The 72,089-nt window shown below is 42.5% G+C and overlaps 1 protein-coding gene across 3 annotated transcripts; it reads left to right on the top strand.

The window, feature by feature from the left end:
- Positions 1 to 30,881: 30,881 nt before the first annotated feature.
- Positions 30,882 to 58,886, top strand: Nrep (neuronal regeneration related protein). Of its 3 annotated transcripts, XM_052741812.1 has the most exons (5): positions 31,446 to 31,519; positions 31,985 to 32,028; positions 33,291 to 33,354; positions 52,984 to 53,061; positions 57,097 to 58,886. In XM_052741812.1, exons 3-5 carry the CDS (start codon positions 33,352 to 33,354, stop codon positions 57,220 to 57,222), a joined length of 207 nt encoding a protein of 68 aa, XP_052597772.1. In that variant the 5' UTR covers positions 31,446 to 31,519; positions 31,985 to 32,028; positions 33,291 to 33,351; the 3' UTR covers positions 57,223 to 58,886. The 3 variants fall into 3 exon arrangements, with proteins under 3 accessions (XP_052597770.1, XP_052597772.1, XP_052597771.1); XM_052741811.1 differs by lacking the exon at positions 31,446 to 31,519 and having other exon boundaries at positions 31,749 to 32,028; XM_052741810.1 differs by lacking the exons at positions 31,446 to 31,519; positions 52,984 to 53,061; positions 57,097 to 58,886 and adding an exon at positions 30,882 to 31,200.
- The last annotated feature ends 13,203 nt before the right edge of the window (positions 58,887 to 72,089 follow it).

Raw genomic sequence — 72,089 nt, 5'->3', positions numbered from 1 at the left:
GCAGCAAAGCAAAGCATCGGCACAGGGCCAAACTTCATGGAACGGGAATGTCTTTGCAAACTCATTGGTGACGAAGGATTAGCATCCAAAACTGATAAGGAATTAAAATGTGTAGTGCAAAAATCAGTAAGAAGGAATGCAGTTAAAAATTGGCAAGTGAGGGCTGGAGAGATGGCTCAGTGGTTAGAGCACAGTGTGCCCTTGTAGAAGCCTGGGGTTCAGTTTTTGAGCACCCCTGCTGGATGGCTCATGGCTGCCTGTTAACTCCAGCCCCAGAGGATCTGTCAGCCTCTTCTGGGCTCCGCAGGCACTGCACTCGTATGCACAAGCCCACATACTGCACACTTACAATAAAAAGAAAAAGAAAATCCTTGAGAAAAGGTGTATTGGCAAATGACAACAGACAGATGATACGCCTCAAAAGAAGTGATTCAAGTCATCAGATAGTTTAAGAAAAAAATATTCAACATCATTGGCCATCAGGGGAATATGTCCAAACCACAGTGAGCTCTTGTGTCCCCTCGGCTGGCATGGCTGATATTAAGAACACAAAGCTAATAAGTGCTGATGAAATACAGGGGAGGGGAGCTCCCTGTAGGTGCAGGCCTCATTAGAATAGCCATTACTGAGAACATTGTAGACGTTATCTCGCATTCTTTATCATATACTTACATATATATAGTATTAACATAAAATACTACTTGCACAAGCATGTGTATAGCTGTACTATTTGCAATAGCTAAGATCTGAAATCAACATAGAACCAGCTGATGAATACATAAAGAGAATGTGGCATACATTCACAAAGGGACATTACTAGGCCATCAAAAGAATGCTATCCAGAAGCAGAGGGTGTCTGTCACTCGATGGAGGGCTGACTGTGTGCTTACTGTGTGCAAGACTCTGGGTTCAGTCCTCAGCCATTAATAAATTTTAAGAAGAATATCTTATCACCTGTAGTAAAATGGATGGAATTTGAAACAAACCGGGCAGAGAGGACAGACACTGTACCTTTTATTCTCACGAGTAGATGCTGAAACCTGGTGATCTGACTACAGAGCAGTTCTTACTAGAAGGGAAAGGTGGAGGACGATCCCAAGGAAGGTTGGATGACAGGTATTAGAACACAGATAGTGGTAAGTTCTCCAGCCCAGGAGGCGACTGTGGCTCACAATAACCTATTATATATTTTATAGGTAATAAAAGGAGTCTAAACATAAAGTAAGGATAAGATGGAAACCTTAGTAACTCTCTTTTGATCAGTACACATTGTGAACATGTATTGAAACTTCACAATGGGCCTCATAAATATGTAACTATTTTATGTTAGTCAAAATACTCCAGGGTCAAGGGAGATGAAAATGCTAACTAACTATTCTGATCTGGTCATTACCTATTGTCTACATGTAGTAAATTATCATGCTGTACCCCATAAATATGTATACTTACCATATAATTATAAAAATTTAAAACCCTCACTAAAGGGTTTTTTTTTTTCCTCTGTGCTGCGGACAGCACCACTTATAGCAAAGAATAGATTTATATCATAGAAAATAAAACCCTTAAAATACAACATTGGAAGCCCTACTTGGAAATGCTCTAATGAACTCTTCTCTGTGTTCCAGAGTTACCTTCTTGCCTTGTTTCTTCCTGTTAGTTGTCATCCTGATTCCTATGAAAGCAGTCCGGTTAGACTCTGCTGCCCCTGCACACCCACCCGCAGTACAAAACCATCTCCGCATCCTGTGAAGCCACAGGCCACCTGAGCCCAAACCTTGCCCTCCTCCCTTCCTCTCCCTTTCATCTTCTATGGGGAAGGGCGCTGATGAGATTTACTCCCCTCCTATGTGAATCACTCCCCTTCCTGCTCTTGTCTTCTCCCCCAAAAGGGCAGACATTGCTACATTCAGCTGTGGCTTTAAATACCATTTCCCTCTCTGCTTCCAACGAGCATGTGTTGGCTTGGAGCCAGTGCTGGCCCCTTAAAATTTCCATCTCTCATTTCCAAAACCCTCGGGGCGGGGACCTCAGCCTCGGACATTGTGAACATGGCTTAAGGGCAGAGATTCTGGGGGCAAAACCTCACCACCCAATAGAGACCTGGCCTTCAGTTCAATTTTTTTCCCTTACCTGAGAGCCAATATTCCCCCCCTCCCTCTCTCTCTGACTGGACTCCCTTTTCGAAGCCCATCCTTCAATTTAAACTATGTACATTTTAGAAATAGGTCAACCCAGGAGAGGCTTTTATGGAAATAACTAAATATGAAAGGCACACTCTTTAAATTAGCCCCTAAACAGCCGGATTCTAGAAGGATAATGCTCCCCCACGACAGCTAGAATGTGAATTGCAGCTCTTTGCCTCAGCTGTTGCCATCCCTCTATCCTTTCCCGCCTTCTTGGTGAGGCTGCCCCAACTCTTCCCAGTCTCCACAGACCGCCTGAGGAAGCCCTCCCTCCATACCTGTCCCCAGCTGAGTATCTATTAGGTTGAATGCCTGACTCCGAATAGTCCAATCAGATTGTTCTCCCAGGACAGCGATACAAGATGAAAAGACAGTAGCTTTAAAAAACGCCCGAGCCGAGCCGAGCAGAACAAAGCCACTTAAGCAGCAGAAGCAGAGAATCTGTTAGGAAGGGTGACGCAATGGGAGAAACACACCTCTGGAAGCCTGGTGACTCCCGCCACCCGCCACCCGGCCTTGGGAAGTCTGGGAGCCCCGCTGCCAAAGGCTTCGCTGAGGTTCTCCAACACTTACTGCCCCAGCCAGTTTGCAACCAATCAAAGATTATTCTGCACAGGACACGAGAAAGGAGATGAGATATTTTCGTTTTGGGTGTTAAATAATTAACTGTTTTCTGAGTATGTAGGCTGTAAGTGGTGGAAAAATTATGTGAGGTGAGTTCCAAGGAAGCATGAGTGCTATTCCTCTAGCTCTAGGAGTTTCATTATATGTTATTTCCCTTTTCAAAATCTGAGAGTTTTTTTCTGTCTTTAAAATTTTTGACAGTTTCATATAAGTATATAATGCATCTTAGTTATTTTTATCCCCCCTCCCATTCCTTCTTCTCCCTTTCTCCCTCTCAAACCCTTCTTCCCAAATAGTCTTCCTCTATGTGACCCACTGGGTTTAACTGGAGTAGTTTGCAGGAACCTTGGTGGGAGATTGCTTACTGGACAGTGTTGACTTATCAGTGGTTGTACCCCTGAAACCAATGTCATCTTCTTCCTTAGCAACCATTAACTGCCAATCAACAGTCATGAAGAAGATGGGCCTTACTGGACTCCCTCTGTGATGGAATATTGATAGGCCTATGCATGATAACCACAGCTCTACTGAGTGCACAAGGAAATCAAACACATCTCAGTACTGAATGAAGTTGTCATTGGGGGCTTCATTTCTGGAGTGACCAAAGAATAGTTTTGATGGCTTTGTTTTTGAGACCAGATTCTACTATGTTGACCTGGCTAGCCTCAAACTCTTGGGTTCAGGCGATCCTCCTGCTTCAGTCTCCTAGAAATATGGTGGGCACACTGTGCCCAGCTCAGAGAACTTTCTTAAGAACTCATATGATCTTGAAGCTTCTCTGGAGATATTTGAAAGTTTCAGCTTTTGAAGAGTGTAATGGTTAGTCTCAGTAGTCAATTTAAAGAGATCTGGAATTAGCCGGGAGATGGCCTCTGAGCACGAACATTTTCACTGTTAAATTACGAACATGCACATTATAACTAATGGGCAACAACACTGTAGCATTGTTTTATTGTCTTCAGCTTCTCCTATTTTATGCCTCACTACCACATATGAAGGGAGATTTATGTCTGTACACACTCACATAGTACACAATTCCAATTGTGCAATATGTCCTAAAGTGAAAAGTGCATTATCCAGTTCCCTCTCGAGACAATCACTGTTGGTTTCACATGAATATATATGGAAAATCATACCCACATAAAATGTAGGATAGTGCACATTCTCACCTAGGGTTTCTTGAGAAAATTAAACTCTCATGGCCTACAGCATTGTATGCAATATATTTAATTTTTCTTCTGAGCACCAGGGTTGGTTTTAATTATATGTCCATGGGAAAGAATCATAAGTCATTTCATGTGTGCTGAGGCTCAAAGGAGAGACTCAGCAGTCACCATTGTGACAAAAGTTAAAATGGAGACTCCACGCTCCTGAAACCATATTTGGATCTGTCTTTGCCCCCTCTGCAGGCTTCAGCGATTTTCCATATTTTTGTATAGACCGGTGTCTCATTGGTTTGCTGTTTTTGCTGCTGAGTATTCATCCACTATATGAATAGACTACTGTTTATATGCTCATTCTCCTGTTGATGAGTGCATGGAACATTTCCAGCTTAGGGCTGATTTAAATAAAACTGCTGTGAAATGATTTGTACTGTCATTTGGTGATGTAGACACACATTTTCATTTTCTGGTCTGGGAATGCAGTTTTGTGGGTCTGAGTCTGGGCTTAACCCTTCGGGGTGCTCGAAGCATCCTAAGATTGTTGTATGATGTAGAGGGCCGAGGATAGAACAGACCAAACTCTGGGATGACACAAGTTTGACCCAAGAGCATCTTTAGAAAAAAATACAGCAAAGAATATTGAAGACATAATATTTTATTAATATTTGTACAAAGTAATGGATTTCATTATGACGTTTCATAAATGCATTACAATATACTTTGACCATTTTCAATCCCTTATTATCCTGTCCTGCCCCTCCTCCACTCTCCCCCCCCCATTCCTTTCCTTCCAAGGCCTCCTTCTGCATTCGTGTATTATCTCTATTCTTCTTTACATAGTACTGTTCCATATATGCATACATGCAAATATATAAACACAACCGGCTGAGGCCATTTAGTGTTGCTCACAGGAATAGATTTTTGGCTGATCATTCAGTATTGGATAATCAGCTGAGGGAACTCTTCCTTGGAGAAGACTCTTTTTCTCCCCCTCTCAGTGGTCATTAATTACATGTAGTTCTTCATCCAGGGGTGGGGCCTTGTGAGATTTCCCCCAACCACATTTGCATGTCAACTGGTGTGGCAGGAAAGTAAAAAAGGACCCATGATGGGGTAGGGAGAGAAAAGGCGTTCTAGAGAAGGGAATAGCGGACACATATGCTTTGAAGGAGGAAATTGGAAAAAATTGACAATGATGCAATAGGGGAAGGGAAGGGCAGAGAATATGAATGGAGAAGGGAGAAAAAAGAATAAATAACAAACAATGCTTGAAAAACTCATAGGAAAACATTATTTTATATTTATCTAAAATTACATCATATATTTAATTATATATATCTGTTTACATGTAAATGTATCTCAAATTACATCATATGTGTGTACATATATAATGTAATTTTAGATAAACATATACCTATGGGTATATGTATACATGCATATATTGCTTGAATGAAGTTCTATCATTTGGGGTGATAATACTTCCCACCAAGAACCACAGTCTATCCAATAAAATCCACAGTACTAGGCATGAAAAACCTTTTTTTAAGTTGCTGGTCAGGGGAGCAAAGAGACAATAGCCAGAACAAATAGGCTATTGCTGTTGCCTTTGGTTGCCTCCCAGAATTTGAAGACACCGTATTTCAGACACTGGAAGAATTGAGCGGATACTGACCTGGAAGCCACCTCTGTGAGGACTAGCACTCATTGTACTGGAAGGTGCTATGCAATCTGCCAAGGGAGAAAATGAACCAGTGGTCTTAGCAACTATAATGGTGACAAACCTCAAAAGTGACTTACGGGAGCAAGATGCCCTCAAAGGCATCTTAGTGCACTTCTGTCTTGGAGGTAACTAACAGCTGTCTAATTAGATTTAAGGCCCACTCAGCAGGAGGGAATTCATGCCTGGTAATGTAAACCTAGTTAACTACCCCTGGCTGGATAGGCCATGTGAGCTAGAGGAGAACCTTCTATTGCCACTTTCCTAAGTCAGTTTAATTCCTAACAACATTCTTAATAGCTATCCTAATGCCCACAGGTAAATGTTGCTCTCCTCAACAAAGAAACTTCTCTTTGTAAGAGACTGTGGCCATTACAGAGAGTCACAGCTGGTCAAAACACAGAGAACAATGACTATGTGGTGCTCAGCATCATATAATTATAAAAAAAAATGCTTCACTGTAGAGATGAAGAATCTCAGGTGATTTCAAACTTTATCATGGGTCCTAGAGTCTTCTTTGTAGAGAGTAAAGCAACATTTCTGCATGGGAATCTTGAGTATAACTAACCCGGAGGCAATTTCTACTGATCTCTGTTGTACAACTGAAAACAATAGGTCTCACTCTTACAATAAATTAAGGTTACCCCTCTCTATTAACTATTCTTAGTAACAGAGCAAATGATTTTGATGACTTAGTTTCCACTCTGTGGTTTGAGCAAATCAAAAGCACCCAGTTACCACTATTTTTTTTTTTATGGCCAAGACCAAGAAGTAACTTCCGAATAATGATTATTCCATTTGAATTAGGATTCAGTGTTAACTTAGTGTTTTATTAAATGTGAATAAGTCTGCTCCCTCAGCAAGGAGAGTTCATAGGGTTATTTCTTCCTTGACCAAAGAATTCACTTTTAATCCAAGAACACAGTATAGAGAGGGTCATACAGCAATTTCTTTTTAAAAGTAACAAAAAAAGTGAAAACTTGGAGAATTAAATAGAACACACATATCTGATAACCTGCACAATCCTCAACTGTCTGTTTGGATCCAGAAGAGCTGTGACTATATTTACCAGTTGAAAGAAAGTTGTATTTTAAGAGCTGAATAGTATTCTACTTTATATATGTACCATGTTTTCATTACCATTAATCTGTTGATAGATAGGTAGACTGGTACAATTTTCTTCTTGTAATGAATAAAGCAGCAATAAACATGAGGGTGTGTTGTAGAATATTATTTTAATGTGTGTTACTTTTGTTTATGTTGCATTTGTTTAACTCTGTGAGGCTGTCTAAAACATCTGATGGTCTAATAAAGAGCTGAATAGCCAATAGCGAGGCAGGAGAAAGGATAGGTGGGCCTGGCAGGCAGAGAGAATAAATAGAAGGAGAAATGTGGGAGGAGAGGAAGAGAAGAAGAGCAAGAGAACAAGGAGAGGAGGACCCCAGGGCCAACCACCTGGCCACACAGCCAGCCATGGAATAAGAGTGAAAGTAAGATATACAGAAGTAAGAGAAAGGAAAAAGCCCAGGGGCAAAAGGTAGATGGGATAATTTAAGAAAAACTGTCAAGAAACAATCCAAGCGAATGTTGGGCATTTGTAAGTAATAATAAGCCTCGTATGTGATTTATTTGGGAGCTGGGTGGTGGGCCCCCAAAAGAGCAAAGAGCAAAATACCAAAAACAACCAACAGCAAGGATGCAAATATCTCTATGATACAGAATGGAGTTCTTTGAGCATTTGCCTAGGGGTGAAATAGCTGGGTCAAATGGTAGTTCTGTTTTTATTTTGTCAAGGGATCTCCAAACTGATTTTCACAATGGCTTGCATTAATTTGTACCCCTACAGGCAGTGAATAAATGTTCCTCTTTCTCTGCATTCTGTCCAAAAATTGCTGTCAGAGTTCTTGAGGATAGCTGTTCTGACTAGGGTTAGGTGGTATCTCAAAGGAGTTGTGGGGAAATGGATAGACTTAGGATGTGTAATATTAAGTAAGGCCACACAAACTCAGAAATAAAAAAAATGCATGCTCTTCTTTATATGCAGATCCTAGCCATGCGTGTGCGTGCGTGCGTGCGTGTGTGTGTGTGTGTGTGTGTGTGTGTGTGTGTGTGTGTGTGTGAATAAAATATATGTATGGTTACAGGAGAACATGTAGAAAAGAGAATAGGAAGGTAAATATTAGGTGATGAGGAAGAGTGGAATATAAGTAATAGACACATGTCATGAAGGAAGATTTAGAGCTAATTGTTTTTCGAGTTTTTAACTCTGTCATTTATTTTTTCAGGGTTTGGGGTGAAGGATAAGTGCATAAAAATATATGTGATAGTGAAAGTGTAGAAGCAACTTTGAAGCTCCACAGCTTCAGAATGGTTATTCTAACTGCATGGAAGTTAATTGAGATGGTTAGATGTTGGGTCTGGTTAATTTCCCTGCATGACTATTTTTTTTATTTTATTTGCAAGTTCTTTATAATGAAGTTTTAATAAATTTTAATTAAGGAAGCATTATCTAGAGCAGCATTTTTCAACCTGTGGGTTGCAACTTGCATATCAGATATTTACATTACAATTCCTAATAGTAGCAAACGTACAGTTATGAAGTAGCAATGAAAAAAATTTTGTGGTTGGGAGTCACCACAACATGAGGAATTGTATTTTAATACAGTTGCAGCATTAGGAAGGTAGAGAACCATTGATCTAGAAGAATCTCAAATGGCTGAGAAACATTTAAAGTTCAACATTCTTATCCATTAGGGAAATGCAAATCAAAACTACTTTGAGATAATAGAATAGATTACATCTTTCAGAATGGCTAAGATCAAAAACCCAAGTGACAGCCCATGCTGGTGAGGATGTGGAGCAAGGAGACCATTCCTCCATTGTTGTTGGGAGTGCAAACTCATACAGTCACTATGGAAATCAATATGGCAGTTCTTCAGAAAATTGAGAATCAATCTACCTCAAGACCCAGATATACCACTCTTGGACATATACCCAAAAGTGTGCTCCATCTTACCACAAAGACACTTGCTCAGCTATGTTCATAGCAGCTTTATTCCTAATAGCCATAAACTGAAAACAACTTAGATGTCTCTCAATCAAAGAATGGATAAAGAAAATGTGGTGCATTTACAAAGGAGTGTTACTCAGCTGTTTTTAAAAAATGACAGCATGATATCTGCAGGCAAATGGATGGAATGAGAAAAGATCATCCTGAGTGAAGTAACCTGACCCAGAAAGACAAACATGGTATGTACCCACTTGTAAGTGGATATTAGCTGTTAAGTAAAGGATAATCATGCCACTATCTACAGACCCAGAGAGACTAAGTAACAAGGAGGACTGAGGGAGGATGCATGGATCTTCCTGGGAAGGGGAAATAGAACAGATATTGTGGGTGGACTGTGGGTGGGTGGAGACAGAAGCAGGAGGGATCCAGTGATGGGGGATGGGATGAAGGTAGACAGTGTGGGGAGAGGAAGCTGGAATTGAGGGGCATTTGAGGGGTGGTGTGGACACCCACTGCAGTGGAAACTTCTTGGAATGTATGAAGGTGATCCTAAGGAGGACTTCCAGTAATGGAGGATAAGGAGTCTCAAATGGCCATCTCTTGTTGCCAGACAAGGCTTCTAGTGGTGGGACTGGGTTGTGTTCAGTTGAGTTGTTGGCTAAGGGGGTCCATGGAAATCCCCCCAAAACTTAGGCTGATGTTAACAAAGGGTTGCTCTCTACAAACTGACAGCATGGGGGGGGGTGGTCATTGCTGAGGACAACATCTACACAACTCATTGAACATGGAAAAGTTGAGGTTGTGCCTACATGGAGCCCTCACCCCTACATTCTGGTCTCTTTGGTGTGGGAAGGTATTCTCAGGCCACTAAAAGAGAAACATGGACACCAACCCAGCCACAAAAACCAACAGTACTGGTCTAAAAAAAAGTATCAATAAAATGATTCCTAATGATATTCTGCTGCATTCCTTGATTGGTGCCTTATTTAGTCATCATCAGAGAGGCTTTCTTTGGCAGCAGATGGAAACACATGCAGAAACCCATAGCCAGACATTATGTGGAGAGAGAGTCTAAATTGGAGGTCTGTAGTGGGTAGCTATTCCAGCTTTGATCTGGAATTACTACCCCCAGTGAGGCTTCTGGTAACTGTCACACCTAGCCTGTCCCTGAGGCAGGGCCGAGATGGGAGCCCGTAAGACCCAAGATCTGGATGTGCCGGCTCTCTTGGTTCCTGGTAATCCTGGATGTCGGATGGTAGACCGAGAAGAGTTCTCCAGAGAGCACTGCTGAACTGCACTTCACCTCTTCTGGAACCTGGAACCTATCCCTTTACTTGTTGTAAGTAAAACCCCCAAATAAATCTCCCTTTTAACTACGTGGAGTTGCCTTAATACTTCCACCAATAGAGGTCTTTATCAAATCCCTCCCCTTAGAGCTTAGGGAATCCCAAAGAAGAGGTGTAGCACAAATCTTAAAAGTTCTTATTAATAAAAACAACCTGGAGCCAGGTATTGGGGTGAACGCTGAAAGATCAGAGAAGCAGAACAAGCCACAGCCACCTCACCTTGCCAATTCCTCAGCTGATCCTGTTTCCTCAGACTGGAAGCCTCTGAGTCCTCATCCAAATAGATCTCAGCTGAACCGCTGCTCAAAAGCCTAAAAGTTTAACCAGGCTCTAGTTCCTGATCCTCACACCCTATATACCTTTCTGCTTTCTGCCATCACTTCCTGGGATTAAAGGCATGAGTCACCATGCCTGGCTGTTTCTAGTGTGACTTTGAACTCACAGAGATCCAGATGGATCTCTGCCTCTGGAATGCTAGGATTAAAGGTGTAAGTGCCACCATTTTCTGGCCTCTATGTCTGTCTAGTGGCTGTTCCATTCTCTGACCTCAGATAAATTTATTAGGGTGCATGATATATTGGGGAACACAATACCACCATAAAGAGGAAGCAGAAAAATTTTAAGAGCCAGAGGGGATGGAGGACACCAGAAGAACAAAGCCTCTGAACCAACTAAATGTTGTGGAATATCCCTTATTTATACTGTGTGAAAGTATGTCACTGTGATTGGTTTAATAAAAAGCTAAATGACCAATAGCTAGGCAGGATTTTCATGGCAGAGAGAATGCTGGGAAGAAGGGAACAAGGTATGAGTCAGACACACAAAATGGGATGGAAGTAAAATCCATGTCGTAGAACATAGATTAATAAAAATATAGGTTAATTTAAGTTATAAGAGCTAGTTAGGAACAAGCCTAAGCTATCGGCTGAACTTTCATAATTATTAAGAAGTCTCTGTGTGGTTATTTGGGAGCTGGCAAGTGGAACAGAAAAGTCTACCTACAAATGGCACTCAACATCCAGTCATGTATATCCACATAAGACCTGAGAAAGCTTTAAAAAAGGTTCCAAACACACAAAAACAGAGCCAAATCCACTTCCTAGTCTCATGTCTCTCCAGCTGTGGTATAGAAACATGTCTCCTGGCAGCTGCCTGTGTACTTGAGCTGCCAGTGTGCCATGAGCTAAGCTATGTGGCTGGTTTAATAAGGTTTTTCTCATGCAGACAGAAAGGTTACAGACATGCAGTAAAGCAGGTTCAGATGAAAAAAAAACTCTAAACAGATTATGGTGTGTTAAAAAAATGTGCATAGACTTAAGAAATAAAAGAAAAGGGTATAGACAGTCATAAGAAAATATAAAGTCTTTAAAGAGAGAAGTAAAGTAAGAAATGAAAAACAAACAATAATAAATCACACAGAGATGGGAAATACACAGGGAGTCTGAATCATGTATGTTGCTGTATTGACCTTGAACTTTTTTTTGTTGTTGTTGTTGTTTTAGAGACAGGGTTTCTCTTTGTAGCTTTGTGCCTTTCCTGAAACTCACTCTGTAGCCCAGGCTGGCCTTGAACTCACAGAGATTCTTCTGGCTCTGCCTCCTGAGTGCTGGGATTAAAGGTGTGTGCCACCACTGCCCGGCAACCTTGAACTTTATTAATGCTGATGAGCAAATAGCAGATGGTAGAAGACATGCAATTGTGAAAGGAACTGCTGAATTAAACCAGCCTAGACACTTTAGGAATGCCTTAACTTTAAAATGGGAGTCAGTTTTGCTTTGGGAAAGAGGTTATACTTATGTTTCCACAAGAAATGAAAGGCTGTAGATTCCTTCCAGGTTAAAGAGGATCAGGTTTGACTGGGTGAGACCCCCCTCCCCGAAAATCCTGGCTACAGACATAAAGAAATAAACCTAGAAAAGCTACAAGACAGGTGATGTAATTTTTACCTGTTCAAACATAAAACAAAACAAAAAAAATATTGGGCTGGCTTATGTACAATGCACATTCCATACTTATGTTACTGTAGGTATGTATGTTACCTTTGAAAGTTTGTGTGTTTTCAGAGCAAGCGGACCAGGGTAGCCCAGCCTCTCAGAATGCTTCTGTTGCAATTTCCTCAGAGTTCTGCATCCAAAACAGCTTCAGGGTTGCTGGCTGAGATGATCCAGCCTCACAGACTATTCTAGCCAGGACTTGACCATTATCCTAGTTTTCTCAGGGTCCTCCAAAGATGACAGAAGCCCTAGACAACAGGAAGCAGTCCAGAGAACACAATGCTCACATTCCTAAGAGATGGGATGGTGGTTTTTGGTTATTTGGTGGGTTATAGATGTTTGTCATCATTTAGTGGGATTGGTTACAAGTTGTTATTGGTCATGGTCAGGAAAAAAGCTAAACAAAGAAGTTAGATTCAAGGATCTCTTTCTGAAGGAAAAAAGGGGAATATAGTATAGAAATGATTAGATAAAAACGTGAATTGTGGAGTCTACTTTTAAAAAACCACTAGTCTCAAATATTTTACATTTGTATGAGTTTTTATATATCGACACAAATTTAAGGTTATTTTTGTTATACTGTATGTATGTTTCTATTCTTGTTTTGTACCGATTTAGCTCATTTTAAAAGGTTATATAAAGTTTTAGTCTTTGAAAGCTATTTAGGATAATAAATGTGGGTTAATAGTTATTCACTTGTTAAACTTATAGTCATGTTAGTTATGTTTTCAAGATCATACAGAGATATATTTTAGATAGATAGGTGATCTTCAAACACTTCAAAGACCTACAGAATATGGCATTTAATTTTTTTTTTTTTTTTTTTTGCTTTTCAAGACAGGGTTTCTCTGTGTAGCTTTGCACCTTTCCTGGATCTTGCTCTGTAGACCAGGCTGGCCTCGAACTCACAAAGATCCACCTGCCTCTGCCTCCCAAGTGCTGGGATTAAAGACGTGCGCCACCACCACCTGGCTTAAAATGTTTTAATAACAAAAGGTTTTTCATGACAGTGAGACATGTGTACTTCTGGCAACACCAATTTACTTCAAAAAGGATGGTAGACACTGAAGAACCTCCATACAGAGTTTGCTTTTTTTAATGGCAAAAGCTAACCATTTGGTCAAGAAACTACTCTTACCTCAACTGCTGACAGTATGCTGTCCAAACTGGACCAGCAGGATGCAAATAAAAGTGACTGATGAACTTTTCCAAGACAGGGTAGGACAGTCCTTCAGAAATTCCTGCTTCACAGAAAAGTTTGTCAGATATTCTAGCCCTGTGGACTGAAGATGGATGCCTAACATTACAGAGGAATCTTGGGTGACTGCCAGACAGCCAGGTGTTTCTGTCATTTCCTTTTGTTCTGTAAGTTGCTTGCTCTGCACTTCCTAGTTACTAAGGTAATCTATCTTTCTAGAGTCTTTGATGGAGTTGAAGACTAGGTAGTCACATTTATAGTCTTCCTTAGTTATGATAGAAGATAATTCAGGAACAGGACTTTGAACTCACAAAGATAAGATAAATAAAAAAGTATTTTCTCCAAAATTGCCAAATATAAATGGACTAAATGTTGTCAGTGTAATTCTTACCTGATAATTGTTCTTATTATATATAGCTTTACTGTGTTAGAGTTAAACCCTTTCCTTTTTATGTAGACAAAAGGGGGAAATGTTGTGGAATAATCTTTTTGTACACTGTGAAGATCTGTCATTCTGATTGGTTTCATTAAAAAGCTGAATGACCAATAGTGAGGCAGGATTTTCAGGCACTCAGGAAGTCAGTCAGACAAGGAGGAAGTAGCATGGGTAGTACAGAGTAAAGATAATAAAACCACCAAACAAAACATAGATTGATAAAAATGGGTTAATTTAAGTTGTAAGAGCTAGTTAGTAAGAAGCCCAAACTATCCACTAAGCTTTTATAATGAATAATAAGTCTCCATGTCATTATTGGGGAGCTGGTGGTTCTGACAAAAAGGTCTGACTAAAAATGCTCAAAATAATTTCTATATATTTAGTGATATAGGGTGAATAAAATGTCAAAGAAATAATATTTCAAAACTGTAGCATGAATCTTAAAGGTACTTATTAATAAAACCAAACCTGGGGCCAGTTATTGGGGTGAATGCTGGAAGATCAGAGAAGCAGAACAAGCCACAGCTACCTCGCCTCATCAATTCCTCAGCTGATCCTGTTTCCTCAGACTGGAAGTTTCTTTGTCCTCATTCGAATGGGTTTCAGCTGAACTGTGCTGCTCAAAGCCTAAAAGCTTAACCAGCCAAATGCTTCTAGTTTCTGGTCTCCATGCCTTATATATCTTTCTGTTTTTGCCATCAGTCCCTGGGATTAAAGGCTCACTTCTTGGGATTAAAGACGTGTGTCACCGTGCCTGGCTGTTTCCAATGTGGCCTTGAACTCACAGAGATCCAGAGGGATTTCTACCTCTGGAATGCTAGGATTAAAAGTGTGAGTGCCACCATTTTCTAGACTTTGTATCTAGTGGCTGTTCTGTCTCTGACCCCAGATAAGTTTTTTTAGGGTGCACAATATTTTGGGGAACACAATACCACCACACAAAACTATTTAAAAACTCTAAATTTAAAATAAAAAACCCCCAAAACTTCTTCATCACCTCACTTCTGATGATTTTTTGGGGGGAAGGATACTATAAAAATAAGGTCTTGATGGGGCTTAAAATAATAATTTACAAACTACAGCTTGAGGAAGACTGAAGAATTACATGTAGGCATAAGATATTGCTTGTAAGTTTTCACACTGTAATTCTATCACAAATTCTAGTTCTAGGATTTTTTAGCTAGAGTGAGAGGAACTTTTTAGTTTTAAAGTTAATAGAACTTGTAATACTGTCACTTCCTCTAAAAATTTCCCTAGCACAGTGTTTTATCATGTTATATTTAGCAGTCTATAAACTATTTTAAAGGAAGGTTTAAAAATCATGAATTTTTGCTCACGCACTATGACTGAAGTCATAGAGAGCACTCTTGTGGATTTTGACCTAATTTTGGTTTACACTGGAATAAGGAAATGCTGATTTTTGTTGGCACAGTAAAATTCTGTTTCTAAATATTCTACTAGCACATATACATTCACATAGTACCTGCACATATATTCAAAGTACATGTATAAATAATATATTATGAAGCCTCTGGTCAGAAAATATTGCTATTAAATCCTTTGTTGCTTATTAACTGTGTGTGTATGTGTGTGTGTGTGTGTGTGTGTGTGTGTGTGTGTGTGTGTGTGTGTGTGTTGTTTGTGATTTCAGCAAAATTATTTCCTTGGTGATCCAAGATCAGATGAGCTGAATTCAGCCCCAGTGGATACATTTACACCACAGCTCCTGAATCTGTGGCTCAGGGAACATCTTGGAAGAGAGGGTACAAAGACTGTGAAATCAATAACACCAGGAAATCTGCTGTGAAACATTCTCTCAAAGAAATGACTGTATAAACAGAATCTAAACAATGGCACTATGACTGGACATGCTGGAGTGGAGTCAGGAGAATCTCAAGGGGTCACATCTCTGCACAAGGAACTGTGGGAGGACGATGACAGCTGAAAGAGGAGAGTTAGCATCTCCCAGGGATGAGCCCTCTGATTGGCTGTCCAGTGCAGAGTGGTCAGCCTTGAAACTGTATACACACAAACAACAATAATAGACTCAGCAGGTTGTATTTTTATATTTGTGTATGAATATGTGTGTGTATGTAACAATAGTTGGGGAGGAAGAGGCTATCAATTTGAGAGGGGGCATGGAAAGAATTGGAAGGAAGGGATGTGGGCGGGGCTGGATAAAGGGAAGAGAGGGAGAAAAGTGGTGTAATCATATTTTAATTAATAATAAAAAATGTGCATCCCCAATTACTTTATTACATTTACTGAAATTATGCAAATGAATGTGTCTACACAATGTTTCTCAAAAGACACAGACTCCACAGCTATTCCTTTCAGTCTTTGCTCCATCCACTCCTGTGTCTTTACCTGCTTCTCAGAGGCACTCTGCATGGATTCATCCCAGCATCACCTGGAGGCTTTGTCTGATTTCCCAGTCTCCTCTGCCTCTTACTGTGCTCTAGCTACGTCATGTCACTCAAGCTGTCCCTGTCTCTTTAAAATCCCCACTCGCTCATACCTGAAGACTTCTGCATTGGCGTTCCCACTCTAATAAGAACGTCCATCCCTCAGCTCTTTCAGTTGCCTGCCTCCACTTTATGATGCAGCTCTCAGTGCAAGTGTCACCTCAGAAAGGACTTTCCTGAACACCCCTTCCTTCAGTCTCTTCCTGGCATTCTTTGCCACATCATCTGTTACTGTTGTTAATATTCTTGATCTGAAAATGCCTTATGTACTGTTGTTTGTGTCTCCATGATTGTTTACAGCATTAAGTTCCACCAGGACAATGCTGTTGGGTAGATCTTGTCCATTGTTCTCTCTGAGAGGCCTCACATCTTGTCTTAGGCATAGTAAACAAATGCTCAAAAAATATTGGAGGTGATTAGCTGCACCAAGAGTGCAGGAGAGGTATTGTGATGCTTCTGCCAATGCTTTAAGGATTCTGTTTAATATGCAGAACTGATGAAAATTCATAAGTAAGAGGAAGAGGGGTTTGAGGAACTTTTTTACCTTGAATGAAAGAATATGTGGAAGTGAGCCCATTTACATAAACAGGGAATAGAAGATGGTCTCAACTTTGCAAGAGAGATGACAAATTCAATTTAGATAAAGCAAGTCTATGATGCTGTGGGTTCTATAGATGATGTTGTGCTGGGGACACTTAGACAAAAGGAAATCTGTCTATGTAGGTGCAAGATATTACTACCTTAAAAAGACAAAACATTGTGAAGCTACTTGGAAGAGTTGCTGATGAATTACACTTACACCCAGCTTCTTCAGGACTGACATCAACAGTTGAGATCATAAAATTACTAAAAATGTGCTTTAAATCTAGACTTTCAAGAACCTGAACCCTGCTTATTGCATGAATTGATTTCATAAAATATCCCTTTGTACACGCGTGCACCGTTCTGTTTGCGTTCAGTTCACCCTAACTCAGGCTGAACGAGAACGGTAATGATTTGAACTCCTGAGGATATGGTCAATCTCACCAATTGTTCATGTGCTCTTAAATCCCTAGAGTAGCCAGTAAATTAAACTAACTTGTAACTTATGGGGTGTCTTAAAAGAGTTTACGGTATTTAACCAATTCTATAATGACAGTCAGGCTTACCTCTTTGAAGAGGGGGATTAGAACAGGAGATAAAAGTTGGCCAGGCTTAGTAAAGCGGTGGTTGTAGGTTCTCCTCCAAGATCCATGACTTCACTAGCCCTGGGTAGTCGACTAGGTTTCCAGTATCAGGCGTGATTTACCTCCTGTTGAGTGGGTCTTAAGTTCAGTTACAGAGCTGTTGGTTACCACCAAGACATGCATGCCACTACAGCACCCTTAAGGTTACTGTACCATCTGGCCACTGTTGTTTATAGGTGTCATAGCTGGATAGGACTCTTGTTTGCTTCCTTCCTATAGAAGCTTGTGTGGCACCTTCTGGTACCATGAAGGCTAGTCCTCAGGGAGGGGGCATTCAGGTCAGTTCCAGCTTGGAGGCCTTTGGGTTCTGTTTCTGAGGTACATGGTACCTTAAGCCATAGCAACTTACCTTCCACCTCTGGGGGAATAATAGCCATAGCCTATAATGTGTGGCAGCATAATCTCTAACTACATTCTGAATATTTGTTCCTATACCTACAGATAAGTTTAGTCCTCAACCCTCATCATGGTAACTTGCAACAAATAGAGACCATTGCAGAAAACCACAAACAATCAAAATATAGAATTGTGGAGCCCAGTTCCAATGTATACATCTACTAAACAAGCCCTGCACCTAAGGATCACTGTGGAGCCCATTTCCAATGTATACGTCTACTGTACAAGCCCTGCACCTAAGGATCACTGTGCAGCCCAGTTCCAATGTATACGTCTACTGTACAAGCCCTGCACCTAAGGATCACTGTGCAGCCCAGTTCCAATGTATACGTCTACTGTACAAGCCCTGCACCTAAGGATCACTGTGCAGCCCAGTTCCAATGTATACATCTACTATACAAGCCCTGCACCTAAGGATCACTGTGCAGCCCAGTTCCAATGTATACGTCTACTGTACAAGCCCTGCACCTAAGGATCACTGTGCAGCCCAGTTCCAATGTATACGTCTACTGTACAAGCCCTGCACCTAAGGATCACTGTGCAGCCCAGTTCCAATGTATACATCTACTATACAAGCCCTGCACCTAAGGATCACTGTGGAGCCCATTTCCAATGTATACGTCTACTGTACCAGCCCTGCACCTAAGGATCATTGTGGAGCTCATTTCCAATGTATACGTCTACTGTACAAGCCCTGCACCTAAGGATCACTGTGGAGCCCATTTCCAATGTATATGTCTACTGTACCAGCCCTGCACCTAAGGATCATTGTGGAGCCCAGTTCCAATGTATATGTCTACTATACAAGCCCTGTACCTAAGGATCAGGGAACACTGAGGAAGAGGGGGTGGAAAGATTGTAAGAGCCAGAGGAACAAGAGTGTGCTGTGAGATTGTGTCTCCCAGGAATGTCAGAAACTACATCCATGAAGTCTTATCAACATGACTGCTTGAACACGAGCTGAACAAGAACCCCACCAACACACGTGCCAAAGTGGAGAAGGGAAAAGCCCAGGAGGCCTCAACACTATGCAAATAACTGTAGGCAGCTGAGGAATGCTGGGAATGGGAGAAACAGTCTTCCCCAGGGAGGGGTGCACCAATCGGATATCCAATACCAAATGATCAGCCTTGAAAACATATACATGCAAGTAACATTATACAGATAGAGCAGGGTTGTATTTATGTATTTAAGAACACACACACAACAACAACAACAACAACAGAACAGTTTAGAAAAAGAGCAAATGAATTTGAAAGAGAACAAGTGAGGATGTGTATAGAAGGTTCTGGAAAGGGAAGGGGAAATGATGGAACTGGGTTATAATCTAAAACAAAAACAAAAAACAAGAAAACCCTACTGATGAGGGCAATGAGTTGGGGGTGGGGGGTGGTGTTGGCTATTTAGGGTTGAAAGATCTTGGAGGAAGGATATATCTGAGTAGCAATAATGACACATTAAGAAAACTCCTTCTGGTCAAGAGAGTAGAATCTCTCTCTGCCTTGGGTGGAGACCTAACATTCTAGTTAGGCTGGGTCAAGCGCTTGGCCAAGAGATCACAGGAAGGTGGGGCTGACCTTAAGCCATGCAAAAGAGGTAAGCAGAATTATTTTTCCTTTAGGGTGATGCTGTACTTTTTCTACCCAGAATTCCTGCCCCACCCCCTTCCCCACCCAGCACAGTCCCTGTGAGCTGCCATGAGGTTCAGGGGGGTTTGCCCAACTTTGTGAGGCCTGAGTCGGAGAAGCAAACCTCTCCCTTTTTCTTTTATCTTGTTTTTGTCGGGTGGTCAGCACCTAAGTTCTCTGATACTTGGGGCTTTCTTAGTTTTTCTCTAAAGCTACCCTTCCCTCCATGTAGCTTCTTGTCCACCTTGTGCCTGACCTCCATATTGGCTTAAACAGCATAGCTGTTTTTCCTTCTCTCGTCTATTCTCCTCTGGGCAGCTGCTGAAATTTCCAGTTGCCTGCCCTGGTGTGTGTGTGTGTGTGTGTGTGTGTGTGTGTGTGTGTGTGTGTGTGTGTGTTTTAACACTAATTAAATAAAATTGTCCTCAAACTTAAAAAGGAAAAAAGAAAAAGAGTTTGGGACATTTAAAACTATGAAACAATGTTGACAGAAGAAATTATCTCATTTATGAACTTAGCAACTATATTGGTCAGGGTTCTCTAGAGTAACAACTTAAAGAATGAATGAATATATATATATATATATGTGTGTACATATATATATGTACATATATATATGTACACACACACACACATATATATATATATATATATATATATATATATATATATATATATATATATATATATGAGATTTATTAGAATGACTTACAGGCTGCAGTCTAGCTAATCCACAATGACTGGCTGTGAATGGAAAGTCCAGGAATCCCGTAGTTGTTCAGGCCATGAGGCAGGATGTCTCAGCTGGTCTTAGAATACGCTGGAACCCTGAAGAAACAGCCTCTAATGCCAGTGAAGGGATGGGCTTGCCAGCAAGGTGGGGGCAAATAGTCAAAGATCAAAAGCTTCCTTCTTCCACCTCCTTATGTAGGCTTCCAGCAGAAAGTGTGGTCCAGATGAAAGATGTGTCTTCCCACCTCAAGATCTAGATTAAAGGCATGTGTCTGCCTACCTCAAAGATCGGATTAGTGAATCTACCTACTTCAAATTAAGCAAAAATCCCTTACAGGTGTGCCTTCCACTTTTTGGATTTTAGTTAATTGCAGGTGTAGTCAAGTTGACAACCAAAAAGAGACACCAGAGGAACCAGTGAAGACTTGTCACTCATACAATTGGTGAGACAAGGGCTGTTCTTGCCAAGCCCTTCATGGAAAATGCCCATGTTCACCCCAACCCACGGCCACCACAAATGGAGAGAACGCAGCTCCACAGAGCAGAAAGCCGTGGAAAGACAACTGGAATGTGAGATGAGAGAGACAATGAACTCAGAAAGCCAAAAAAGCTGTGAGGAAGGCAGCTGTGTCTACCTGGTGTGGACCAAGAACTCAGGGTGGGGGTGGGGGGTTGGCAGGGCAGGGGAGGGCTTTGAACGGATGGGAGTTCCTGCAACTCTTCCCAGCCGAATTCTTGATCATCTAAGGCTGAGATCACTGTCTTTAAGGAGCAGTTGTGTTCTGTCTCTTCAGCTTTCAGGGTGTAGTTACAGGATAGCAGTTGGATGGTTAAAGATGCTGACATTTTGGTGCAAAGTGAAGCAAAACTAAGCAAATGAAAACTCAGCTTTTTTTTCTCCTTCAAACTGTCCAAATTTCAGCTCCAAATTTGAGCAATCTCAGACTTCTCAGGGAAGTCCCATAGGTCTTCCTAACCCCAGCGTCAATTTTTTACTGTTTCATTTATTTCTATAAAACACAGAGTTAGCAAAAGCAAAAAGTTTACAATAAAATATTGATTAGGTCATTTTTTTTTCATTCCTGCAAAGTGATTAATGTGGAATAAGAAAGCTGTGTGCAACACCAAACTCAAGGTGAAATTGAAGTTGGGAAGTCTGGGGTGCACATGAGAAGAATTGGTCAGAGAACTAGCCAGACAGCAAAGCCAAGGGATTAAGGGTAATGGAGACACACGGTGTGGTCATGTCCAGTGAACCATAGTCAAACAGAGCAGTTGTAGTACAGGAGCATGCTGGTTAATTGGATTCTGGATCCAAGTTTTCTGAGTTCAAGTCTCTTTCCCTTCATTTACACCGTGTTAAAACCCCGTAGATCCTATGTGCATTGTATTCTATTTTCACATTAGATCAACCAAGCTTGGATGAAAAAATATTTCAGCCATATCAAATGTATATAGACTATCTTGGCCATCATTCTCTAAGTAATACCGTGTGACAACTATTTACATAGCCTTTATACTGCATTAGAAAATGTAAGTCATCTGGGGATAAGTTAAAGTATAAAGTATAGAAGCCTGTGCACTTTGGTTTATGCAAACATTACCTCCGTTTATTTACACAAGAGGCTTTATGTCCGAGGACTTGGGAATCAGAGAGAGATCCTGGAATCAGTCCTCTGAGGATACCAAAGGATGGCTTAACCTCTCTCTACCCAGTTGTTCACCTGTGAAATATGGGTGCTGATGTTAGTATGTAGGCTAAGCAATAATATAAGGACTCTGTCATCCATGGAGAATGCTTGGTCTGAAAGCAGTTTTCTGGGGGAATGTATGCTCTTGTGAAAAGTGATGCAGTCTAGTCAAGATTTACACTGCCTAAGGAGTTTTGCTAGTGAAAGCTGTGATCCTTAATAAATCTTTTCACTTGGTTTTTTTTCTACCTCTGTTTTTTTTTATCTTGAAATGGGAATAAAGAGATATGGTTTTATAGCTTCTAAGACATGCAGTAAAGATAAAATTTTTAAAAAGGGTGTAGCAAACACGTGACAATATTACTATTGTCAAACACACATACATGCCTTTTGTTATTCTTTACATGCATATTTCCACAAATTCTCAGGGGACCACACTGTCTGATTTACTAAGATCTTGGAAGGGTTTTTCCACAGGCAGGAGGGTAATAACCTTCTATATTTTTTTTTTTTTTTGGTTTTTCGAGACAGGGTTTCTCTGTGTAGCTTTGCGCCTTTCCTGGATCTCGCGCTGTAGACCAGGCAGGCCTCGAACTCACAGAGATCCGCCTGCCTCTGCCTCCCGAGTGCTGGGATTAAAGGCGTGCGCCACCACCGCCCGGCAACCTTCTATATTTTAAGAAGAAGGAGGGAGAGGAGAAGGAGAAATAGGAGGAGGAGGAGTATTGGTAGGAGGAGGGGGAGGAGAAGAAGAAAGGAGAAAGAAGGAGGAGGAGGAAGAAGGAGGAAGTAGGAGGAGAAGGACGGAGAAAGAGGAGCCTTCCCATCCTAAGGGCAAAGACCCTTCTGTCTTCTAATGAGCTGTTTATCTCTTGGATAACTCTTTCTGTCTCTTCCTCCAAAGTAAAACAATCACCACATTTAGTGGGCAGATGCGGAAGACAGTTAAATGGAAGGGTCCTAAGCCCCGCCCCTCTGTACCTCAGGCTGCAGTGAATCCTGGGATCTGAGGCTATGGTCACTAAGAGGACATGCCATTGCTTAGCTGTCAGGCGCTTGTATTAATTTCAGAATTTTATCCCATATGTTCAAGTTTTCATTCTAACCATACCACAATACCAGAAAAATGTAAATCTCGAGGTGCTTTTTGTTTGTTTGTTTGGTTTGGTTAATCTACCTGATTAATAAAACAGGCAGTACCCTACTATAACAGAATACATTTTTCAGCAGCTTTGAGTATATTTTGGCATTTTTCCCAATGTGGAAAATACTCATTCACTATTTTAATCTTTAATCAACTTTAAAATTCCAAATTTAAGCAAGGTAGAAATTCTTTGTCATGGCAAATTAGTACACACACACAAGCACACATAAACACACACACACACACACACACACACACACACACACACACACACACACACACCATATGCTGGGATTTTAAAATAATTTCCCTTTACTTATTTTAACACAGCATTAAGCACTAGTATTATTTTTAAATTTCACACCATAGTTCAAATCAGTTTTAGGACAAGAAGAGGAAAACATTTCAATGCGTTTCGAATGCTTGGCTTTGTGTGGTGGGTCAAGGGAGAGCTTTCCTTTGAGATTGCCTTCTCTCATCTCTTTGCTTCTACAACAGCCCCCACCCCCCTCTCCAGGTCAAGCTTGACTTTTGCAGGGAGTTTCGACTATTTCCAGATGTTGAGCAAAATAAAAGAGCACGATGATACCAGATCTTCAAAAGTTCTTAACTCTTACATTTACCCTTTATCTTCTAAATGCTTTGACTTTTTTTTTTCATTATATTTCACAGAACAATGGCACTTGTGAGCCGTAGTCATCAAAGTTCTGCATCTATTCTTCACATTTTGTCAAGTTCCTAGCTGTTTTCCTTTCACTGTCTCTGTCCTCAGTGGCTCAGTTCTGGGTATTTCACGTCATTTCTCAAGACGTACCGAATCCCTCCTTAGGAAGGCCACTCTCCGAGTGTGTTTTCAGTGTGTGTCTCTCAGGGGTGAGGCAGAGACTCTCTCTGAGCTGTCTTTAGCAGCTGTGTAAACACAGCTGGAAGCTACAAGTAGACAGGGCAGTCATAAGTCACTTTCCTTTCCCTTATGTGTTCTGGAATGATGCTTTGAGAACCACGAACCACGAATTTCATTTGAGCCTTCACAATGGCACCTTTCACACCCATGTTTAAGTGACTTTTGATGGTTGGATAAAACTCTGTCCTTAGTGTGCTAGGACAACACTGTCTTCCACTCTACAATAGTCCGATTCTCATAACCAACATGTGGTTCAGGCCCTTCACTCATCTATATATCCGGTACAAGGGAACTAACGATATTAGTTTGCTAGAATTGGCATGACTTAACAAAATACCCCAGACTAGATAGTTTAGACAATAGACAGGTTTACTTATAATCCTGGAAACTGCTAATACAAGATTAAGATAATACCTACTTTGGTTTCCCTGGACATCTCTGCTTGTAGATCGCTCTTTCACCCTGTGTCTTCATGGGTCACTCCTTCTGCCTGCGTCTACGTTTGTACCTTGGTTGTTTCTGGTTTAAAGGGTAAGTCACTTAGCCCTGTGACTAGACCCAACCATACGATCTCGTTTGACCATTATCACTCTAAAGACTTTCTCTCTGAACTTAGTAATAATCTGAGACACTAGGATCAGAACTTCAGCATATGAAGTTGGGGGGGGCGGATATAATTCACCTCTCAACAGGAAAGAAGCGTAAGGATAAAGGAGACACTGGTAAGAAACTCACTCTGGGTGAGTGGTTAGGGCATTGCACATGCAGGCTATACACTTAACAGGCACAAAATGAACTCCATTGCCACCCGTTTCTCTGCCCAAACCACCCATTTCTCTGCCCAAACCACCCGTTTCTCTGCCCAAATTCATTTTCTTCCTGTGTTTTGAGTTTTATGGAGGACCATCATTCTTCTAGCAGGAAGGAAGCCAGAAGCCTGGCATCGTCTCGGCCTCTCCTCCGGCTAATCTCGTGTGTTGTGTGGAGACCCCAGGGGAGCCTGCAAGCCCACCTGCGCAATCAACTTGAATACTCTCTTCTTTCCTTGGTCTCCAGCTTAACTTGAGCCACTCATAATTACTCACTGGTATTCGTCAGCTCATATTTTTATTAAGTTCACTCCTTCAATTCTATCCCTCCTCCACGCTCAAATCCATCCTCCAAAATACTTTGAAAATGTTTCTTTGGGAAAAAAAATCAGTCATGTCACTTTCTGGCTAAGTTTTCACTTGGTTTGTATTTCAATAAGGATTGCATTTAAATTTTGTAACTCAAGTACGCAATGTAATTCTTCCCTGTCAGTTGGGTTGTCGGAGTTTCCAATAACTCCATTCTCACCATCTCTAGATTATTACCAAATCCAAGAATGTCAATTCACATTGACTAAATAATTAGGATCTGCTTCTCAGAGCCATCTCACCTGTACTTGTGGGTTGTATGTGGAGTGAGGAACACCAGGAAAAGAGCCAGTGCTTCACCAACGATGAGGAAAGGCAATCAATAATGGTGTAGTCTGCTTCCAGTGGAGAAGACAGAAAAAGTGAAGTCAATGTTACTATGTTGCATGATAAAGATAAGTGTACAGTTCAGCATAGAGGAGCACAGAAACTTTCTAAATTGGACTAGGAGCTCAATGATAGATTCCTAAAAGATACAGATTGTAGTGTGTGTGTGTGTATGCGTGTGTGTGTGTGTGTGTGTGTGTGTGTGTGTGTGTGTGTGTGTGTGTGTTGAAGTGATGAGAACTGAATCCAGACATTCATGCTTAACACTTGAATACTAACCACTTTCACTATGGTATTCACCTCCCCCTCTAAGCTAAATTCTTGTTCTGTTTTGTTTGTATGGCTGTACATAATCTTCATGTGTGTGCACATGTGCTGTGGGATGGTCTGTATGTGCTCTGATTGGTCAATAAATAAAACACTGATTGGCCAGTGGCTAGGCAGGAAGTATAGGCAGGACGAACAGAGAGGAGAATTGAGAGAACAGGAAGGCGTAGGGAGATACTGCCAGCCGCCGCCATGACAAGCAGCATGTGAAGATGCCAGTAAGCCATGAGCCACATGGCAAGGTATAGATTTATAGAAATGGATTAATATAAGATATAAGAACTGTTAGCAAGAAGCCTGCCACGGCCATACAGTTTGTAAGCAATATAAGTCTCTGTGTTTACTTGGTTGGGTCTGAGCTGCTGTGGAACTGGCGGGTTAGAGAGATTTGTCCTGACTGTGGGCCAGGTAGGAAAACTCTAGCTACACACATGTGTGTCCATGAGTGGGGTCAGAGGTCAAAGTCAAATCTTTTCCTCACTTGCTCTCCATCTTATGTTTTTGATACCAGGTCTCCCACTGAACATGGAGCTCACTTGTTGGACTACACTAGCTGACCAGAGAGCCTCAGTGAGCTCCCTCCTTCTGCCTCCCCAGCCAAGCACTCAGCTTTTCACATGGGTGCTGGAGATCCATAACCAGGTCCTCACGCTCACACGGCAGAGACAATCTCCCCAACCTTATTTGTTGTTTTGTTTTTGAGGCAGGGTTTTGCTATGTTGGCAAGGTGGCCTCAAACTCGAGACATACTTCCGTCTCCCCAGTGTGGGGACGGCAGGTGTGACTCCCCACACTGGGCATCTAAGATAAAGTTTGGAAGAAACAAGCGGCAGCAAACTGAAGAAGGGACTAAGGGCTGCCCCGGGGGCAGCACGAACAGCAGGTGGAAAGATGCAAAGCTTGTGGAGTAGTGAGGCTCCCTGGGGGGCAGCACATCATTCACTCTCACCAGAGAAGGGCAACAGCCAGACCAGACTGAAAAGCCAGGGCAGGACATGACATGTCATCTGGCATTTATTCTAGAAACTTACCTAGGAGGCTTATTGTTACCACGTGTCCAGTGCTAGCTATATGTCAACCACGGCCCACAATGTCTAAACCTCTGTGGAATAAACCTCCACTGAAAGCTGATGAAGTGCAGACAAAGGGTTATATATAATTGATCTAAAGCTCCATAGACCTGTTTTAAGCCGCTTTCTATATAGCCCTCTGCCTGGAATTTGTGATTCCAAGCAAAACACTAAAGTCACAGGACTGCGCGTGGGAGATCCATTAGGCTGTGTGAGGATGCATTTGAGAGTGAATTTTCCACGAGGGTTGCCTGCGCCCTTTTCCTTCCGATCTGCTCTCCGATGGAATATTCCCTCATGTACTTGCAGCCGGGGACAGAGTGCGTGAGTCAAGTTCTAACCCAGGCTTCACCTTTTCTCCTGCCACTTGGTGTCACGAGCTGCAGAATTTCTAAGTTTGTGCTCCTGCCCTGCTGCCGGGGCTGGATGAGTTCCCTCCACCTTCTTCAGTTTGCTGCCTCCTTCTTTCCCACAAGTTCAGGCTCCTCATGGGACTTTCTGTGATGCCTGATTTGATTTAGAGCTTGCTGTTGACAGTGTGTCCAGAGGAGGAGGTTATAATTGTCCTTATTATACCACTCCAAATCTTTGCCTTTAGTTCTTCCTCCACTACCTGACATTGTCAAAGATGAAGTCATTGTCTACTTCATTTTTTTTTCTTTTTCTGAAGAAAACCTTGATTCTATCCAGATGCTTGCCCCTTCTCCATGCAGTCCGCCTGACTCCAGAGAGCCCCTTTCCATCCCAAGGAAAAGACCCGATTCTGACTGTGTAAGTCAGTTTCTCTCAACTAGGGGTCAGCTTGCCTCCAGAGAGGATTTGGCAACAGATGGGCATATATTAGGTTGTCACAATGGATTTGCTACTGACATCTTATGATAGACTAAAGTCTTCTCTCCACCTCATTTCCTGTTCCAGTAAAGATTCATCTGGTACCAAATTTGAGGTTTGAGACTCCCTTGTTCAAGGCAATTGTTGAGAGACAATTGTGGGATATTTGTACACTGTGTGAAGATGTGTCGCTGTGATTGGTTTAATAAAGAGCTGAATGGCCAATAGCTAGGCAGGAGAGACTAGGCAGGACTTCTGGGGAGAGAGGACTCTGGGAAAAAGGAAGGTGGAATTGTCAGCCAGACACTGAGGAAGCAGGATGGGAAATACAGAGGTGAGGAAACACCACGTGGCACAATGTAGATTAAAATAAATGGGCTAATTTAAGTTAGAAGAGCTAGTTGAGAACAAGCTAAGGCTGAGCTTTCACAATTAATAATCTCTCTGTGTCGTTATTTGTGAGCTGGCAGCCCGATGAAGAGCCTGACTACAAGAGACTTTGTTTTCCTACTGGTCATGGGCTAGGACTGAATATGTGTCCAACAGAACTGGTCAGACCAAAGTGAGGGACTTTGGTCTGATCAAATACTCTGTGATTAGGAGAGAAATAAATGACGAGAGTGGGAAGTTAACTGTGGTCACTTCGAGGTTACAAATGGCCTTTACCTTGTAACAGAGCATGGCATGGCATGATTCAAAAGGAGAGCTGGTCCGCTGCACAACCTGTAGGCTGGACGGGTAGTGAGCAGGACACAGTAGTCAGCCAACCATGGGCCTGCTAGTGAAGCTTTCAAGCGAGGTGACCTGGTGTGAAGTCCTCTCTATCCTTGAGTAGTTAGTCCCATCCCTCATGACCTAGAAGGGACTCAAGAATCGTTTGTGTTCTTTGTATTGAACAGTTGTATGATAGCTGTTTTCTGGAATATAACAGATGGCAGGGCTTTGATTTGGAGCCATCATTCTTTTTTTTTTTTTTTTTTTTTTTTTTTTTTGGTTTTTCGAGACAGGGTTTCTCTGTGTAGCTTTGCGCCTTTCCTGGTACTCGTTTTGGAGACCAGGCTGGCCTCGAACTCACAGAGATCCGCCTGGCTCTGCCTCCCGAGTGCTGGGATTAAAGGCGTGCGCCACCACCGCCCGGCTGGAGCCATCATTCTTAACTATCTGTCACCTGACTGTCTACAGTTGCGATGGCGAAAAACTAACATTTAATAAATACAAAATTGCCCTGGTTTCAAAAAGACATCTTAAGGTAATTTTGCATAAGCACTAAAGTCTGTGTCGGTGCCTGTGTGTGTCCATGTAGAGCCAGTGTGTATGTATGTGTGTGTTGGATGTTTATGGGTTTGTGTGTATGTGTGTGTGTGTGTGTGTGTGTGTGTGTGTGTGTGTGTGTGTGTGTGCATAGGTCCATGCGAAGGCCAGAAGTCATAAATAACTGTTCCTGTGAGGACATACTACACACATGTTCACTTACTCCAGAAAGGCAACCCAGGATAAAGCAAAGGAATGACTGCATCAAAGTCCAATTTGGTGGACTAGTGAGTTTTCATTGTGGTTACTTACAGGACTGTGGGTGAGAAGTTACTCACAGGATGACTCAGAAGCCACTGCATCACAGAAAAGCCTGTCCCAATGCAAGTCACAACCCAGGAAGGCTACATCAATGGAACTCTCTGCACACTTTGCAAGCCGCTTGACACATTGAAGAAATTTCTTCCCCACGGCTTGGTTGGTCACAGTCCCTTCCCCAGACCTCTGTTTAATGGTGCTATCACGCTGGAGAAGGAATGGGGATCTTCTACGTTTCACCTTTCCCAAGGGAAGTGTAAACTTGATTTACCTTTTGGGTTTTACGAGCCCCAAGCTCTACCCTGAATGTGAATGTTTCAGTTCAGAGGGAACTGCTATACTACAGGCACTGTGTGGTCACCCTCTGCCTAAGTTATTTATTTATGAGAGAAAGTCTCTTGCTGTGTGTGCCTGGTGCTCACTTCTCCAGCTAAACTGGCTGGCCACAGAGCTCTGGGAAAATCTGCTGCCTTGGCTCCCCCGGCACTGAGGTGGCATTCGCTGCCTCACCTGTGTTTCTCCACCTGTCCTGAGGAGCTGAACTCAAGTCCTCATGTTCGTTCACGCAGCCAGGGCTCTGCAGACTGGTGCCACCACAGTGTGCATGTGGAGGTCAGAGGACAATTCGCTGGAGTCTCTTTTTTTTCCCTACCAGGAAGGTCTTGGGGATCAACTCAGGTCTTCAGGCTTGGTGGCATATCCCCTGAGTCATCTCTCTTGTCCAAGATTCAACTTCTAACAAGCTGCTGGCATAGGTTTTGGTAATCTTTGGTGTGGTAGTGACTGTGGGCTGAGTAGCAGAGGTCCCCTTGGCCAGCCTTTCAGGGGTTCAGACTGGAGACACGGCCTCCACTCCCACACCTAGACTACTGTGCTCCACACTTTCTTTCCAGTATTTTCCTGACAGGAAAATATTGACCATGAATGCTTCAGGGAAGTTCGATGAATTGTTTCTTTCCTTTGTTCTTAGAAACCCTTCCCAAGTATTTCCCACTCTCCCCTCCTGGGGAAAAAATGGTGGTTAAATTCTCAATGAACAGAGATCTCCTGGGCCTCCCAAGCATCACACTCACATCCTTCTGAAAGGTACTTGTTGCTATAGTGGCTTTTGTAGTTTGAAAAGCACTACAAATAAGCTTATATTATTTTAGAATTATGCTTGTAAAAGATTACTTTTCAAGATTTGCTATTTCTGTACCCAGTGCTTGACTCTTAAAAAAAAAAAAAAAAGATACTCTGTAAGCAGATGGCTTAAATTGAGCTTTGTAAAGCTGTCTTTCCTTCGTTAAAATAGAAACATTCCTTTTAATGACTAGGGGTAAAATATAGATAGAAAATTTAGAAGACATTAGGAACCTTTATTTCCTCCCTCCCTCCTGCCCCCACTCTTGGCAAAGCAGTTTAATTAGGAACCAATCTTCGCCATGAAACATCTGACAGTTACCATAGTATGATATCTGCCGTCATGGCAACACCACCAGTTGGTTGCCACATTTTGAGCTATTACATTACTACGAAAAGATCGATTTTTTTTTACATGAATTTAAAAGACGAAACAAAACATATTCCCCCCCCCCCCCCCCCCCCAAGCAATCCACAACTTAAGGAAAGTTGCTCTGCAGGGGCTGAGCATGAGAACTTTGAAATCCTGGCAGGGAAAAAGAAAGCTCTAGCGCCCAGCGTCTCCGGTTGCACCCACCAGGCCGCCGCTCTTGCAGTCTGTGCGCGCGGGGGGGCGCGCACGCGACTGAAAGTGTCCGAGGGCGCGCGTGTGAGATGGTGCACGCGGCCGTGTGCGTGTGCGTCCTCCGGCCCGCAGCCCCTGACCCGCTGCGCCGGGCTGCCGGGGCTCCAGGCTCGGGCTTCCCCCGCGCGGGGGCGGGCGCGGCGGGGAGCCCGGAGGAGCAGCTAGGACAGGGCCCTGGGTGCGCGCCCCGGGGCCGCCGTGGGCATCATTTTCTGCTCGGCTCGGGACAGGCACATAAAAGGGAAGGCGGCAGGGCCGTGGCTGTCCCGGTTCCCTCAGATGCCCCGGCCGCAGGTTTATTATTACAGTAGGGCTGCACCGCCTCTCCCCTGGCGGGCCGCCTCCGCGCCTGGCACGCCCCCAAACCGCCGCCTCCGCCTCCTTATTTGTCTGCAAAGCCGCCGCGCGGCCAGGCGGAGAACCCGCCGGAGTGTGCGCTGCGCTCCCGGGGCGGCTCGGCGCGGTTTTTCCACCCCCCCCCTCCAACCCCCCCCACCCCCACCCCCTCGAGGGCCCAGTGCCCTACGGCGGCGACGGCGCGGGTGCGGGGGCCGGGGAGCGCGCGCGGGTTGGCCGCGCGCCCACGGGGCCGCGAGCCGCCGATTCCTGCCGAGTAAGCAGTCTGGCTCCGCGGTGGCAGCAAGGCTGGGGCGCTGGCCGCGTGCCAGCTCCATCAGAATTAGCTCATTGTTCACTAGTACACTAGCAGGAGAGAGGGGAGGAGGTGGGAGGAGAAGGGGGGGAGAGAGAGAGAGAGAGAGAGAGAGAGAGAGAGAGAGAGAGAGAGAGAGAGAGAGAGAGAGAGAGAGAGAGAGAGAGAGAGAGAGAGAGAGAGAGTTGAGATTGAGAGATTGGTTTAGAGGAACAGAGAGACACAAGACACACACACTTGGAGAGAGCGCGCAAGGCAGGGATCCCTTCCCCTCCTTTTCCGAGGCTGCACTTCTTGGAAGTGGAGCGGGTTGGGGTTTGGTTTCCCTTCCCCCTCCGCCCTCTTCTTCCTCCACCCCTTTCCCCTCCCCCTCCCTCAGCTGTCTTTCTAGCATGATGCCCTTTTTCATCCACATTTGTGTTTCAGGTGTAGAGAGGAGAGAGAGTGAACAGGGAGCGGGGCTTTTGTCTGTAAGTATATGCCTTTCTCATCCCCAGCTGGGAGCGCTGCTTTCTCTTTTGTGTCCATTCCTTGCCTTTGCTCTAAACTGGACCCTTCAACCTTGCAGAGTTCATGCTTTCTCCCTCCGAATTTTAGAGCTAAAGCTGACACCTTGGAGAAATTATGTCATTTTGCTCCTGCTGCATTAAGGCTGGAATTTAACTCGACCCCCCCCCTCCTTTGTTTAACGCACAAGTTGAGAGAAATGAATTCTTTTGTGAAGGGGTGGGGTTTTGCTTGCTGGTGTGGTTAATTTTGTTCTTGCTCATTGTTAGGAGCTGTTTTGTTCCTTTGCATTAAATGCACTTTGGTGCATGCAAGCTTCCCCCTCCCTGTATAAAATCCTTACACTTGATTACTCTTTCAATGTTGCTGCTGCGGCGGTGGGTCTTTTCATGTTTTCGCTGTTGAAACACTTTTCTCTGTATTTTCTTATAAAGCAGTTGAACTTGGGGTTCGGGAGTATTAAAAAAATAAATGACTACTTTTTCTTGGTGTTGCTAATAACCTGATTTGCATTTATGTTTCTATAACAACATTATAGGAAAACTCTAGGTGCCTCTGATGCCCCGTTTGGAGAACTTTTAGTTTTTCCATTCATCTTAATTTTGCCATAACTCACATTAACAAAAGAGTTATGCTCTAATGGAAAAAGATAGAGGGTGAACCACTGAAGCATGTACGTGAATGTTTATTTGGTTTCCGGAGAAGGGCATAATGGTGTATATTCCTGACTTTCTCCTCGTGTAGTTTTTTTTTTTTTTTAAAAAAAACACGGAAGGTTATGTAATGCAGTGCCATTTCCAAAAATATCCACTCTGAGGCATTACACTACGGTGGAAGGCTGATTCTTCTTCTCTCGTCTTGATTGCAAATATACTGCCAGTAGTATGTCTGGGAACAAAGAGCAGCCAGAAAACAATCTTATTTTTATCACTTGGGTCTACTTTTAAGTTGCTAAACCTTTTGAACTGCAATTTAAAGATGAACCAGACACTAGGAATAGCCCAGGAACGCAGAGCCAGGTGCCAGGGATTCCTTTGTCCCCTATGTAAACCTGTAGACCACTTGGAAAGCTCTTCCAGAGGCTCCGGTGGTTAGAATAATTTGCATGGAACTCATCTTCAGCACACAAAGTAGTTATTTGTCTGTGACCTCCGAGGAGACATTTTTGCATTTACTGACCTGTGGTGAAGCAATGTGTCTACTGTATTTAAAACATATTTTGCAGGTTGGTCTCCCTGGACTGAAGAAAGGGGGAACAGGAGCCCGAGACTACTAAGATTCTCAAAATGGTAAGAAGCGGTCACCAGAAGAAATTCTCAGTAGCTCCTTATCAGTGATTACATATAAGTATCAGCCACCCGCCTTCATGCAGCCTGCCTCTCTATTGTTCCTATCCCATCTGACCTTTAAAAGGTTCTGTCTCCAGTGGGTGAGTGCTTTGCAGTACAGCAGTCTATATGAATCGGATGTGGTGAATTAGATTTATTGACTTGCAGTCATTTTGAATAGAAAACTGAAATTCTGATTTTCAGAGCAAGGATGTTTTAACTCAAACAGCAGGAACTGTTTTGTTCTTTAAGCAGATTGACATGCTGTGACATACATGAAGGGGAATGGCAGATGTGCTTAAACAAAGCAGTGGGTCTTCTATTACAGATAGCCAGAACTTATCCAAAAACTGAGTCTGTGTCTAAGTAACAAGGTATGGTATATGCTGTCCTTAACAGCAGTAGATAAGATCATTTTAATGAATATATCATGTATTGTTATTCAAATATATATGCATTTTTTCCTACTTATAACTTCCTTTAAAGAGACATTTCAGTTTTAGAGGGCAGACATATTAACCTATAAAGTGAAATATAGTGGTTTCTCACAAGGAGTGTAATCCACAGAGAGGGTAGTTAAATTTCTGATTAAATCAAGCACCATAGGAAATACACATCAAAAGCAGCTGAATACATATGTTCAACTTCTGTGGGGAGAAAAAAAAAACATTCTGCAGCTTTCTGTGCAGCATGCCTCCTGAAAATGTTGATGGTCCTCAACGCACTTATTCCCTGCTTAAAGTGTGTGCCTGCCTAATTTACTTATTTTTTTCTTTTCTTTTTTTTTCTCTATTAAATGAGGGTGGAATTTAGTGAATTAAAATTGGATCTGATATACTTCGTGTTTTCTTTGAGAACAACCAAGAATTAGCTTCCAAGGAGAAAGATGAATCAGAGGCAGTTAAATGAGTTCAGATTGGCTTTCATTAAGAAGCAAGCTTTTTCATTTTTTTTTTTTTAACCTGTGCCTTGCCTGGCATTTCAACAAGTGGGTGTCAAAGCCATGAGCAAAGTAGGTTTTGCTTGGACTGGTTTGCTAACGATGAAATTAAAGAATTGGGGCAGAAAGACAAAAGAGGTGAACAGAGAATCAAAGTAATCAATGAACTCCTTGCAAGCCCTTACCTTCAGGTTACCTTCCCAGTCAGCCATTTTTGCAAAGTAGTAAGTAAGCTCTTGGTGGAGTGGAGTTTTCATTACAAAGTGGTTCTTTTCCTGGAGTGGACACATGGCTTGCTGGGCCCTGTTCTAGAGCCCTGCTCACTGCATCACCCTAGGTAGACCACAAGGGCTGTATGTTGCAATGTTTCAAGTGACAGTCGTAGTTAAACATAAATGGGACCCTTGAACCCTGCCAAATCCAGGCCTATAGATCAAGGTCAAAGCCAAGCACCATGCTTCTGTAGTTGGGGGTGGAGTGTGCTTTGTGGAAGGCAGACATGCATGCCAAGCTGAGAATGAAAGTTGGAACCATTCAAAGGCAGAAAAGCAAGGACAAATTAATATTAAATGCTAATTTCCCTCACTTGTCCATGACGTGTGGTGGCAGGGTGGACGGTCGCACTTTGTTTCTCTTGGGAGGATTTTTACTCATTAAAAAAAAAGAATATTCTCACAACTTTTCGATGCTCCTTTCATCAAGATGTCAGTCCCTTCTGGCACAAGCCCATTGCTTGAAATAAAACCACCGGCAGTTATTGTCTGAGGGTGATTCCAAGTCACTTTCTAGAAATTCTTGTATCTGGAAAGCCTGAGCGCTGAAAAATCCTTGTGTATAGTAATGTAAAAGAAAAAAAAAGTTTCAAATATATATTTTTTAAACCTGATACTAGAGATATCTTCAACCTCTTTCTTGTTAGCAAAATGAAGTTCATTTCCTTTCTTTGATTAAAACTGGGACTACTTTATAGAACTCTGTAACTAGTTTACTTAAAGATTTGGCTCACATACGGTAGAAATTACTTACAGGAAGCAGGGTGTTTAACTGCTGGCCATCTCTGGAATATATATAAGCATTGCTTTTTCTCTTAAACATACCTTTTGATCTACATAGTATAAAACACTACAGAGAATCCAATTTCCATATATTATAAAAGGTCGTTTCAAACACAGATTTATAAACTATTCAGGCCAATGTAAGAAATTAGTAAACTCTGGAATTCTACAGGTTGTGATTGAATATCTGGTCTTTTTACACTAAGGTGGTAGGGTGCACTGGTTAGTCTTTGTCATCTTGACACAAACTAGAACAACCTGGGAAGAGGGACACCCCCCGCCCCCGTAATTGAGGAATAGCCTCAATCTTATTGGCCTGTGGGCATGTCTGTGGGTTGTTTTTTCTTGACTAATGATAGATGTGGGAGGGCCCAGTCCACTGTGGGTAGTGTCACCCCAGGCAAGTGGTCCTGGGTTGTATAAAAAAGCAGGGTAAGCAAGTTGTGAGGAGCAATTCAGTAAGCAGTGGTCTTCCATGGCCTCTGCTTCAGTTCCTGCCTCCGGGTTCCAATCTTGGCTTCTGCCGCAGCTTCCCTCAACGATGGACTATCACTTCTAGGCCAAATGAACCCTTTCCTCCCCAGGTTGTTTTAGGTCAATAATATTATTCCAGCATCAGAAACCGAACTAGAACTTAGGGTTCCACAGTAGTAAATTGGAGGCATGCAGGATTCATAGAGTGCTGTTTGCATTATTAAAATAAATGATAAATATATACAATGATATACATGTCTGTCTTCAACTCTGTGCCCCCTTTCACAGCACATGTTGTGCCTGGGCCTCTGAGTACAGCCACAGAGGGTGCCAATCATGTGATGGTGTTGGAGGTGATGCCTGAGGTGGTAACAACCCAAGAATACTGTTAAATTGTTGTTCTAAGCATAGTTTTCTGCATCTTTATTGACCATAATATTTTTATCAGTGACCCATTCTCCAGCCTTTTCAGTTTTCTAGCAAACATGCCTTTGCCTTTATTGTTTGCGATTTGTAGAGTTTTTCATGCTTTTTAATTATTGGTAGTAGTCTACAGGGATCTTTGGGATTTTTTTTTCACTTTAGAACATAGCTTTTTGCTAAGTTTCTAGACCTCTATTTTATGATGTGTTTTTGATTTGTGCGTTTTGTTTTAAAAGTACTTGACTTGTATATGCCAACAAGGAGAAAACATTTTAGAATATATACTGAAGTTGGTTTGAAAAACCAGATTTTTAATCCACTGCCAAAGTTAAAGTCCTGGTTTAACCCTCTGTGGAGTAAACTTGCTTCCCAGTATGTGTTTGCCACAGACTCCCAGTGGCATAAGAATGGACTTGGAATGTTCTAGCAGAGATCTAGGAACTGGAACAGTTTCAGTTCTCTTTATGGCAGATGCTGGGCTTTAAGAAAGATGGGTTGACTCTGTTGTACTGTTCATGGCGCTCTGCTCCCATACAAGCTGTGAAGGAGCATTCACAGGCTCATGAGAGAACCCCTTCAGCAATTCCCCCATTAACATAAACTTTCTGGTTTATAGAGAAAGGCAAGGCTTGGGAATGGTTAGTCTTACTGGCAGGCAGCCTGTGTCACTGGGTTTGGGATGTAAATTGACAAGTTGCAGCAGCGACTTTTGGTGTTACCTGGGAGGTAATTTTATATGGCGCCATCTTGTCTTTCACCAGACCTTCCATCTTGTCTTTCACCAGACCTTCCTGTGTCCATGAAGGGGAGAATTGGTGATTGTTTGGGGAATTAGGACAGAAGAGATAATCAGTCTCTCTGGGTTTAGGCCCAGCCCAGCTTCCTCTTGCGTTATAGAGATAGCCAGGTTGGAGATGGTACTCGAGTACCTACCACCTTGGGGTAAAAACACCTTGGAATAAATAGCTATTCACTTTAACACTATGTATTTCTTGAAAAGTTAGATATAGGACCGATTACCATAAATACACAAAAGGAATTCACTTCATTTTAAATCTTAAAATAAATTCTTCCAAAATCAGAAAACGGGCTTCTACAATATAAATATTTTGCACAGATGAATGAGTAATTCCCAAATAAGAATTTTGAATATTTAAATATTCATTTACCTGGTCATTAAAAGTCCTTGAGTGCATTCAGATGCCTTGAAAGGGGGCGCTGGAGTGTCCTGGATCCCAGGCTTTCTCATTAGTGCTGTTCATGGCTGGGAAGTCTTCGGACCATATCCTTACAGCTTCAGTGACACGCAAGACTGAAATAATTATCTGAATAACCACGCTTTAAAAAGCCTTTGATTTCATCTGATTCATCTTGGTAATTCAAATGATGCTGCAGTGATGTAGTAGTGGAAGGATATGCTTGCTTTATCTGTATAGTTCTTGTGCTGTGTAAGGAAAGGCTAGGGATAAGGCAGTCTTATCAGCAAATTCAATCCAGATATACAAAGGGGGAAAGATTCGAGTGTGCTTGGACTGCGTTATCTTGTCTGAGGGTATGTTGCAAGAGTCCAACTTTAAACTGCTCTTCTGGCTTGAACTAGAAAACAGCTTAGCACTGGGTCTAAATTTATCCAAAACAGATATTTGGGGACGTTTTTTATCCTTGAGAGAGTGTCAATAATATTTCATCTCATTGGCTGGAAAAAAATCACAGTGCTTCTGTCTAGTGTGTCCTAAGTATTATCAGCCAGCCCTGTTAGTTTGTGACTTAAGCATTTAAATTTCTCTCCACAAAATTCTCACTATCACCCCATTCATGAGTAGCAAAGACACGCTACTAACCCCGATGATATAACTTGTTAGTAGTTCATAAGCTTTTTTCATATTGCCCAATTGATTATAGGCCCACAGAGGAATTCTCTACTTCCAATTTCATGCTTAGAAGTTAGTAAATATGTAATAGAAGCTTAATAAATATTTTGTGTGTGCATGCTAATATCTACTAAGTTGGATGTTTTACAATTTAGCTCTAATGAGTCACCATGATTAGTTTTGGTGAAGTAGAGGTAATTTGTATCATTAACCTCTCCTTGTAAAGTGCCAGGAACCCAAAATGAATGTTACTTTCATTTACACAGCAAATTACCTGCCATTATCTGTTACAGGGGCAAGAAACTTTGTGGGTAAACCATAAAGTGTGGCACTTGCCAAAAGAGAGTAGCTTGGACGGCTCTGATTCCCAGTGTTCAGAGGCGTGCTCTGAGTAGGCAATGAAGTTCTGGTACTCTGGGTTTGATCCATCTATGGTCCTCAAAGCTCACAGCAGCTTATCCTACGGCTGTAAAAATCCCCTCCTGAATCCAAGAGGAGCTTCACTGTCAGCCCTGTGCCTTTAACACTCACTTATTTCTAGTAGAATCTGAATCTGTGGTCCCAAAGACACAAAGGCAGCATGCCTGAAAACACAAAAATAAGAAGAGTGAGCAGTGGGAATATACACCATTTGCCTGTCAACTGAATAGCATTCTCACCTAAGCATTGTGCATAGTTCTCTAGATTGCAGAAGGCACATACCCAGCCCCTAGCCTCAGTGGATGCACATTTTAATTGTAGAAGCAAGACTAGCTTGCAAATCTAACAGACATTGCAAGACTCCGTAATCCAAGATTAAGTATAAAATTCAGAGGCAGATACATAGGATGAGGGTGGATGGTTCCATTGGAAATCTTTCCTATTGATGAAATAGAAATTATCTAGACCTAGACATGGCAGGTTGCTCATGCACACCACCTCTGATTCCTCTTGCACCTGTGACCAAGCATCAGTCAGCCTCAACATTTGTTATTCATCCCGAGTGTCATGTCCAAATCCTCAATATAGTATTTCAGGATGACATGCACACTTGCCTGGTGTTAGCACAAAATTTGAGCCCTAGAGGTGAGCTGTTCTTTTTTCTTGAGAGTGAATAATATGCCGTATTACATTTTCTATTCTAAAGTCTTGAAAGTAGTCTTTGATAAACATTGGGTCCACAAAGAATTAAGGATATTCGGGTAGATTTATAGGAGGCAGAAGGCAATTCTAGATAAAAAGGATGGTTCAGGAAGTTGTACTTGCAGTAGTGCTTCTTCCCTGTTAAGGACCTCTGTGCTGTCAAGGACAGATCTCAAAAATTAGACCTAGAAGTCAAGGACTTGATGCGCTAAGCAGAAGAAGCCACTCGGCAGGCATCTTCCAGATGGCCCAGTGCACTCACTCAGGTTACCAGACTATCTCGGGTTCTTTTCTGATTGAGCTGAGCATGTGTCCAACTCACATACTTTCTGGTTAAAGGTACAGCTGTCTTTATTGCGCCCTTTTACTGTCCTTGGACCGAGGGTTACACTGACGGGGAAAGGGATGCCCCTGGCCAGTGATCTGGAAACGGGGAAGGGAGCCTGCCTCTTACTCCTCCTAAGGCAGCAGCAGCCTTTCTTTGTGACAAGTCCCTCAGTGGTGTCCACTGAGCCAGAGGGGCCTCCTGCTGTGCCAGATGCCTGAAAGGAGGCAGGATCTCCTTCCGGTTAGGCAGACTGGGTGCATGCTCAGGTTGTCCAGATGTGTTAGGGATTCAGCTGCTGTCTCCCTCAGGTCTTCCTGACTAAACTAGACATGCTTTGAAGTACAAGCCAGCTCCGAGCAGCATCTTAATAAAATTACCATTTGAGTCCTGTAGACACTTGTTTGTATAGTCAATAGCCATGAGTATCTGAGGGGAATCACCTCACGTGACTCACCTGAGTTGGGAAAAGCCAAGTCTGTCCACGAGGGACTTCCTTAGAGCCTCACATTGGGAGATGTTAGCTTCACGATCTCCACAGGAAGTGTCAGGACTAGGGTCTGTGGGACTGACCCATAGCCTCTTTAGGTGAGTTGGGCCCATCCCTCAGCTTTCCAGTGAGGCCAATATAGGTCAGTGGCTGTAGTTCTTTCAGGTGAGTTGGGCTCTTCTCCAGGCCTTTCAGCAAGGGCAGCATAGATGAACATTGCTCCTGGAACTGCTTATCTGTCCTCCATCATTTTCACAAATACTTTTTTACCCCCCAGTGTACTAGATATTTCTAAGTTTAATTTCTGGGGTGAAACCAACTTGCCTGGAAACATTTGAAATAATCCTTTATTTGTAGCCATAGTTGGGGTTAGCTAGGTCGCTTGTCCCAGGCTTCCTTTCTTCTGTGCCTTTTTTGGCTCGGTCTGTATGGAATGCACCACCTAACAAAATAAAGGTGTGCTTCAAGACTGAGAATGATCTCTGTGAAATAATCCTAGTACCCCTGGTGGAAATAATCTTACGTGCCTTGTCCATGTATCACACCAGTACAGTTCCTCTTTGTGACCTTGAAGGACTGACACCCTGACCGCCACACAAGCCTGCCTTTCTTGGAGGCAGTAAGGCTGTGATGTCTTGCTTTCCCCCCACTTTCGTCTGTGGGTAAGGTGCTGAATTCAGAAATGGGAAAGTTCCATCACTCAGAACTTTTAGACAGCCAGTAAAATAACTTGACATAGTTATTACATAGTGTGGAAGCAAACCCTAGCCTTCATTAACATGTTCTAATGGGACCTTGGAATGGAGCCTACCTCCATCTATAAGCCAGGCTGATCTCTGCTATAATGCCTAACCAGGACCTGGCACATCCCCAGTGATCAATACATGCCCCAATGCTTGTGGAATAAACAAATGAGTTAGTGTCATAGATACACGACAGTCTGGCATTTCTGGCCAGAACCAGGTGGCCTACTTCAGGGTTTATAACCATTAACAGCCTGACCCTGTGCAGAGTCGCAATCTCTCAGATTATTAATCTTGTGGTCCAGGAAACGAGATGAGTCTGGACAGATGATGCATTCATTGACCAAAGACTTGATCGCTGAACATTCTGGAATACTCTGTGTTAGGGAGGTGAAGGGAACAGTTAAGCCAGATCTAACCACCCTAGAAGCACAACTCTTAAATTCAATTCTGCACTCTCTTCTTTTATACCCCTTTAAGCAGAGAGGCACTACGTTAGCTCAGAATGCTGGATTTCTATGGTTTGCTGTTTCCGGGGAGAGTCCCAGACCTCATCCAGGGTGCTGGCTGTGGAGCACCATTATGCCCTCAGTTAACAGTGATGTGTTTCCAGCAGGCAACAGGGATCGCCTCTAGGTACTCTAATGGATGCAGTTGAGCAGAATCTGCTATGGCTTCACAAAGTGATGAAATCTCTTAAGACAAAATTATTACTGAGTATTTCTTTGGCCTGCTTCCTAAAACCGTTTGCCTTCAGGGTGTTATGATTATATAGCTGGAGGCATCTCAAAGCCCCGGTTCCAGAATGCTTGGTTCAGTGTCCATCCTAACTTTCATGGAGGACAGTACAAGAATAACTTGAATTTGAGATGGAGGAGAAGATGTAAGAGAGCGTGGCGGAAGAAAGGAAGGTCTGTTTGCTCCTTTTTGGCTGAAATTGGCGGTTGGAGACACTGATTGGAAAAGAAGGGAGAATAGCCAAATGGTTGCTGCCAATGAAAATACTGAATCAGAGCCTTCCCGATAGGTAGTTAAAACAGAGGGAGTCTCAGAAAGTGCAAAGAAGTGTTGGTGTGGCTGGCTGGCTCTAGCCCTTCAGCTCCTGAACTCAGATCACTATCACACACAACTGTCCTTTGATTACCGGGGCAGGTAACAGCCTTCCTGGTGGAACTGGGTTTGATACAATTCCAGCAGGGAAAAATACTACAGGCTGAGCAGGGAGAATTTTACAAAAGTTGTTTTGTTTAATATAGGCCCAGGCATTTTGAGGACACTTTTATTGGATAAAGTTGGTGTCTGCTAAAGGAAACCATTGTTTGGACAGGAAGGAGTTAGAAAGTAAGGGCGAACCCTGCTTCTTGGACATTCTCTATGAAGGAAAGACTATAGTCATAAGTTAGATGGCTAAAAGCAGTGGCAAACATGGCCCCAGTAAGTGTTTGGGATTAAGTACTCAGTACTTCCAGCACAGGAGAGTTTCCTACCCTTCACTAGGTCGTCCTTGTGAAAGTTACCCCAAGGCTTGGTGAGACCATACTCTGAAAATTTGTCAGACACTTGCTACGTGGCCATATTAGCATGTGTGGGATTGGCAGCATATGACTGAATATTCCCCCTAATGCGCTGTAGGAACTCAGTTTAACCAGATGAGAGAGAGAACAGGTATAGGGCATACAGCCATGGTTCAAAGTCATGAACGTCAGAGGGTTTCAGATGTTGTATGATTAAGATAATTAGAACTCGAACAGATGAATTATATTAACCAGCACACTGCTTTCTTGAACAGACTTTCTTTGATTTGTGGCTTGTAATTTTGTGTGTGTGTGTGTGTGTGTGTGTGTGTGTGTGTGTGTGTATGTATGTATGTATGTGTTGCTCACCCTTGCATGTACATGTAGAGGCTAGAAGTTGATGTCCACTGTCTTCTTCAGCTGCTCTCCACCTTGTTTTTTGAAACCAGATTCCTTACTAAACATGGAACTTGCCATTTCAGAGAGACTGACCAGCGAGCCCTTGACTCAAGCTGTCTCCTCCAGCACTGAGGTTACAGACATGTGCTGCCACACTCAGATTTTACATGAGTACTGGGAATGCAAAGTGTGGTCTTCGTGGTTGTGTCAAAGCATTTTTTCTACAGAAACATCTCCTTAGCACCCCATCCCCAAAAAAGCCTTTAGGAAAATTGTGTTTGCTTCTTTGATGGTCCCAGTCCAAATCAATGGGACATTACTTATTGATTTAAAAAAAAAATGTGCATTCTGCTTTTGCAAAGTGCCCACCACATACCCTCTACTTCACAGGAAGTAAGGACTTTGTAATATTTTTTTTCATGGATTGATTGGGCAATTGAAATTCCATACTTAGCCAGTTAGTTAATACAGAATCAACATATCTGCTTATATCTTTAAGCCCTCTGTCTTCATACATGTGTATCTGGATTATCTGGATTTGATTTCTTCCAAAGCCCCAATGATCTGTACCAGGTCAAGTCTCCGAGCTTGGCTCTCTTGTAGAGTTGGGTCTAACTACACATCATCCAGTGCTTTGGCCTGGCAGTTTGCTGAGTTCTTGATAATAGAATCTTAAATTCTTCAGATCTTGTTATCCTGGTCTGGGAGCCAGGTCTCCACATGCTGTTATTTCATCTTTACGGAGTCTCTCCTACCCCAACCCCTTTTTCCTGAGGATTATTTTTTAAGCTTTAATTTTATTATATGAGGCTTGGTTATCTACACTGTCAAAATCAATTTAATCAGAGGTTCGGTTAAATTTATTCTTTGGCCTCATAGAAGCAACTTATTTGATAATGTGAATTTTTACTAAAATCACCAGCTGTTCTTATAACTTTAGTTATGGTTGAATGTAGTCTTCCATGTGGTCTGAGCATGAAGTAGGACACATTTTATTGCTTGTTATTTGGAGTCTTTAGACCATGACTACCTAGTAATTGGCTTGTTACCCCTTCTCCATCTCTTCATTAGCCTGTCTTTAGAACTGTCTGGATTTCTGCTACATTAATTAAAACTTTCCAAATTAAATCATGTTAAATCTATTTTCTTTCTGAATTTCTAATTTCTAGTAGCTTGCTCACTGCCTCTCTGCTCTAATTAGTGTTTATTTTCTTCCTTTTTAGTCAAGATCACATTATATTTTATGCAATGCATGGTTTGTCTCCACATATCATTGCTAAAGAGAAGACTCAAATTCTCTTAGCAGTGTGTTTTGAAGTTGGCTAGAATTTTGAAAAGCAAAGGTACAGTGAACAGGATTTCCAGTATCTTCCATGAAGGAGAACAGTGAGCAGAATTTGAAGGGCCTTCGGAGGCCATCTGAGGAGGAGCTGTTGGAGAGTTCATTTGGGGGTCATAATAAAACAATGTGCTTTCTCGGCAAATGGGCCTTGTCATTTGCTGCAGCAATTGCTAGATACATTTGTGCTGTGTTGATCATTTCCTTCCAGGGAAGTTGAAATAGAGGAAGGGAGGGAGGGAGGGGGAAGGATGGAGATGAAAACTGATAAACGGAGACTGCCAGTGTTTCTTCTGTTGGGTTCAGTAACATCCAAAATCTTAATGTCGCCATGTTGAAGTTTCTGCTCACCTAGTAGACTTCCACAGCAGCAGTGGTAATACTTGAGCACTGTGGAACAAATCCTGTGTCCTCGAAGACTGCTTTTTTTTTTTCCTTAAGGTTAGTTCTATTTGAAGGAGTGACTATTTACTGGAAATAGGTTTTAGAACAACAAATAATTTGAGAAAATTACTTTCGACGGTGAGTATCAGAAATGTATCTACATTTCATCTCCAGGGCACTAAGAGGGGGTGATCAGCACTCTTTGGGGTTGGAAGCAGGCCTCTCCATTCTCTGGAGGGCCTCGGGGAGACAATCCAGGTGGCTCCAGGGAAGGCACACAGTGTCAGTAGTGACCACTGAGTCTGTAAAGACAGAGGCAGTCTGTCTTCTCCATGTCTTGACTGTGTGACCCTGGGAAAGACCCCCCAACTCTCCCTCAGTATCTTCACCTATAGAATGGTAAGTGAGAGGAGAATGGTCCCGGGAACACCCGCCGGTGTGCTGGGCTCTGGTGCGAGGACTGTGTATCGGCTCATTTCATCCTTATAGGAAAATTGTGGGGATTAAATTACTGCCCAGGGCTAAGGGTGAAACTTTGTGGTGGAATGCTGGCCTGATGTGCATAAGGTACTGGGTTCCCTCCCCAGTACTACTAAATGCATACATAAATCCACATGCCTACAACTGTTTTTCTAAAAGCACACATGTAAATTGGGGTATGTAGCGCAATGATAGAGTAAACACTTAGCCCTGGGCTCATCTTCTGCAAGGGGGAAGGGAGGTTAAACAAACCAACCCTAGGCATTATGATGGACTCTATGACACCTTACTACATGTGACTGTGGGTCCATGAATTTATACATTCAGTCCCTGTGCGTTCCCACAACACCCATTAGTCTCCTCTCTTGGAGAAGTAGACTTTTGATGTTTGGTTAACAGTGGAATGAAAACTCAGGATGGGGACTAGAATAGAAGGTTGGTGAATAAAGTCAAGGTTTATGATGATGCTCTAAGTTTAAACAGGGGTTTCATGGTGGTTAGAATACAGGTGGGATCTTGGTCAGGCACTTTCCCTTCGAACTTGCAGTCTCCTTTACAGTCGGTTTCACAACTCTTCAAAGCATTGTTTCTTTCTTGATGCCTTGCTCTGAAACACCCTTTCCACGTGGGGTAGAGGTCCTCCTCTGGTCCTCCGCCTTCCAGGACTCTTCAGCAGACAGTGCCTTCAGCCTTCAGTCCTTGCTTCACCCAGTGGTTGGAAACCGGGCAGTGTCCCGAGCCATAACACATCCGTTCCCAGCTTCTGTCATCTCTCTTGTCCATCTAGACATGTGCTGGTTTGTCCTGAGGTCAGGCTATGGGAAACTGCTTAGTGGCTGGCCTCTTTCGACCAGAACTCCTATAGGATGTACATGCAGATCCGTAGACACTGCTCCTTTTCTCGAGAAGGCCAGGCTTCTCATAAGCTGTGTCTTCTTACAGAGAAATGACTTTCCCTCCAGACCTGGTTATGAGGCTGTGAGGGTCCCTCAGTCTACAATGACAAGCACCTATGAGATGATGTTTGCCCAGTGCCAGGGTGGCTGTGGCTATGGCTGCCCAACCAAAGACACTGGGCTGGTGGAAAGAGTGACTATTGCCTTTTGGAATGAACACTTGTGGAGGAAATGCAGGTTTTTCTGGAAAGCTTCTTCTGAGGTCTTTTACAAAAGTCAACCGGATGAATGCTCTGGAATGTCTTCAGACCTTCAGGGCAGCAGTCTGTCATCCGCCCAGACCAGGGAAATCCAGCATTCGCTGTCTAGATTATTAAGTATCTCACTAGTCTTTGACTGAAGGCTTTAACAAAAGAAATACAGTTTTAAGCAATTGCAAGTTTTTTTAATAATAAAGTTTATAAAATTTAAAATGTTAAAAAAAATTTAAGTCTGGAGTTTCCTGCTAGCCTTGGGATGTAAGGATCTCTGAGGTGCTGGACTTAGAGGCTGGGAAGAGAACAGCCTCGCAACTCCAGGGGGAGAGAGTGCTGACTGAGGTTTAGAGCTGTACTTGGGCACACTGCACACAAATCACAACGAACAGCCCAGTGTTCTCTTCCTCGATGGACCCTCAGTGTTGGAGAAATCTCACAAGACGCCATGTTTCTCCTTTCTTACTGACAAATGCAAGCAAATCCATCCAGTGGGATAAGGTGGTCCAGACTTAGAATTCAGATGTGTTAAGTAAATATTTACTCTGGTTCTACTCCAGGGAGGTAAAAGATCTTAATAACATATTTGTTGGAGTCATAGGGGTAAAGAAAAGCTTATGCTGTGCTTACACGCCTCAAGGGCTTTTTGGCTGTAGCTTAACATAGACCCAGTTTTCCTCTTCTATTCTCTTTCTCATTTGGTTTTTTGTTTGTTTGTTTGTTTTTTTCCTTTACTGAAAAGACAAATCTACTGTGGTCTCTGCTTTAAAACAATTTACTTACATTTGTTTGATTAATTAATTAATTTGTGTGTGTGCCCATGCACACATGCACATACGTGTGCACGTGTACCATAGGACAGTTGTGCCAGCCAGAGGACAGGAGCCAGCTCAGACTCAGGCCATCAGCCTTGGCCGCAAGCCTTATTCGCTGAGGCATCTCGCCACCGCCACCCAACTCTACTTTTTTGTCGATCGGCTGCAGCTACATAACTTCAGAATTTCAAAAGCTTCCTTAACTTTTGGCTCTTTGTTTGGAAAGTCTCTTCTGAGACGCGACGAGCTGTTTTCCAAAGCTTTAGTCTTGTGCTTTCTCTCGTGGTTTACTTTGAGCGGTTACCAGCTGTTTAGACTTTGTTTTGTCTTCATTACGGAGAAGTCACCCATTAAAGTCCAGATTTGAAGCACGGAGCTTACTTCCTCGAGTCTAGACCACACTTGGCTCTGATTCCTGTACCAGACTGACCTCCAGTCCCAGGGAGGTGTCTTGGCAGAAAACTGAGAATCCCTCGATGCATGCTCTCTGTTTTGGGTGTCTGTAGTCTTAGATGGATTTCATTGTGCTAAGCAAGTTCCTATCGGGCAGGAATGAGGCTGGGATAAAGGGCAGTTGTAAGTGTTTGCAGGTGACCTCAGTGTTACTCTGCTTTATCAAGCCAGCGCACTATACCTGGACTTGACCTGTGCCCCATCAAAGCTTAGAAAATTCACATAATCAATGGGTTCGTACAGTAGTGTAAAAGAAAAGCCAGACACAGTTGTTAACCTTTTGTGGCTTGTTTCTGCCTTTGTTTGTTGCTACCCTTGAAAGTCTTTGCTGTTGTTCTTAGAAGACAAAAATCTAAAAGTCGGCAGCCAAACAGAATATTACATTGTGGAACAGAGGGGCTGTGAAAGCTCCTTGTGCTGACGATTAATTTCACATGTAAACACTTTCATTTGGTTGCCAGCAAGGAGCTTTTCATTTCCTTTCTCTGCCTAGTTGAAGTCTAGAAATAAAATTCCACAGCTGTTGGGTTCCCACGTATTCATCAGCGGCCTCTCATGGCGGCTTTACAATGAGCAGAAAGAGTTCAGAGGATTCTACTATTAAAGTCCACACAGCTTGTTGCAAGTGCTCTGACTGTGCCAGCAAAGAATTACCAGTCTTTGGATTGTCCGACACATAATGTGAAGTGGTCACACAATCTGCTACAGAATATGAAGTCAGACAGGAACATATTCTCGGCCCATCAGAGGAACACACACCTAGGGTCGAGCTGATACCAATGGGTATGACCAAGTTGGGAGCCATCCTGATCTTTATTTTGAGGTACAATTTTCTTCCCCCACCCCACTTTCTCCGTGTTAGGGACTTGTCAAACCATGGGGACTCTGGGAGTGTCTGCAGAGCTGCAGGGGCCAGCCATTCCTTCTTGGCAGGAAAACCCATAATGTTTTCTCTCTAATTACTCATTGTTCTAACAGCCAGTATGTGAAGGGGTGTGTGTGTGTGTGTGTTTCAGTTAGTTCCCATCACAGTGTTTGCCAGCTTAGGCACTAACACCTTTATTCCGCTTTCTGAAGTTTGCGAGGATTCTGTCCATCATTTGGGTGGCCCGGTGTTTCCCATGCTTTCCTTTCTATCTTTTATGGCAATGGATTTCTCCCCATGTGCTTTCCCCTGAGGAAGCTGTGTCTAGGTTATGCAGGCCTCTAAGACCAGGGCTCTAGAGAGCCAGCACAATGCATCATTTTGGGGGCACCATTTGGTCTTTGGTGCGATGCTGCTTAGGGAAAAATGGTCTTTCTTCCTCATTTATGGTTTCAGTTTACATCCTTCCCGCTTGCGACCAGCAACACTTGGGACTCAGTGGCTTTTGAGGAAGATTCGTAATTGCGCCACTTCAGAGGATTTTTACCAAAATGAGGTGTAATTATAGGACGAGGCTTCACAACCTCCTGACCAATTAGGCATAGTAGAACATGTACATACATAGGCATACACTGTTTAATTGGCAGCTAAATTATGAAATATACCCCTTTGCTATACAAAGAGTTAATTATGGAGGTTGGCCACCTGCTACCCTACTCTGTTTCCTTAATGGCAAGGGGTGGGCATCTATCTTTTTAAGTCTGAAGCAGGCCATCCTTGAAACACAATGGACCCCTCTAAGGGTAAAAAAATACTGCATTACAGTTATGGTCATTAACAGCTAAGCCATGCAGCAGTCTTTACTTCAGATTTCTGTGAAGGTTTGTTAAACAACTGAGTAAGTGGTGTTTAGCTATGTGGCGTATATTTGCTCAGAGTAAAGATATAATGCTGCCTTTGCTGGCTATTATCTCAGAACGGTCTTCTCAAGGAAATGTTGATAAAGGCAGCAAACAAATAGGGAAATTTTAGAAGCCTCTAAATTACCAGCTGATAATACATAGAAATCAAATTCTGCTGTGGAATAATGGGCATGATAGGAAATAGGACAAAGGACTTTTCCGTTCCCCTAAACGTGGACCACGAGACTACTGGAAAAAAAATAAAAATAAAAAACAAAAACCAGCAAGCTTTCAAATGAAAAGCTTGAAAGAATTTAGGCAGTGTTCTAGGTTACATTTTTTTTTTCTTTTGAAACATGGAAAGACTGGTCTTTGATTCCCCCTCCAGCACACACACACACACACACACACACACACACACACACACACACACACACACATTTTTCTAATTTACAGTACTAGTTCTTAGTTATAATTCCTACCAGATAGCAAACTGCTTTCAAGCTTATGACCTAGAGGTTGAAAAATTGAAGTTTTTTTTTTTATTATGGACTTGACAGTAAAGGAGTCTTCAAAGAAAGAAGAAAAGAGGGAGAGAAGGAAGGAAGGAAGGAAGGAAGGAAGGAAGGAAGGAAGGAAGGAAGGAAGGTGAGCTTTTTATTCTCAGGGTGTATGCTGTGCTGGGATATTTAAACTTAAGGCCCAGCAATCAAATACTTTAGAGAATAAGAAATGATAAATTTTCATCATAAGCCATATTTCAATGTATATCATAGATTTAAACATATTAAGACACCTTTATACAATCCTGTTGTTCCTAATCTAATCATCAGTGAGGTGGGAAAAGGTACATTAATTAGTACTTTGTGGGAAAAGGTACATTAATTAGTATGCTCAGAGACAAATAAGAACATACTTTCAGGCAAAATCGAGTAAATGCTAAATTCTTCCTTCTCTATATTTTTGGAGTGAACGCTCATATTTTTGTAGTTCTTGAAAATACAGCTTGTATCCCTGGGTCCCTATTTGAATTCTAAGAGAGTAATATTCTGGAAGAATTTGATGGAAAATGCTGTTGATTTTTCTACACGGAAGACAGTGTTGAAAGACTCCGTGCTTCTCTTGTGATGATCAAGGCACACTTTGTTTTACTGGTTTCATAAAACAGTTTTAGGGTATTTTTGTGTACATTATCCAGAACGTTGGAGTTTCTGAGATACAAGCCACTGTCCCTCAAAGTAAGAACTCAATAAGGAGTGAGAAAGAATGTTACTTTAGTTTTCACGAAAAAACATGAACTTGAATTCAGAAAAGCAAGCACAGGTAGAGTCACGTGTATAGTTGTGCTGCAGGAGCCGATTGGTACCAAGGAGAAGGAGAGGCTTTGACCCAGGGTCCATACAGGGTCCAGGTGGGTCCATAGCATTCCTGTTGTCGGAGTCCCATCAGCATTTGCAGGCCTTCACCGTGAGTCATTTCCAGCTCCTAATATTCCCAACAGTGAGAAAGCCAGGCGGGGTCCAGCAGCCTGTGTGACACTGTGTTGGGTCCTGAGAGCCACAGTGGTGGGCACAGGGGCGTCTTGCCCGCTTGGAGCACGTGACCATCAGTCTGTTCCTGGATTTGCGTCTAAGCGTAACTATCTTCCCAGAACTCCTTACTGCCGAGCAGCCCCTCTCCTGCCAGAAGTTCTGAATGTTATACCAAATGTTGGTTTTGCTTGTTCTAGCTGACGCAGGCTCTGTTGCTTTGATATGCTAAATGCTAAAGCAGTGGGACTTGGTTAAAATGGAATATCCCCAGAGAAGCACACAATCACAAATGTCATTTCTTGACTTTGCCTTTGCTTCCCGAGGAAACCATTTCTCACTATTTGATATATATATATATATATATATATTTTTTTTTTTTAACTGTAGTGAGCATGTTGAAAAGTGATCACTCACTGAGGTCAATTTCTATTAAGTGAACTTATTCCTGATTTCAGTTTGGGGTCAAACTGGGATGTCAGGCTAAACTGGGATCTTATGTGCTATGATTTTTGTTACATGTCTTGAAACAAAAAAAAAAAAGGCTTATTTATTTTAAATTGTAATTTTATTCCCTCTTTTCTGGCTAGAGAGAGCGCCAAGACGGGCTGCCTGTCCCAAACAAGGCAGATGGTGTCATTCTTTAAGAAGGAGCTGGGCAGAGGAGGGAAAGATCTGTGAAAGGAAAGTGGGGAGACTTGAGGGAAGCACATGTCTCAGAAAGGAGCTGCACTCCAAGGGGAGGAAATGGTTCTCACAGGATGAGCCCTCAAGTCTTTGAGAGCCAAAAGTGGGTGGTAGCTGTGGGCTGGTATTGTTTTGAGAGAGGGCTGGTAGAGAGTAGACATGTTGCTTTAGGGGAAATGTGAGACACCAGCATACTGGGAAGAAGAGAGCTGAGATCTAGGAACTAATGTGAGTTGCAGTCTTGACCCAGGATGTGTTACTTTGGGCAAGTTGTCCTGACCTTTATGAGTTTTCCTTTTTCCCCTGTGTAATTAAAATATTCCTATTCATAGGCCTACTGCCGGGCTCGATTAAATAGTGTATGCGGTTACTTTGTGAGCCGTGGCTATGATGTGTCATAAACACTGATAGAACAGCAAAAACAGTTACTATTATGTTATCCCAAAGAATGAACACATGAGCCATCCACGTTTCCTGCTTCAGACCCCCAACCAACTAGCTTGATTGAGACACACAAAATATTAACCACTAATTCAACAATTAGTACTTCCAGAACTGAAAGTGACTCCTGAGTCTCTTCGTTAACCTGCTAATGAGATATGCTTCTTAGTTACTGTACAGGAGGCTTATTTACAAAACTTAGGTCTGGAAGGCGTCTCCTCTAATTTCATCCCTCTCTTCAGGCAGTACGGTATCAAATGTGAATTAGTTCTGACAGATGGCTGTTGGATTCTGTTTCTAAATTCTTTTAAAGAAGATTTCACAGTTTTCCACTCTAAATTCATTTAGTAATTTAACGATTCTTGTGCCAAGTTCTTTCTTATAGCTGACCTAAATCTGCAATTTGTAGTTTTAAGCCTCCGCCGCCCCGCCCCACCCTACTCCCTCCATCTTGCTTTCTGGAAATAGAGAACAGCTGGTCAGCAGCCTTATGCTAATAACCCTTTGTATATTTAAAGAAGACTTGCTCAGCTTGCCTCCCTCCCTCTACCCCCGCCCACCCTCAGAATTCATCAACTCTTATTATCTGAATCATTCATTGCGCAGCTGCCCAGCTCCCTGCCCCTCTCTCAGATACTAGGCTGCTTCGGGGGAGCTGAATACAGTGTGGTGTGAGTGGCCACATGGAGCTGGAGAGAATAGAAGACATCTCTGCCCTCCTCCGATTCTTCAACCTTCTGATAAATGAAGGATAATTCCTAACAGTGTTGATCACCGCCCGAATAGTTATGTCATAAACATTGAGGCTTGCAAGGCTACTTATGGAATGTAAGATGCTTTGAAAGCTCTCTATGGCCCCTTAGTGCACCCTGCCATACATGCCGTTCAACTGCCACTTTGCCTGCTGTAGCTAACGTTGATTGATATCTCTGCTCTGTTGGACTCCATCTTGGAAGACTAGCCAAAGCTCTCCTGCGTGCAAGTGCATATTGGGAAAACGTAATGAATTTCCTGGTGCTCTGAGCAGACAGTGCGGGGGGGGGGGGGGGGGGGGGGGGGAGCGAGGAGGGGGCAAGAGGACAGCTTAGAATCTAGAATCATCATTGAGAACTGAGCTTGTGGGGGTGAGGCCATGTGGTTTCAGGATGGACCTTGTGATTTGAATGTGTGTGCTTTTATGTCTCCATAGGTTTACTACCCAGAACTTTTGGTCTGGGTCAGCCAAGAGCCATTTCCATACAAGGAAATGGAGGGAAGTCTTACTAAGGTAAGAGCCCCAGCTGCTGTCGGTGAACCCCGTTTTCAAGTTTGAAGCATAAACACACACAAAGAAATAGATCAGGCTTACTTCCTTTCATCTTAATGTCCATTGTACACTCCCAGAATCATCCATTAATATGATTCTATGCTGGTCTTGGAAATAACATACTTTTAAAAACATAACCTACAAGGTAAGTCACCAGTTTTCCCTGTCCATACTTTGGACTACAGTAAATATCAGTTTGACCTTCAATGGAAGGATTGTGATTCTTAGCACTGATCGGATAGTTTCACGAGAAAGAAAAAAATCCATTGCAGATAAGACTTCCATTCAGCAGTTTCTTAGGGCTGGGAGGCGTGGCTCAATGGTTAAGAGTTCTGCTGCTCTTCCAGAGGGTAAGGGTTTGATTCCCAGCATCTACATGGTGGCTCACAACTGTCTTTAACTCCAGTTTCAGGGGACCCAATGCCCACTTCTGGCCTCGTGGGCACTATATGCTCATAGTACACAGACATGTTGCAGGCCAAAGACCCATACACATACAATATTATTCCACCCCACCCCACCCCAAAATCAAAGTTTCATGTCATTGAGCAATGGTACCACCCCAGATGTAACATTGCTGTCATTTTCCTGTATGAGATGACCTAATTTACACTAAATGGTTTAGGCAGTTCCCATTATTGACAGAATTTTTAGAAATCATAGTCCTGTCATCTGGCAGTTGACATGGAAAGAAAACAATTCTAAGTCATTTTTAGACTTTCAGAGACTTTCTGAAGGTCAGGTTGAAACTTTTGGCAGAAATGTAGATGGATGAAGTTTTATGGGACCTGATGGAACTCAACTTGTGCTAGCCTTGTTGAGCTGGAATAGAAAAGAACTGAAGTACAGAACTCATCCGCACCCCACAACTCCATCACCACCACATACAGCAGTAGCAATCTAACCATTCAACACCACCATCACCCCCTCCTCTTCCTCCTCATTACTACTATTATTTATTATTATTGTGGTTGCTGTTGTTGTTTTGATGGTGCTAGAGGTAGAACCCATGCTAGGTACATATTCTGCCACTGGCTACATGCCTCACCCTTTAAAATTATTTCTACGTATACATGTGTTTTTTTGTCCTTAGATATTCTTTTCTGGGCCAAATCAGGGCATAATTCCCCTGAAGCAGCTGAGAGTGAAAAAGAAAGCAGTATAATTAATTCTTGTCTTAATCAGTTCTCCCCATAGTACCCTTTGATGCTGGCAATATCAGCCAAGTGGGAGGGTCCTCAGTGAGGTGTGAGGTCAGTGGTGCGTCCCTTCACTCTGTGCCTCCGCCAAAGCATGCCCTAGGGTGGGCACTGTTGGTAGTCGGAGCCACACCCTCGGCTCTTTTGTTACTTCTTCTCTAAATGTGCAGTGGTATTTTAAGCCTAATACACTTGTCCTTTGTCCAGAAGGAAACTTCTGGAAAAGCACACCTTTGCATACCTGCATGAAAGATAATCTCAATTTACTTGGTCCAAAGCACATTACTTAGTAACTGGGACTGAGCCAGCAGTCATTGGAAGGAACTCCATCCATCTGGAGGTGGCTTCCGGCAAAGCAGGCCCGCTGTGGACACCGAGCATCTCTGCTTGCCCTCCACCCTCAGCCTTGTAGATTACTCAGGGCCCTCTGCCTCACAAGAATCATTGTGTGTGTGTGTGTGTGGATGATGGAGAAACTGTTCGACCTCAACTATCCTAAGGCCTGACTGATGGGGAAAAGGTGTGCTGGACACAGACAGTTCTTTACAACAGAATGGCAGGAGTCAAGGAAGAGGATTGTAATCTAGTAAATCCAGGCTCCAGAGAGGAGGTGCAGAGAGCCCATCTCTTTGGGCGTTCCTCCCCTTGAAGGCGTTTTAGTTTATTGGCCCTCAAGGACTTTCAGTAGCATGCCTCTGCATGACCTACTGATGGTCTTCTGTCATGCGGTTACTTGGGTGTCTCCCCTAGAACAAGTTAATTAAGGGCAGACTGGGTCGGGACTGTTTCGGTTTCTGTTTCTCTCTGTAGGTTCAAAATCCAATAATGAGTGCAAGCATTCAGAACCATAACGAGTGACGAAGTGCCTGAGGGAGACAAAGTCACGCTAGTGCTAATTCAGATCTGAAATACTCTTCCCTAGCTCTCAGTTTTCATTTTATAGTGTGTTTTCAATGGAGGTCAAAGGTTAGTGGTACTGAGTCTCATAAAGCAAGACACAGCAGTGTGCTGACCTTGGAACGTTTTCAAGGCTGCACTAACTGGTCAGATGAGGTGGCGGCATTACTTGGAAAATATCAATGGATTTCTTTTTTTCATTTGTGGGTTGTATACTAAATTTCAAAGTTGAAGTTGTTCTCACAACTACTAATTTTTACACACTATTATTGAGTGCCCCAATAATATGCTTTGAGGAATTTTATTTAGACCCTTAATGGTGTGTGAAGAATTATATTTTTCTGGCTATTTACTGATACCAAAACACCATCACAACCTAGACCGGATTGTTAAGGGGCACATTGTGTGGGTTTCACGTAGGGAAATTTCATGTGGAAATGCTTTCAAAGTTGTAGGCACACTGGGTGTCACATGCAGTAGATGTTGTTTCTTCAGCTTCAGTGATCTACCCTGAGGCTACTGGAAATTGTACTCAGCTTCAGGTTATTTGGAAGTTCCTGCCTCCCAAATTCATCCTCAACATAGATTCAAGTGTGATAATTTACAAGTCACAAAATCAGAATATCACTTCAATCCAAGCACTTCTATCCAGACAACTTCATTGAAACTTTCTTGTTAGAACCTATAACCTGAGAAAAAAGAAAAAAAGAAAAAGGAGAAAAGAAATACTTAAAACCCACAAAGGCTATTTCCTCCCTAAGAAAACACCAATAAGTAATGGTTTAATTAAGAGAGACCTTTGTCTTCACTGTGAGGGTGTCTGGATGGGGCATGCCGTCTTTCTCTTTGAATGAATGAAGTTTTTTGTGTCAGTTGTTCAGTGGGCCCTGCTGTCCTGCTCTCTTTGCTGCTCGGTTCTGGTGGAGGCTGCGCTTCCCCGTCAGCCTCGCCTGTGTGTCAGCCGAAGAGGCACAGTGGTGGTCCTCAGCCATCCGTCGGGCCCATCATCTCAGTCATCAGCTCTGTAAGGAGAGATGAGTTCTAGGCTGCCTGAATCTCACCAGCCTCTGGATGTAGTTTCCCACTCTCCTTCTCTTTCCTACAGCTGCCATCTGGGATTCCTTTCCATTGTGTGCATCTCAAACACTTGGATCTTGGGTACCATTTTAGTCCTGACATTAGCGCTTGGATGAAGTGTGCCAGTTGCTTATAGAAAGTTCACACAGAGAGATTTATGCACTGTGATATTTAAAGTCTTTTATTGTGTAATGGAAAATAGGCTACTGTCAGCCCTCCATCACATCACTCACTGAAAAATAAAACATAGGAGTCTAGAAAGATGGCTCAGTGGTTAAGACACTTTCTGTTCTGGCAGAGGACCTGAGTTCAGTTCCTAGCATCCACATCATGGTTCACAACCATCTGTAACTACAGTTCCAGGGATCCAGTACCCTCTTCTGGCCTCCATGGACACTGGGCATACATGCTGTACACACACATAGATGCAGGCAAATGCTTATGCACACATAAAAGAAATCTTTAAAAAAATGTATTGGCACTCTGATGAGTACTCCTAACCCAGTTTGATCCTAGGTGCTGTCTAGGACTAGCAGCTCTCCCAGAGATCTGACTCTGAGGAACAGTGCCACCACCATGACAGAAACACTTGCCTCTGCACAAGCAAAGGAAAGCTGGTCTTTAATTGCTTCACTGCCCACTGACCTAATATTTACATTCAAGAGAATACTGTTAATATATAAACTGTTGGCAAAATAGCACAAGTTCAAGGATAAAAATGGGTAGAAGAAGAAAAAAAATTTTTCAAATGGTTTAAAAAGTGACTAAGTATATCTTTGTGTCTGTCTGTCTGTCTCTCTGTTTGTCTGTGTGTTCCTTGCAGGGAAGACTTCCTGTGCCAAAGGAAGTGAACCGTAAGAAGATGGAGGAGACCAGCGCTGCCTCTCTGACTCCACCAGGCAGCCATGAGTTCTGCTCCCCGAATATCAGTTACCTCTACTTTTTTTAATTGTAACACCTCCATTTGTATTGCATATGGTGTATGGGGTTTTGATGAGGTCTTGGTATCATATATGGGATTTTTTTTCTGTGTAAATCATCAAATATACGAAGAAACTATGGGACTCTAAGCCTTGCTTTAGAGAATTTACAGTGGACAAATAGGTATCATCAAAACAGTTTCTAATCATTCAGACTCAAGTGAAAATACTCAGAATTTCACACTGTGAATCCACGTTTACAACCCCTACAGGTGGGCCTTCAGGCCTGGTTCGCTACAACAATGTCTTCCACAACTCAAACTCCCTCTGCTCTCACATGACTGGTCCACTCCCACCTTTTCATCACATGGCTCCCGACTGCTTCTTGCAGAGGCTGAGAGTCCCCCCACTTTTTTTTTTCTCACTTAGATGTAACAAGCCTAGTAGTTTATGTTCATCAATTGTCCGTATATCTCTATATTTTATCCATGTACTCTTTTGATGTATAGAAGTAGTTTGAAACTCATTGTTTCCTTGTGGTAAGTGACCGAGATGCTGCCACAGGACCTGAGACACTGATGAATGGTGCTATTTTGGACTTTCAACATGCTCCTTGGCGAGGTAGCTCTGATGGAGTTATTTTTTATTTCCATGTTCTGAGAAGGTGTTGTTGGTACTCTGTTTCCCCGAATGTTGTTCTCTAGACTGGATTGTCTTGTTTTCCTTGTGTCTTCAGTGTGGCTTTCTTCTTCAGTGTTGTAGGTTGAGCGGATGCTGCCAGGAGTGTGAGGGGCTGTCCCCTCATGGCTGGCTCTGGTGGATGTGCAGTCGCGTTAGCGGGAGCAATCACAAAACTGTAATGTACCTACCAGAACTCTTCCGTTCTGCAGCCTCACCTGCCTGACTTAGAAAAAGAAAAGCAATAATTCCCCAGGCATCTCGAGGTATCTCTTTGGATTCTTTTTGTTTGACTGGTATTCAGGGGGGTAAAGGTCCACTCTTTTTCAATAAGTGCCATGTGGGAAAAACAAATCCAAGTACTGACATCTGAGTAGGAATTTGAAAATTATACCTGTCCCAAAGTTGAAATTGGAAAAAATGTCTTTACAAAATTATGATGATGATGACGATGATGTTGATTATGATGATGATGATGATAAAAGGTAAAACACCTTTTTTGGGGCAGTTTTGATAAGCAAGGTGTAGAGTTTACATTTTTGTCCTTGCTCCCAATGAAATGGATGAACAAAAATAAAATCTGATAATGCCATCTCTTCACGGAATGTTGTTGTGTTAGCCAGACTGAAAGCCCACCTTAATTTTTATATAACGTCTTTAGCTCTTCCTTTGACAGGGCAGGCCTTGTTCTGAACTGTTTGCGCTTCTGACTGTTAAACACCAATGACGCATGCACTGTCCTTCTCCCTTCTCTTCTCGCTCCCCCACTGGCCTGAGTTTCTTGTGCATTCCCCCCTCCCACCCCCACCTTTGTTAGGATAGATATATCAGCTATGTAAATAGAGCAAGAAAACAGTATTGTGCATTTGTGGCATTTATGTAGAGTTGCAGCTGCGCACTGCTGGAGATGCAGGCTTTTGTAACATGTGGTCCTTACTGTTGCTCTCAAAAGTACCCAATGTATTTGAGCTATTTTAGTAGTATTTGTTCAATAAATATGCAAGCTGTAAGACAACTGTGATGTGGCTCATCATTGCAGTCGTACTTTTTAATGCCTATGCAGATCCATGGTTATTTTGTGTTCCCAGGACCTCTCACACCAGGCCAAGTGTTAGAAGGGAGGAGATTTACCTTTCAAGAATTTTTGAGGGTTTTATGAGACTAGGGGCAAGGTAGGGGCTTATTAAGATGGTATTAACATCATTGCCTTGGTCACAAAGGAGAATTAAATCCAAATCCTTTCATTTCTAGACATTTTCTTTCTAGGGCATTCCCACACAGCTCAGAATGCACTTTCTCACCCCTTCCTTGCCATGGTGACCCACTCTGAAGTGTTTGCACCTTCACACAGAGAAAAGGCTTACATGTGTAAGAGGATACAATTCTGAGCTAAGCATTTAAGCCATTAATGTGTAGGTACGTAATCACTCAGAACCCTGTGGGTGATAAGATGCCATTATCAGAGCCTTTTAGAGGTCTCAAGTGACTCTGAAGACAAAATTGGGGGATTCATACTCCATAGATACTTGGGCTTTATTCCTAGCTCTTTTGTGTGTGTGTGTGTGTGTGTGTGTGTGTGTGTGTGTGTGTGTGTGTGTGTGTGTGTGTTGTTGTAGATAGAATCCAAGGTTTTGTGCATGCAGGGCAAGCTACTCTACCAACTCAATGATATTCCCAAACCTCTCAATGTATTCTTTTTGTTTGTTTGGTTGGTTGGTTGGGTTTTTGTTTGTTTGTTTGATTGATTGATTGATTTTTTTGAGACAGGGTTTCTCTGTGTAACAGTCCTAGCTGTCCTGGAACTCGACTTGTAGACCAGGCTGGCCTCGAGCTCACAGAGATCTTCCTGCCTCTGCCTCCCAAGTGCTGGGATTAAAGGCGTGCACCACTACCACTCGGCTCGATATATTCTTTAGGAAGGCAGAAGTTATGGGAACATCTAGATAGCTCTAAGAGACACCTATGAATAGAGGGACTGAGTTGCCCAGCCAACAGCCAAGGGAGTGGGCATGGTTCTCCAACCCCAGCCAGAATATCAGATGGTTCTAGCCCCATTTGCCATCTTGTCTGTTGAGAAATTTCTACTGCTTTTCTCATTCATTATGGGACAGAAGCATCCCCTTGATTTATGGAACAGCTTCAAAATTGACTGGTGTACTGTAGATACTGAGATTTCAACTCAGTAGAGGATAAAGAACAGATTTCTAAAAAGAGAGAGAGAGAGAGAGAGAGAGAGAGAGAGAGAGAGAGAGAGAGAGAGAGAGAAAGGGAGAGAGAGAGAGAGAGAGAGAGAGAGGTGTCTTATCATCCCCACACTGGGAGTGTATCCTCAGTAGGGTGGACAGAGATGCTTTGGGGGAGACCCTGGTTCCTGATCGTGCATGTCAAGAGATATCTTATAAATTGGAAGGTTATTGGGTTTAATTTTAAATTAATGCACATCTCCAGTGAGATACCAGCACCTGTATACACACCCAGAGGCTAATGCCTCTGCATGTAAAGGAAGGTCTTCTTTTATTTCATTACCTTTCTACTTAGAAACAATCCTTACTTTCCTACTCAACGAGCTCCCTTTGCTTAGAAGGGTATCACAGCTATGAGGGGATATGCTCTGCCTTATCAAATTAAGATTATGAAGAGATGATGAGACTGGCCATTGGAGTGGCATTTCTCTATTATTTTATTTCTGTCCATCTTAATCATCTGTTGCTACTAAAGAGGTGGCAACCACATTTTGCATATTGAAACCATATGCTTTCGTATCCCACAGGTTCTATGGTTCGGGATTTCTGCAGTAGTATAGCTGGTGGTTATTAGTATCTCCTAGCAGCCAAGATGTCAAATGAGGCTACAGCTATCTGATGTTCTGGTTGGGGTTGGAGAACCATGCCCACTCCCTTGGCTGTTGGCTGTGCCCCTATCTTAGGGTTTACTACTGCTGTGAAGAGGCACCGTGACCACAGCAACTCATAAGAAAACATTTAATTGGGGTGGCTCACTTACAATACCTGAGGTTTAGTCCATTATCATCATGAAGGAGAGCATGCCGGCATGTAGGCACATGTGGTGCTGGAACTGAGAGTGCTCCATCTTGACTCAGAGGCAACAGGAAGTCAACTGACTGTCACACTGAGGGAAACTTGAGAAAAAGAGACCTCAAAGCCCACTCTCACAGTGACACACTTCCTCCAACAAGGCCACACTTCCTAATACTGACACTCCCTTTGGGAACCATTTTCTTTCAAACCACCACAGCATCTCAGTCCCTCTATTCACAGGTCTCTGGGCAGAGCTGTCTGGATGTCCCCATAATTTCCGCCCTCCTAAAGAATATATCTATCAAGAGACGTTTGGGAATATTGAGTTGGTAGAGTAGCTTGACTTGCATGCACAAAACCTTGGATTTTATCTACAGCAACACATACACCACCACCATCACCACCACCATCACCACCACCACACCAAACCAAACCAAACCAAACCACACCACACCACACCACACCACACCACACCACACCACACCACACCCAAAAAAGAGCTAGGAACAAGCCCAAGTAACTCTGATCAAGTCTCAGACCTCACCATTGTGCTGGGATGGTGGCTCACGTCTATATTCACAGAACTAAGGAGTCAAGTCCAAAGGTTTGCCATCAGCTTGGGTCAGCCTCATTTGCATAGTGAGTTTCAGGCCAGCTTGGTTTACAATCAGAGACCAGAAAAAAAGAAAAAGAAACTAGAAAGCAAGCAAACGATAGCCCCAAACCGAATACCATATTCTGTTCATGTAAATTAGTCACTAAGTTTACAGTCTTACGGTATACTCTACAAGACAGAAAATCGTTACATCTCTTGAAATGGGGAAAACTAAAGAATTTGGAGACATAATTTTGAAATAATACACCATCTCTACTAAAAAGAACCTAGGGTTTATTGTAGGTTTCTTATATATTGTGTATATAAGAAAATCTGAAACCTGGAATTACAGATGCTTCTTCAACTGAAAGTTCTTGGAGCTCTGGAGACCATGGTTATGAGGAGCATATTTAGAGCAAGACTGGAGGCCACAGAGCTTCCATTTACTAATCAGAGTGCTGGTATCCCCCAAAGAAATAGTTGCCGGCAGTTGTAAAAACACAGAAGCTGGAATGCATGATGTTTACAGTTCTGAGAAGAAACCTGTGGTATTCTGGGAGGTCACTGAAGACGGCTCATTCAGCCTCCATAAGCTTACAGGGATAGATTGTTGACCCTGCCCTCCACTATAAACATACAAGAATCATTCCAGGAGCAGCCATTAAACTGTTAATGGTTAATACCTGCTGTGGCAGAGCAAGGCTACATTTGGAGGCTGGCTGGGGTCAAGCAGGAGCCCCAGACTTTGATCAAAGACGTCGTTCTCTCACCAGTGGCAAAAAAAGCATTACCATATTGCCTTGGAGAGCAGATGGCCAACCAACTAGGGACCAGATATAACCTGTTGACCCCTTATGTTTGTCTACACTGTGTTTTTAAGAGTGTTGATTAGTTACAAGTGCTGACAAATTGAGAGATTCCACGTAAACATCTAGGTAGAAAAATGGCCGCTGTAACAATAGAAGAACAGCTGAAACAGCGGACTCTACCTTGGGATGAAACATGCCTTCTTCATCTGTTCTCACTCCCTGCTTCACTTACGTCTATCACCTGCCTCCGCTGGAAAGGCAGTTTTCAATATTAATCTTCTGGGCCTAGGGAGTAGTGGGACCCTTGTTTTACCAACAAAGGGTCAGGAACCTTTATCAAGAGTTGTTGTTTGATGGCGGAACTACTTGCAGTAGCACTAAGCAGACTGGAAACAAGCTCCTCCATGCTGTTCCAACAGCCTGACCGTGGTACCATCTGCACCTCCTCGGGTTCTCCTTGGAAATGTCCAGTAATCCTCCTCCAGGCCCTGAGATTCTATGATTGAAAAAAGAAAAGAAGTCTTGGATTGGTTCAAGGAAGACTATATATGAGCAGAGGAGACTCAAGAAGTTCAGACTGGAGTATGTGGCAGCTTTCCACAGAGTATACGCTTGTGTGTTTATGGGTAGCTTTAAGGAAGTTTGTTTTAAGGTCTTCTGTATTCTTTTCCTAAAATCAATCTGCAGAAAATGATTCTGGGTTCATAATAATCCTTTTCCACACTATTTTTTAAGAGAAATTTCATCTATCTCAGATATGACACATGGCCCTTAACATGACACCCAACCCTAGATGGAGGGAACAGAAGGTTTCTTCTAATTAGTCATGAAGACAGTCTCAGGCTTTTCCTTCTCCTATTCGTGTTAACGATGATTATAGTGTTAATGAGCAGCAAATGGGGTCTTTGGACTCATATGGATTTTCAGATTTCAGATGTATGGAAGGTGGAATGATGGAAATAAGGACAATATTTACTTAACACGTCTTCCTTTTCCTCCCTGTCCTTTTGAGGGAGATCGTGGACAGGGTGGAGCAATAACAACAACACAACAAAATGGTAGGAGCCAGCAACTAGGGAAAAATGGCTTCTGCAAGGGATTGTGTAGAACCATTTTCTACAGTTCTTAGCATCTGTCCATAGGGTAGATTTTGATTACTCGACTAGGAAGATTACTCGACTAACAAGAAACAGGAAAGACATCACGGACTGGCAGTGCTGATTTTGTTTGTTTGCTCATCACTCATTCATTTATTCATTCACTCATTCATTCATGCATGCATTCATTCTGAGACCAGACCTTGCTATGTTGCCTAGGCTGGCCTTGAACTCCTGGGCTCAAGCAATAATCCTGTCTCAGCCTCCTGCGTAGCTGGGACTACAGGTACATGTCGTTGTGTCTCTTGCTGACTATTTTAAATGGAATTATAAGGCTTTCTGAAGCTATCAAGTGGCTAAATCCAAACATAAAGACACTTTCATGAGGATTCTTTCAGATGATATACATTGTTTAATAAAACTGTCAAAAGTATTGTACAAATTATGACATGAAATGCTTATTCAATTATAATCATTTCTCCTCACATTATCATATAAAATATTTAATATCTTTTCCTAATTGGAACAAAATTTCTGTGCTGTTAGACCGATTAACAGCCTGGAAGAACCTTTTCATTCTTAGTAGTATTCTTGATTTTGACATGAATTCTTACATAATTATTCTTCAAAGCCAGTCAACAGCATTCAAGAGTTGCATACAAGTTTTCTGGAGAAACAACCTACCTTGTAGGTTAGTTACTTTTCTACCATTAAGTCCACATACCTGACAGATACTTAGAAGAAGAATGACTTATTTTGGCTCATGGTTTGAGAACTTACAGTCTCTCATAGTGGGAAAGGCATGTTCAGAGCCTGTGGTGATAGGTTCATATGGCTGGGAATGTTCAGATCTCATACCAGGAAGCAGAAAGCCAGGCCTGAATCAGGGTTCAGCTATATCCTGTAAACCCAGGGCCCTACCTCTGCTAGCCAGGCCCCATGTCCAAAAGTTTCAGTGACTTCTGAAATAGAGCCTTTGAAAGACATTTCCTATTCAAATCATAACACTTTTATCTTGGGGGTTTGTCGTGATGAAACTCCATGACTTAAAGTAATCCAGGAAGGAAAGGGTTTCTTTCATTTAATGATTCCTGGTACCAGCCCATCACTGAGGGAAGTTGGAGCAAGAACTCAAGGCTGGAGCCTAGAGGCAGGAACTAATGTAAAGGCCATGGAGGATGCTGAGGACGCTGCTTACTGGCTTGCTGCCTATGGCTTGCTCGGCCAGCCCAGGGCTGCCACCACCCACAGTGAACAGGGCCCCTTCATAAGAATCATCAATCAGGAAAATGCCCCACAGGCCTGCCTACAGGCCAGTGTGGTGTGGAATTTTCTCATTTGAGGTTCCTTTTCCCCAGATGACTCCAGCTTGTGTCAAGGTGACATAAACTTGCCAGCGTGACTTTGTTTTATGTCAGAGCATGTTGATCATCTTGCTCTACAACCTACTTAAACATGTAACAGTTAGAGCTGTATTACCTTGATTAGTATTTTTAGGGGTCAGTTTCACAATGTTTTACAGAATTTAAAATAGCTATTTGAGTAGAAAAATAAAGTCGACTTTTTTTCTGATAGAAATTGTACCTGATTTAGCTATTTGATAGTTAAGGTTGCCCTTATTGATGAGGATTTCTGAAAGACATTTTCTATGATTGAGTTAAATCTCCAGTGCTAAAGTGGAACCAATACACTGAAAGCAAAAATTAAGATCGAAGTATTTCATCAGAAAACACTGTTTTGTCAAGTGTTCAATCAGCTTTAAAAAAAAAAAAAACATGTGGTTTTATTCCTGCCATTTCTAAAGAGATGGGTTTTAAAAGGTGGTGCTAAATGCAAGTGTCACTGCATAATTAACAATCATTTGAGAAATCAGAGTGAATCTTTCTTGGTATACTTCCCAGAAACTGAGAAAGTGAATTATTCAAAATAACTGGAGAGTAAGTCTCTGCCACTCAGAGTCCCCAGTGCTCAGAGTCCCCATACACTAAAGATGTGGAAGAACCTTCCCAAGCCGACAGTCAACAGAGAAGCAAAAGTAGTTTTGATTATAGGTCATTATATGAATTTTGCCACATGGTGTTGAGGATTGAGTTTTATTGCTGTAGTAAAACATTTTCAATGTATATAACATGCACATAAACAAAAGGAGTAGAATTTATGTTGGCCTGTTTCACATGAGCAGGATAATCTTCATTGATAGACACATGAATTAATGACTAAAGTTCAACCTCTCATTAATGCTGGCACTGGGATGTGATTTCCCATTTTTTTTTTGTTTTTTGTTTTTTTCTTTACCAAGTATAAGGTATTCAAGTTTTTATCTGTAGTGTACTGCTTCTAAAAATAATTTTTTTCTTTTTTGTTTATTAAGAAAATTTTTTATTGATTTTACATACCAATCAAAGATCTCCCTCTTCCCTCCTTCCACCCCTCCATCCTCCCCCCCAACCCATCCCCCATTCCCTTCCACAAGAAGGTAAGGTCTTCCATGGGGAGTTAGCAGAGCTTGGTGTATTTAGTAGAGGCAGGTCCAAGCCCCTCCCTCTGCCTCAAGGCTGTTCGAGGTGTCCCATCATAGGCAGTGGGCTCAAAAAAGCCAGCTCATGCACCAGGGGTTGATCCTGATCCTACTGCCAGGGGCCCTTTAAGCAGACCAAGCTACACAACTGTCTCACTTGTGCAGAGGGCCTAGTCCAGTCCCATGCAGGCTCCACTGCCATTTATCTAAATTTTGTGAGTTCTCACTGAAAGGGAAAAATCAGTAGCCATCTTGAAAGATGCTCCCCCGCACAAAGGTATTTGCTGACCCGCAGTTTTAGAACTGACCAGAAGTTGAACTCATAGGAACATAAGGCTGAAACAATAAGTCTATATATCCTGAACTTGGCAAAACAGGATATGGGGAGTAATGGACTCAACTGACCAGAAGTTGAATTTATGGGAGATTAGGACTGGAACAATAAATCTGAATGTATCTATCCTGGGTTCAGCAAAAGCAGGACATAGGGAGTAAAAAATTTATATCTCTGTAGATACCCTGAATCCTGTTAGCCATCAGTAACCTCATGCTTATAGTTCAGCCAGTAACTTCAAAGAACTACCTCACCCCTAGCCCCCTCATCCAATCTCAAGCTGAATGTAAACCTTTCCTATATAAATGTCTTCAAGTGAGTGCTCAGGCCATCCTCCTCCACCCACTGTGTCGGATGTTGGATGCGGACCAAGCCTGACCTTGCTTGTTATCAATAAACCCCTTTGTGTTTTGCATCAGATATTGGCTCTGTGGTGGTCTTGCTTAGGGGTCTTGCAATGTGGGCACAACACCACTAGTTTGGTTTGGTGGTCTGTAAAACGAATCTTAAATGGACTTATTAATAGAAAAAACCTGGAGCCAGATATTGTGATGAAAACTGGAAGATCAGAGAAGCAGAACAAGCTACAGCCAACCTCACTTCACCAACTCCTCAGATGATCTTGTTTCCTCAGACTGAAAGCCTCTGAGTCCTCACCTGGAAGGGATCTCAGCTGAACTGCTGCTCAAAGCCTCTAGTTCCTGGTCCTCATGCCTCATATACTTTTCTGCTTCCTGCCATTACTTCCTGGGATTAAAGGCATGTGTCCTTCCCAAGCAAAGCCATGAGATCTCAAGTGCTGGTATTAAAGGTGTGTGCCACCACTGCCTGGCTCTGTCCAGTGTGGCCTTAAACTCACAGAGATCTAGATGGATCTCTGCCTTCAAGTGATAGGATTAAAGGTGTGTGTGCCATCACTGTCTGACCTCTATGTTTAATTTAGTGGCTGGCTCTGTTCTCTGATTCCCAGATAAGTTTATTAGGGTGCACAATATATTGGGGGACACAATGTATCACTACAGTTGTCTCTGTAGGTTTCCCCATCATGATCTTAATGCCCTTGCTCATAGAATCCCTCTTTTCTCTCTTCGACTGGACTCCTGGAGCTCTACCTGGTGTTTGGCTGTGGATCTCTGCATCTGTTTCCACCAGTTACTGGAGAAAGGCTCTATGGTAACAGAGTATTCACTGGTTTGATTACTGGGATAAGGCAGTTCAGGCATCCTCTCCACTATTGCTAGTAGTCTAAGCTTGGGTCATCCTTGGGGGTTCCCGGGAATTTCTCACTATCCCCATGATGTCTCCCTCTGTCATGGTATCTCTTTCATTGCTCTCCACTCCATCTCTGTTTCATCTTGACCATCCATTCCCTTATGTTCTCATCACCCATCCCCTACCCTCCATTGCTCACCTCTCATGCCCACTTTACTCGTGGAGATCTCATCTATTTCCCCTTCCCAGGGTGACCCATGCATCCCTCTTTGGGTCCTCCTTGTTAGCTAGCTTCTCTGGAGCTGTGAGTTGCAGTCTGGTTATCCTTTGCTTTACATCTAGTATCCACTTATGAGTGAGTACATACCATGTTTGTCCTTCCGAGTATGGGTTGCCTCACTCAGGATGATATTTTCTAGTTCTATCCATTTGCCTGCAAATTTCATGACATCAGGGGCCTGGAGAGATGGCTCAGGGGTCCAGATCACTGGCTGCTCTTCCAGAGGTCCTGAGTTCAATTCCCAGCAATCACATGGCGGCTCATCTGTAATGAGATCTGGTGCTTTCCTCTGGCCTACAGGCAGAACAATGTATACATAATAAAAATAATTCACTTTGCAAAGATTTCTTTTTATACTTAGAGATTTGTGGTCACAGGAAATAAAAGTGAAAGTTTAGGTGCAGATAAGGCAATTGCAGATAAGGCAATAAGGAGATAAAATATTTTTGACCAAAAAATAACATGACATTAAGATAAAGTTCTTGAATAAAAATAAAAACTATTAGTTCAAGAGGAAAAAGAAAAAATATCAAATTTCTGAAAGTTACAGAAGCATTAGTTTTTGAAAAAAATGATGATATCATACTCAATACCATGATGTTTAGATTCCATTGTGTATATATGTTCAAAAATTACAACTTTCATTTTAAAATGCAAACTATTATAATATTCTTTAAATTACAGTTTTTTTCTTTTATTCTTCTTTCATATATTATATCTTCACCAGTTTTCCCTTCCTCCACTCCTCCCAGTCCCTCCCCCCACCTCACCTCTCCCACAGATCCACTGCTCCTCCGTTTCCCTTCAAAAAAAGAGCAGACATCCCAGGGATATCCATCACACATGGCCTAACAAGTTATAATAAGACTGGGCACAAACACTCATGCCATGACTGGATGATGCAACCCAGTAGGAAGAAAAGGATCCCAAGTGCCGGCAAAAGGTGCAATGACCATGTTTGAACCAATGTCCTTGTGGTAGGATGGGGCATTCTTTGGGTATACATTTTGTCCTATTGACAGTGTCCTTTGTATTTGGGGCATGGATGTTAAGAACTAAAAGATCATCTTGGTGGATCTTTCCTTTGATGAGTATGAAGTGTCCTTCCCTGTCTCTTTTGATTAATTTTGGTTTAAAGTCTATTTTGTAAGATATTAGAATAGCTACACCAGCTTGTTTCTTAGGTCCATTTGCCTGGAAAATCTTTTTCCAACCCTTACTCTGAAGTAATGTTTATCTTTCCTGCTGAGGTATGTTTTTTGTATGCAACAGAGGGATAGACTCTGTTTTCTCATCAATTCTGTTAGTCTGTGTCTTTTGTAGTGTTTTTTTGTTTGTTTGTTTGTTTTTACTGTTTGCACTTTTGGGGGGCCTGCCATCTAGCTCCCAAATAATCACACACAGAAACTTATTCTTTCTTATGAATGCCTGGCCTTAGCTTGACTTATTTCTAGCCAGTTTTTCTTAAATTATCACCTTTACCTTTTGCCTCTGAGCTTTTACCTTTCTCTATTTCTGTATATCTTTTCTTTCTTTCTTATTTCATGTCTGGCTGGGGGACTGGCTCCTGACATCCTCCTCTCCTTGTTCTCTTGTTCCTTCTTCTTTCTTCTTCTATATATTCTCTCTGCCTGCCAGCCCCACCTATCCTTTCTCCTGCCTCACTAATGGCCATTCAGCTCTTTATTAGACCATCAGGTATATAGACAGGCAAGTAACACAGTTTCACAGAGTTAAACAAATGCAACATAAAGGAATGCAACACATCTTTGCATCATTAAAGCAAATTATCCACAGTATAAGCAAATGCAACCTATCTTAAAATAATATTCTACAAGAGTCATTTTATTGGGGAATTGTGTCCGTTAATATACAGAGAGACCAATGACCATGATTGGTATAATTACTGTTATTTTATTGTTGCTGTTGGTAGTGTGTGTGTGTGTGTGTGTGTGTGTGTGTGTGTGTGTGTGTATTCCTTCTTTTGGTTTTTCTGTTGTGAGATTATTTTCTGTGTTTTCATGGGTGTAGTTAAATTGCTTGGGTTGGAATTTTCCTTCTAGCACCTTCTGTAAGGCTGGATTTGTGGATAGATATTGTTTACATTTGACTTTATCATGTTTTCTCCATAATAGTGATTGAAAGTTTTTCTGGGTATGAATGTCTGGGCTAGCATCTGTGGTCTCTCAGAGTATGCAGGATATCTATCCAGGCCTTTCTGGGTTTTAGAGTCTCCATTGAGAAGTCGGGTATAATTCTAATAGGTCTGCCTTTATATGTTACTTGGCCTTTTTTCCTTGCAGTTTTTTTTAACATTATTTCTTTGTTCTGTATGTTAGTATTTTGATTATTATGTGGTGAGGGGACTTTCTTTTCTGATCCAATGTACTTGGTGTTCTGTAAGCTTCTTGTACTTTTATAAGCATGTCTATTGTTGGTTATTTTTACTCATTACTCTTTGGGGAACTGCCACTCAACTCCCAAATAAATCACATGGAGGCTTGTTCATTTTTTATGAATGCCCTGCCTTAGCTTGGCTTGTTTCTAGCCAACGTTTCTTACCTTAAATTATCCTGTCTATCTTTTGATCTGGGCTTTTACCTTTCTACCTGCTTTTCTTTCCTTCTTACTCTGTGGCTTGCTGGGTAGCTGGGTGAACGGCCCCTGGAGTCCTCCTGTCCTTCTTCTCTCACTCCTCAATCTTTGCATCATTAAACAAAAATTCCACAGCATACACAAATGTAATGCATCTTAAAATAATATTCTACAACTCATGTCCTTCTTTAGGTTAGGGAAATTTTCTTCTATGATTTTGTTTAAAATATTTTCTGAGCCTTTGAGCTGTGATTCTTCTACTTCTTCTATTCCTATTATTTTATGTTTGGTTTTTTTCATAGTGTCCCAGATTTCCTGGGTGTTTTGTGTCAGGAAGTTTTTAAATTTAACATTTTCTTTGACTGATGTATTTCTATTGTATCTTCAACACCTGAAATTCTCTCTTCTATCTATAGAAGAATCTTCTATTGTATTCTGTTGGTGATGCTTTTATCTGTAGTTCCTTTTGACTTACGTAGATTTTCCATTTCCAGGATTCCCCCAGATTGTATTTTCTTTCTTGCTTCTATTTCCATTTTCAAGTTTTGAACAGTTTTATTCATTTCCTTCAACTGTTTGTTTCCGTGACTTTCTTTAAGGCATTTATTTATTTCCTTTTGAAGGACCTCTATCACCTTCATAAATTTGGTTTTAAGGTCACTTTCTTGTGCTTCAGCTGTGTTGGAATATCCAGGGCCTGCTGTAGTAGGATAGTTGGGCTCTTGTGGTGACATCTTGCCCAGGTTGCTGTTGATTTTGTTTTTATGCTAGTGCCTAGGCATCTGTATGTGGGGGGGAATTATAGGTCTATGTGCCCACTTTTTGAGTAGTCTTTGTTGGATGGGTGTTTGTTTGCACCCCACCCCACCCCGGTTTCTATTTCTGCTCTGGTTTTCTAGCTGGAGTGGTCTGTCATTGAATAGAGGGTCTCAACCTAATTTGGGGCTGAAGTTCTGGCAGCCTGCATGGCCTCTGGTCCATCTGGGGGTCCTCTGCAGGAATTGGGGGCCAGGATATGGTGATGGGAAATGGTTGGTTGTAGGCTGGGTGGGCACTGAGAGAGGACAGTGATGGGGCAGGCAGGCTACCTACAGTTCTGGTGCCTCTACTGGAGTTGGGGCTGGGGCATGGCAAAGAGGAGGGGAGGGCTGGTTGAGGGGTGGGCTGGGAAAGCACTGAGGAAGTAGGGCAATTCTCAGACAACCATCCTACCTTGAGTTCTGGCAGCTCGCATGACATCTGGTTGGGCAGGGGGCTTCTACCTGAGTTGTGGGCCAGGATATGGTGGCAAGGAGAGTGGGGGCTGTTGGGGGCAGGCTAGGCAGACTCTGAAGGAGTATTGGCAGTCTTCAGGTAGGAGGTGCTTACCTGGGGTTCTGGGTGCTAGCGTGGCCTCTATTAAAGCAGGGGCTAAATTACAGCTTTTGAAACTATGTAAACTTAACCGTCCAATTAAAAATTGCACAAAGTACAATCTTAAGATTTCTATAATAAGGATATTTGGGGCTGGGGGACCAAAGCACTTGCTGTGCCAGTGTGAGTACTGGAGTCCAGATCCCCAATACCCACGTAATGCCAGGTGCCATCGTGCAGGTCTATAATCTCCAAGAGCCTACAGCAACATAGGAGATGGGGAGAGCAGAACCCCAGAGCCTTGTGAGCCAGCTGGCCTGGCATACACAGTTGTGAACAAAAGATCTTCCTTAGATAAGGTGTAAGATGAGGACTGGCACATAATGT

Source organism: Peromyscus californicus, unplaced genomic scaffold, assembly GCF_007827085.1.
Source record: "Peromyscus californicus insignis strain IS unplaced genomic scaffold, ASM782708v3 Scaffold_17__1_contigs__length_78620276, whole genome shotgun sequence".
NCBI classification, from domain to species: Eukaryota; Metazoa; Chordata; class Mammalia; order Rodentia; family Cricetidae; genus Peromyscus; species Peromyscus californicus.
Note: the sequence above shows the minus strand (reverse complement) of the source record. Positions and strands in the feature narration are given on the sequence as shown.

What these genes read in the sequence shown, in the direction of transcription:
- Nrep (XM_052741810.1), top strand. Translation starts at nt 30,936, where the DNA reads ATGGTGCACGCGGCCGTGTGCGTGTGCGTCCTCCGGCCCGCAGCCCCT. An exon ending in CTCAGATGCCCCGGCCGCAG is followed by an intron (nt 31,201 to 31,984) that starts GTTTATTATTAC and finishes TTTGTGTTTCAG; the next exon opens with GTGTAGAGAGGAGAGAGAGT. An exon ending in AGGGAGCGGGGCTTTTGTCT is followed by an intron (nt 32,029 to 33,290) that starts GTAAGTATATGC and finishes CATATTTTGCAG; the next exon opens with GTTGGTCTCCCTGGACTGAA.